The sequence below is a fragment of the Oncorhynchus tshawytscha genome, linkage group LG06 (genome assembly GCF_018296145.1).
Source record: "Oncorhynchus tshawytscha isolate Ot180627B linkage group LG06, Otsh_v2.0, whole genome shotgun sequence".
NCBI lineage: Eukaryota > Metazoa > Chordata > Actinopteri > Salmoniformes > Salmonidae > Oncorhynchus > Oncorhynchus tshawytscha.
Window position 1 is genome coordinate 35,263,010 of NC_056434.1, and position 60,948 is coordinate 35,323,957.

The following is a 60,948-nucleotide window of genomic DNA, read 5'->3' on the forward strand; positions in this document are numbered from 1 at the left end:
GCTTTATCTTGGCCAGGTCGCAGTTGTAAATGAGAACTTGTTCTCAACTAGCCTACCTGGTTAAATGAAGGTGAAATAAAATAAAATAAATATACATTTGTGTGTTCGAAGCACTGAATTCAGAGTAAATTGCAAGCTAACACTTGTTTATATCTAACTCGCTATGTAGGTGTAGATATCACCAAAGGCTACTTTGGACAATTTGGTAGGGTTATCTGCACCACTGGTCTCTGGCAAGTTGAAAGGACATATAGACATGCCAACAAGAATCAAGTTTTCTAAATGACTGTTCAAGGGTAGGCAAAGACTGGAAGTAATTGCGTGACATATCTAAGACTTGTGAATTAGATCGAGACTAACTTATCTCGCTAGCCAGCCATCTAACATAAGTTAACCGGCAAAAAAGCGAGGGGTAAACAAACAGTGACATAAGTATAGTGTGACAGCTTTACTGTCAGTGTTAGCAGGTCGGGTAACACAGAGTGGCAGAATAAGTATCATGCAAATAATGTGTTGTGACAGCCAAGTATGTTAATAACGACAAGTGATGCTGCTGAAAACGTTTATTGAAACGACAAAAGTTTTGGTAGTTTGCTTCGGATGATGCCAAATTTAGGTTAATTACATTATGAATTACATGGGAGTAAAGGGAGTACCCTATCTCTGTTCCCTTCTTGGGGGCGTGGCCATGTTAAGCCACGCCTCGCCTTGTGTATCTGTGCTCCGGTCGCCATATTGGGCTTCAGCTTCCCCCTTCTCAGTAGGAACTAGGAGTTTCCGATAACACGTGAACGCGGCATTAGCATAGCAACTGTGAGTCTAGGCATCAAAAACAACATAACAAACGTGTTACGCGCTAATTAACGGTTATCTGGGACTATTACACTTGTATTGCTTAACACAATTTGCCCCCCAGATGCAATATTGCCTGTTTGTAGACCTTTTATTTTTTTTATTCATTGCTCACTAACGTTAGCTGGCTTCGTTCTGATCCATAGTACTGTAGAGGGCGTCCGCTACGCATCCCTCCATGAAGCGCTGCGATGCCCTCTGATTTTATATCCCTCCTCAGCGCTGATCTCGACCTTAATTCCCCCAAATCCCTTTACTCCAAAGGTAAGACTTCTATACATGTTATGACATGGCTGCCTTTGTATTGTATTGCCATTGTTTTGGACTAGGACTGATGAACGGATAGATCACGTTAGTTGGCTAGATAGCTAACGTTAGCTAGCAGCTAGTTTTGCTTATAGCTAGCTAGTTAACTAATGAGTGCATGATGGACCAACTAACAGCTAACGTTAGGGAGCAGTAGGAGGCGTGTTGTGTTATTGTTTTCCCCCGGTACACTCGTGGTTCGGTCCCCCATGACTATGCCATGGTTACAGTATTTAAACGTTAGGTACAGGTTGCATTGTCACAAACCCCTCGATTGCTTGCTGAATTTGTCACGATTGTTCGCGAACCTTAGCTAGCTATTTAGCTAGCAGTCTTTAGTTAAGCTGTTAGCTATCTAGTCAGCAGATCCGGCCCACTTGAATACAGCTGCACTAGCGTCGGACAGGCTCTCTGTAAATTACGGGTGTTTTCAGGTATAGTCCTTTTTTTTAATAACTGATCTCAGTCCTCTTTAAAATGAACTCAAGTGTGAAAACAAAGCTAAATAAGTATTTATATTCACACTGCTCTTGCCTTTGAGTTAGGACTTTCTTGACAGTTCAACATTTTTGTGGACAGTCCTCTTTGCATTCATGTTGCTATGTTTCGAAAGGAACCATGATCTTTTTCCAACATTCGCTCAATGCACTCTGGGTAAATGCACAGTGCTGGACAAGCCATACCATCACAACCTGTTATTGGACAGCCAGGGATGTACCGTCATGCATTTTGGAAGATAATAGTTTACATTTAGTTGCAAAATAAGACATACTAATTAGAATCAAATAATAATATTTACATGTATAAATGACTGGTAACCGGATAAATGGCAGAAGAATAATAGCAGAAATAATAATGCTGTAATTGAACTTTTTAGTTTGTGGGACTAATGTGAGGGCCTATGGCAGGGGAAATGGTTCTGCAGTAGCCTATAGTGTTTGGTGTGGAAATAATGACAAGTGAACCTGGACAGTTTTGTGTTCACATTGCACTAAAAAGGGAACCAATGTAGCTGAAAAGGACCAAGTGTGAAAACACCAAGACACCACAGAGCCAGTGTGAGATATGTCTTGCAAAAAGTTGAGAAATGCGGTGTAATCTGAATTGTCCCATTATCCCAACTGTTACACCAAGACTGAATGTCTGCTAGTTTAATTAAACTGCCGTTTTCGTCCTCGTGCTAGATGGCAGAAGCCATAGCAGCCATTTTGAATGGCACATGGCGTTGAACAACAAAGGAGCTGATTTGGCTGACTCTGTCATTCCAAAATCTCTGCTGTGGCTGCTGCTACACGGACATGCCTGGTGCCCAGATTGATGGCGTTTGTTGCACAGCGAGAGTGGAGACGAACAGATTCGGTCCAGTCAGTTCAGTCAGTCGGCCTCATGAGTCCTTCCCAGCTAGCTAGTTTAGGCTTGTGTCTAGAAACTTCAAGAATTTGAAACTTGTCTGCCAAAATTGGGACTTGGGAGTGTTCAGAATAATTTTTATCAGCAATGTTAGACATTAATGCCGTAGTTATACATTTTCGGTGACAATCACTATAATACATGTGCTTTACCTGTCACCCTGGCCTGATATTGGCTACAATATCTAGCTACATCCCTCTCCTTACAGCAACAAGCGGGAGCGAAGGACACTGTGCCCCGTGTTGTCTACTCGCAGCGCAAACTCTCCCCATTGAGCAGTGTCGACTGTATCACGGTGACCTCTAGATGACTACTACCAATATTACAGGTTATTTCTCGTGTAGTCCACTATCCTATTTGAAATTAAATCAAGTGGGATGGAACATTGGAGATGGTGACCAAATCCACATGGTGACTTTAGTTATTTCTTCCTCGCCCATCAAAATAAACATCACTTTCTTTTACAAGTTTTAACTAGCGCCATGCTGCTGCTGTTGTCATCTAGTCAACATACATTAGCTTGGGAAGAGCTTATCAGGACGGTTGACTGATCTAAATCTATTCGTCTCCAAACTCGACTCTCAGCTGCGCAACATACACCATTAATTTTGGGAACCGGGCGTGTCCATATAGCCTCTCCTGCCTAGTATGAGGACGAGAAGGACAGTATGTAACAGTTAGGATCATGCTGCAGCACAATGCATTTTTCATCCCTGGATTAAGGTGCATTTTCAGAGACCTCTCACATCAGCTCTATGGTGTCTTAATCTACCCGGGAAGTCTGTCCGAACCTAGTGCAGCTGTAAGCAAGCGGGTTGGATCTGCTGGCTAGCTGCTATCCTTAGCCACCCCCATTGCCTTAGGCAAACCAAATACTGAGAATCAAACTAGATCTTTGGCAAGCATTTGGGTACATAGCAGGTTACAAGCAGATTCTGATTGTTTCAGATGAGTGAAAGTGGCCTTATCAGATTCAGAAAACTTGAATGGCCTCAGAGATGCAGTTAATCTTGCAGCAGTCATAAAATGTATCACATTTATGAAAATAATAATCTTTGTGTGCTTGCATGTGTCTGTGGATGGGTGTGTTTTTGCCAAGTTCACCTTAATTCATTGGCAGGCCTTGTCAAAAGTGAAGTAGAGTGAAGTGGATGGAATGTTTAAATCATGATCTACCCAGAATGAGTTATATGATACAGTAGCTATATTATCTAGCTACTTGGCCAGTTGATGTGGTGTCTGGTTGGTGCTGACTGAGTCATGGCTGCTCTTGTGATAACACTGCTATGAACAGGCTCCATTGTCCTCTCTGCTCAGTCCACTACTCCTTCAGTCCAGCTGTGTCTGGAAGTGATCAAAGCCTGGGGGGTTTTTAGTTTAAAGACCTTTTACAGGTGGCAGATATGGCTGCCATGCAAAACTTTTCAGTAAAAATGTACACTGCGCTGTCTTGGTGCATGAGGTTTGCTAGTGGTTTAGGACCTCTCTCTTATTTGTCGTTGGCTAGTCATCTAGGCCTAGCTGGGCTTGCAGCGACGCACTACTGCTGTTTTCTCTCCACATGTAGGCTGACGGGCTTAATTCAAAATGTTTCTTTTTGTTTTCTCTGAACTTGGTCTTTCACCAGAGTTCACAGATGCTCTGTGCATGGACTACCTGTCTCCTGACACTGGTTCAGACATCTGCCTGGACCCTGTGTGTGTTACACTAATGAGCCAGTGTATTAGTGGCCATGCTAACAGGGGCTGGCCATATGGTGCTGCTGTCTGACGTGATGAGGTGTGTGTAGCCTATTTATATGACAGTAATTGGCTGAGGCCGATAGCAGTGTTGCTGCTTCATAAACACTTGTAATGAACACATCTCAAGTGGTTTACTGTTTGTAGACTGGCTACATCTTATATCATCATCACGAATTGATCAAGGCTATGCCATCCATGACATAGGCAGCCTTTTGTATTTCAATGTCTGGCTTTGATTTTGCCATGTCAGTATATACAGCGGAGTGGATAGGATCTTTGTCTTTACTCTGCGTTAATCTCATAGAGCCAGACGTGTGTCTAAATATTGCATAGTCTGTAGCTGTGAAGTCTAGCATGCAAGATTACCTATGAGTTTAAGATGCATGTTAGATGCCGGGGCATTGCAAGAGACTGTGGTGGATTCTTGGCGTCTGCTTGTGGGCCAACATATTTCTGTGTCATCAAAGCAAAGGGCCAGCTGCGAACAATAAAGTCTGACCGTTGGCTTGGCACAGCTTCAAAGCTAACGTAATGTGAGCAGCGTGTAGCCAGCTACATAACATACAGTAAGTATGTGGTGAGGTAATCGGATTGTAACAGGGGATGTATGCAGGACTTGGCTGACTTGTTGGCTAATCAGAGAACTGTTATAACGTACTGCTTCGCATAGAGGAGGCTCCCCTAAATACATTGAGGTCCAAAAGTATTTGGACAGTTTGTTGTTGTTTTTGGCTCTGTACTCCAGCAGTTTCATTTGAAATGATACAATGACTATTGAGGTTAAGTGCAGACTGTCAGCTTTAATTTGAGGGAATTTTCATTATGGGGTGAAGCGTTTAGAAATGACAGCACTTTATGTATCTAGTCTCCAAGGCGTCATAAGTATTTGGAGAAATTCACATATAGTGTATTAAGTTTGGTCAAAAGTTTAGTATTTGGTCCTATATTCCTAGCACACAAGGACTACGTCAAGCGTGTGACTCTGCAAACTTGTTGGATTCATATGCAGTTTGTTTTGGTTGTGTGTCGGATTATGTTGTGCCCAAAACACATTAATGGTAATAATGTATTGTCATTTTGGAGTCACTTTTATTGTAATAGAATATGTTTCTGAACGTTAATCTAGATGCTGCCATGATTACGGATAATCATGAATGATGAGTGAGAAAGTTAAAAGCACAAATACATTTACACTCACTTTTTCACAATTCCTGACATTTAATCCTCGTAAAAATTCCCTGTCTTAGGTCAGTTAGGATCACCACTTTATTTTAAGAATGTGAAACGTCAGAATGATAGTAGAGAGTGATTTATTTCAGCTTTTATTTCAGCTTTTATTTCTTTCATCACATTCCCAGTGGGTCAGAAGTTTACATACACTCAATTAGTATTTGGTAGCATTGCCTTTAAATTGTTTAACTTGGGTCAAACGTTTCAGGTAGCCTTCCACAAGCTTCCCACAATAAGTTGGGTGAATTCTGTCCCATTCCTGACAGAGCTGTAACTGAGTCAGGTCTGTAGGCCTCCTTGCTCACATAAACTTGTTCAGTTCTGCCAACAAATTTGCTATGGGATTGAGGTCAGGGCTTTATGATGGCCATTCCAATACCTTGACTTTGTTGTCCTTAAACCCTTTTGCCACAACTTTGGAAGTATGCTTGGGGTCATTGTCCATTTGGAAGACCCATTTGCGACCAAGATTTAACTTCCTGACTGATGTTCCTTATCGACATAATTTTCCTTTCTCATGATGCCATCTATTTTGTGAAGTGCACCAGTCTGTCCTGCAGCAAAGCAGCCCCACAACATGATGATGTCACCCCCGTCCTTCACGGTTGGGATGGTGTTCTTTGGCCTGTAAGCCTCTTCCTTTTCCTGCAAACATAACGATGGTCATTATGGCCAAACAATTCTATTTTTGTTTCATCAGACCAGAGGACATTTCTCCAAATAGTACCATCTTTGTCCCCGTGTGCAGTTGCAAACTGTAGTCTTGTCTTTTTTACGGTGGTTTTGGAGCAGAGGCTTCATCCTTGCTGAGCGGCCTTCAGGTTATGTCGATATAGGACTTGTTTTACTGTGGATATAGATACTTTTGTGCCCATTCTCTCCAGCATCTTCACAAGGTCCTGTTGTTCTGGGATTGATTTGCACTTTTCGCATCAAAATACGTTCATCTCTAGGAGACAGAACGCGTCTCCTTCCAGCAGTATGACGGCTGCGTGGTCCCGTGGTGGTCCCATACAGATGAACGTGGTACCTTCTGGCATTTGGAAATTGCTCCCAAGGATGGACCAGACTTGTGGAGGTCTACAATTATTTTCTGAGGTCTTGGCTGATTTCTTTTGATTTTCCCATGATGTCAAGCAAAGATGCACTGAGTTTGAAGGTAGGCCTTGAAATACATCCACGGGTACACCTCCAATTAACTCAAATGATGTCAATTAGCCGATCAGAAGCTTCTAAAGCCATGACATAATTTTCTGGAATTTTCCAAGCTGTTTAAAGGCACAGTCAACTTAGTGGATGTAAACTTCTGACCCACTGGAATTGTGATGCAGTGAATTATAAGTGAAATAATCCATCTGTAAACAATTGTTGGAAAAATTACTTGTGTCATGCACAAAGTAGACGTCCTAACCGACTTACCAAAACTATACTTTGTTAACAAGAAATTAGTGGAGTGGTTGAAAAACGAGTTATAATGACTCCAACCTAAGTGTATGTAAACTTCTGACTTCAACTGTAAATATCATACCCCCAAGACCTGCTAACCTCCCCTGTTATTGATAATGGTGCAAGGTTTGCATGTCTTCTCACTCATTATTCACGATTCAATTATCATTATCTGTAGTCATGGTAGCATGCACATTAATGTAGAAGTGTTCAAAAACCTATTCATATTTACAATAAAGGTGACCCCAAAATGTCACAATACATTATTTACCATTCATTTCTATTGGGCACAAGATAATTCGAAACACAACCAAAACAAACTGCAGATGCATCCAATAGGTTTGTAGTCACAAGCTTGATGTAGTCATTGTGTTCTAGGAATATGGGACCAAATGCTATTCTTTTGATATTTTAATACACTAACTAAATCTGTCCAAATACTTAAGACACTTGCAAATGGGTGGACTAGATACATAAAGTGATGTCATTTCTAAATGGTAAAACAAAATATGTATGACATTCTGTTTTTCATATGAAAATTTTGACCTCGAATCCAAAATGCTGGAGTAGAGCCAACTTAAACATTTTAGCTTCACTGTCCAAATAAATAGGTAGTGTATTAATAGGCTTAGCCGATCTCTCTTTCAAAATCTTCACCAATCACATTCTTTTCCTGTTGGTGTCTTATGCAAACAGTGGGGCTTTTGCAAATGTCTAATTTCCTTAGAAAATGAGCAGACCCCACCTACTATGGAAAAGGAGAGCAGTGAGTGTGGAAGTGTAGGTGAGAGACTGAGTGCCAGTGGAGCAGCTCCTGACCTGACCGTCGTTAGTGTGACTCGCACAAGGCTGAGGTCATGCTAGATCGTCATCCCTCCATCAGCATCACTCATTCATATATCCTTATGTACATATTCTTTATCCCCTTACACTGTGTATAAGACAGTAGTTTTTTTTTGGAATTGTTAGTTAGATTACTTGCTCGTTATTACTGCATTGTCGGAACTAGAAGCACAAGCATTTCGCTACACTCGCATTAACATCTGCTAACCATGTGTATGTGACAAATAAAATTTGATTTGATTTGATTTGAGCATTCACAAGGGCCCACTCTCTCACTCTAACTCAGTGGAACAGAACACAATAGACACATACCAACAGAGACCATGACCACAGAGGGTGGTGGTGTTACAAAAAAATCCTACTTAACCGGCAGCAGCCAGGCTAGTCCTAATGTAGGCCGTTGTATGCCTCATGGGCGGAGTCGAGACATTTTAAAAATGAATTGGATGAAGCAGAACATGAGTGCTGTACTGTACCATATGCTGGCTGGAAGTCCTTGCCCCCCCCCACAGTGGTTGTAGTGCAGCTCTTTGTGTGTGTGTGTGTCTCTAGCAGCAGGGCTGACATCCCAGAGCCAGAGATTTTGTTCGTCTCACTATGCTGCTGGCGTTGACTGTGTCACAGGCTGATTAGATGACCACTTGATAGGCTGCATATGGTGGATGGATAAACTGCACATTCACAACAGATATATCTATATCAGGGTGTCTATGGGTTGTGTTTCTTAGCAACCAGGTGACCTCCCACTATTAAAACAGTAACTAGTTGGTTGTTGGTTGGTTCTGGTGCACTAACAAACCCTGTGATTTCTCTCCTCCTCACCAGAGTCTGTGTATGACCTCCTCCCTAAGGAGCTCCAGCTGCAGTCGTCCTCCTCGCAGACAGACACACCCACCATGAGCCAGAAGAGTGGGGGAGAGGCCGGACCACCCCCTTCTGCAGCCATGGCCTCAGGTTAGCTTTTCACTCTGTCTGTATCCTCACCTAGATCATTACGGGGCAGAACATAAGACTGACCTTAGTTCAGTGTCTAGTGGACAACTTCATGCTAGTCTACTTCCACCGTTCCTGCTGAGTGCCTGTGGGGTAGTTGGTGCTAGTGGTGGTGTATTCTGGGAAATTGAGTTTTCAATTGTGGGCCATGGTTACTGTAGACAGGACGGGTGCGAGAGATTGGGAATAAATATTGTTTTGTTTGAATGAACGAACATGGCCCTGGTTTATATATATATTTGCATTAGCCTATAGCCAAAGTCATATTAGGCTAGTATTGCTTGCAATATGTCTCTTGTGTCTAATCAAAATTGGATTAAAAATGGTTTTGTTTTCTTCCCATTGTCCTACGTTTTCAACTCTTTTAGATGGAGCGATGTAAATTAGCCCCGCCACTAGAGACAACCTTTACTGTCCGTTTCTATTGTTTTAATTGTATTATTAGATGATAAGAGGTGGAAAGAGCTAGGCTATAATTAGCAAAGCAATTATTGTGTCCTTTTAGCACTTCTGAATTAGCACGCCTGTCTGAATCAACTGTCTGCGATAGACTTTCTGTGAAGATGAGATTACACACACACTCCATGTAGACCAGCATAAAGAAAATATCTCAAGAGATGTCATTTATATTAGATCAGAAAAACAATATGTAGTGTTCCATCAGCATGCGATTTGAAGGAAGTTGCTAACTAGCGTTAGCGCAATGACTGGGAGTCCATGGGTATTAGCAAGCATGCTAGCAGATACCATAGACTTCCAGTCATTGTTCTAACAGTAGTTAGCCAGCATTGGCTTGCAAAACTACCTCTAACTTCCTTCAAACTGGATGCAGAGACATAAAAATGGTATCCATGAGTTCATCTGACTCTGAGGAAGTAGATCAAGTATTCATACCATTTAGCAGAGGAAGCTGACTGACTGAACACAGTAGTCATGTGGCTGCTGTCATTGTGCACAGTAACTCAGGATTAGGTTGAAGTTGACCCTATAACCACTGGTAGAGGCTCAGATAATTCTCAACCCCTTTAATGGTTACTGTTAGGATTGGGGTGTAGGGTAGACTGGTCCCAGATCTATATGTGTTTTAGCCAGCTCCTCTGACTCTGGTCATGCCATACATGTACCAGGCTAGGGTAATCTGATTCTAGATCTGTGGTTAGGGGCCGCTTCTTCCACAAGCTCATTTTCAGAGTTGGAGAGCTGTCTTCATGCTAGCCCAAGCAAGCACTACATGCATCATCGTTTTATCCAAAGACACTTAAAATAAAAATGATCAGCTATCCTCACACAGTATTTAATTGACCCAATTTGCTGATTGCCAGGAAATTGAGTCATGACTGATCAGCTCTCTTGTTGCTCATTGGCTGTCTCATTTGTATTGCAGGAAGTTCCCTCCCTCTGAGGCAGGGGGCATCTGCATATAAAATGGCCTGCAGGTCACTGCTCCATAGGTCAGAGCCTTGTTTATTCTGTTGCCATGGCTACGCTCAGTCCCAACCCAATCCTCCAATTGGCATGCTCAGACTGCTGTATAGGCCCACTGCTGTATGCACCAGCTGCTGTATAGCTCTACTAGTGTATGCACAAACTGCTCTAGCCCCCCTCTACATTTAATTTGGCACCGTATCATTAACCTGCAAATTTGTTAAGAGGAAAGTCTGACTGACCCGATGTTTTTATTTTTGGGGGCAATGTATGTAACAATTTTAAAAGCTTGCGTTTGTTTTTTGTAAACAAAGCATGTCAGTTTTGTCACTGATTTTATTATTTTTTTATTGAGCAAGTTTTGATTACAGAACATTCGATTGGGGCCTATTTGTACCATTCTCAACTTTAACTTCAGAAAATTTGCCTGACACCAGAGAACTCTGGCATGCACAGTGAGGGCATTTAGCCACACAAACAACGTCAAATGAATTTAGAGTTGGGAAGAGGGAAAACTCTGGACAAATCATGCACAAATTCAGCTGCGTGAATAGCCTGCTCTGTATTGACATCCATACTAACAATGTGATCGGTCCACACGCCATCCAGCCACCTCACCCAGCCCTTCTCCATCCTCTTTGGCCACGGGAGGCCCCAGCTCGGCCCCCTCTACCTCAGCCATGGACCAGTCCCAGCCTCCTCTCCTCCTCCACCATCCCAGTGGGGCCCCCAGAGAGGGGTCCGGAGCCCCAGAAGGATCCGAGAGGGAAGGGGTGGAGGGAGCTCTGTCTGCCTCTGAAGGTGGAGGCGGCAATGGGACCAGCTCTGGAACAGGAGGAGGAGACCCAGGAGCACCAGGGGCAGGGGGGGTGGGATCCCAGCAGCAGCCCCAGAACACCCCCTCTAAGCGGAGGCCAGTGTTGAGCATCTCCCCCCCTCCGGAAGACCTGTTTGATGACAGCAGTATGTCCTGCCAGGAGGATCCAGCCCCGGCCGGGCCAGCAGGACCAGACTCAGAACACAGCAGCAGCATCTGGGCTGACGACTCGGCCTCCAACTTCAGCCTGATCAGCTCCAGCTCCTACAACGACAACACAGAGGTGCCCCGCAAGTCCCGTAAACGCACCCCCCGCCAGCGGCCCGGGGCCAAGCCTGCACCCCCAGAGGACAGCATGGACGTGTTTGATGCAGACAGCGCCACGGCCCCACACTTTGTTCTGTCTCAGCTGGGCCCAGACAAGGCCAGCCCCAAGCCCAGGTTGGTTGAATAGAATGCTAGTCTCCTTTTTAGGTGCCTTTGCTAAGAGCATGAGGATTTAAGTTGCCATACCATTGACTCTGTTGCACACACAGCAAAGCAGCGGCATCACCTGGAGGCCTAATAAAGAGGTCCTCTGAGTGAAGTATGTTGTGTGCTCTTCAGTTCTCTGGAGGCTGGGTGGCTGCTGAAGGGAGGCCTGCTGTCAGGTCAGTGTCCCCAGAAGAGTGAGGGCAAGGAGCTGAAGATCCTGGTGCAGCCAGAGACCCAGCACCGGGCACGCTACCTGACCGAGGGCAGCCGCGGCTCTGTCAAAGACCGCACCCAACAGGGCTTCCCCACGGTCAAGGTGAGAGACACTTAATAAAATATATATAAATATACCATTGGTTAGCCGTAGACAATTGTGCTGTGTTGGGTTGAGCTGTGTTGCCCTCTACTCACCATATTCTCCCCTTTCTCTCTCCAGTTAGAGGGCGTCAGTGAGCCGGTGGTGCTGCAGGTGTTTGTGGCCAGTGACACAGGCAGAGTGAAGCCTCATGGGTTCTACCAGGCCTGCAGGGTGACAGGACGCAACACCACGGCCTGCAAGGAGGTGGACATCGAGGGAACCACCGTCATAGAGGTCCCTCTGGAGCCCAGCAGCGCCATGTCACTTGCGTAAGGGACTCATCCATTGAGTTAATGAACATTGAAATATCAGTGGGGTGTTGTTTGTTTCATCATCTGAATGTTCTGTAACGTTGAATCTTGACAGGGTTGACTGTGTGGGGATCCTGAAGCTGCGTAACGCGGACGTGGAGGCTCGTATAGGAGTGGCCGGGTCCAAGAAGAAGAGCACCCGGGCCAGGCTGGCATTCAGGGTCAACATCCCCCAGCCTGATGGGTCTGTCTTAACCCTACAGACCACCTCGTCACCCATCCTCTGCAGTGAGTCAACCAACTATCGCCCTATTCATACAAACACAAATAACTGGTTACCCAGTCAAAAGTACATTTGAATGTGGATGTGTTTGTTTGATGTTCATTAAATTCCGTATATTCTTGTCGGGCTGGAACGAAAGCTGGCCAACCACGTAGTGTCAATGGTAGGATTTTGTGAACAGCAATTCTTCACACTCTGCGGTGTGCGTGTGCTTCCCCAGCCCAGCCAGCAGGGGTGCCAGAGATCCTGAAGAAGAGTCTCCACAGCTGTTCAGTGAGAGGAGGAGAGGAGCTGTTCATCATAGGGAAGAACTTCCTGAAAGGAACCAAGGTCATCTTCCAGGAGAACTCAGCAGGTACCAGCACTAACCTGCCTGTCTTCCTCCTTTCTTCCCAGTCCTCTTTTCCTTTTGTTCGCATCCTTTTCTGCCTCTCTCGGTGGTGTCTGTGATGTCTCCTCATAGTGACCATGTTAAGACATTGATTCCTTTTCTTTCCAGATGATGAGTCGTGGCGGGCCGAGGCAGAGATTGACATGGAGCTGTTCCATCAGGTAACAGATTGATATTGATGCATGAGGAATGCATACGGGCCCGGCACTGACTGTTCTAATTCTGACAATGTTCTGTTTCCTCCAGAACCATGTGGTGGTGAAGGTTCCGCCATACCACAGCCTGTCTGTCTCCTCTCCTGTCTCTGTGGGCGTCTACATCACGACCAATGCCGGGAGGTCACATGACATCCAGCCCTTCATGTATATCCCAGACTCAGGTATGTGTGCTGATACTTTCCTTCAGTTTTTGCATAGAAGGTAGTAAACGATGGGATGAGGAAGGGAGGGAAGGGTTTGAGTAATGGCGTGGTGTGTATATATATATATATATAGTACACTGTGTGTGTGTTTCTGTTTTATCCCACAGCAGAAAAGTCCCTGAACATGTCTGTGAAGACAGAGGGTTCTTCTCTGGCCAAGGCCTGCATCTTCCATGACCAGATCAATTATCTGGCCTCTGATCCAGCCCAGTCTGCTGGCGAACTGGTTAAACGACAGGAGGTCACCCCTATGGAGGTCTCCAGCAATACCCCATCCACAGCACTCTTCAAGGTAGGAGCAATATACAGGTCATATGTAACCAAGGGTCCTTGTATGTACATTTAGATCAGATGGTTTGGCTGGGACATCACCCATTAGTTGTACAATCAAAGAAGACATCTTGAGTCATGGCCAACTTGCAGGGAAGTGTGTAGATTCTAGAAAATACCTCTATTCAAAATGATTTCATTACTCTCTTTTTGTCTCCTCCCTCAGCCACCGTCTGACACCCTTATCTTAGTCCAGCAGACCCTTGAGCTGAGCTCCAGCACCCCGCCTAGGAATGAGTCCTTCCCTGGCCCCATGCCCCTCCAGCCTGGGGACATGGACCTCCCCCATGCCCCTGTCTTTCCCTCCCTGGAGCCCTTCAGCACCATCCAGAAGCAGGACATCACCCCCATCACCTCCTTCCCCGTCTCCAGTGACACTACCACCCTCCCCCCTGTCCCCCCAGAGGTACCCCAGCAGTTCCTCCGGGACCCCCAGGAGAGCCTGCCTCAAGAGGCCTCCAACTCCTGCAGCGGGATGATGGTAGTAGGAATGTCCCAGATGGTGCCCCCCTCCCAGGCCCCCCAAGTTCCCCTGTTTCCCCAGGATGGGGTGGCCCAGCTGGAGAGGGCAGTAAGGGAGCTCCAGGCAGGGGGCAGCAGCCTGGTACAGCAGGTCCTAGAGGCAGCAGTGGCTCAGCAGCAACTCAACTCAGTGTTGTACAGTCCCACGTCCTCCACTGACTCCCTGCAGCAAAACGTACAGGACACCATGAACAGCCTGAGACTGGGGTGCACTGAGGGCTCTCTGGCCACACAACAGCAGTTGCAACAACAGCAGATCCTTGGCAACATGCAACAGATACAACAGCAGCAACAACAGATACAGCAGCAACAACAGATACAGCAGATACAGCATCAAGTCCTTGGCAACATACAGCTACAACCACAATTATTAATACAGCCACAGGATCAACAACTGCAACAGCAACAACAGATACTGGGGAACCTACAACAGCAACAGCAACAATTACAACATCAACAGTTTCAACAACAGCAGCAGGTCCTAGGAAACATACAGCTACCGGATCAACAACTTCAACAACAAGTACTGGGCAACCTACAACAACAAAACCAAGCAGTAGGCAGCATGCAACACTTACAGCAACAACAACAACAACAGCAGCAGCAGGTGTTGGAGAACTTTCAGCAGCAGCTCCAGGCTGAGCTCCTCCAGCCCCAGATCCACTCCTCGTCTCATCCCCAGCAGCAGCCTGTGGCTCTCCTCCAGCAGGCTGGGGAGCTGCTCACCATCCAGACCTCCAGCTTCCCCCACCAGCCGCCCTCCCACACCTCCCCCCAGCAGCTCCTCCAGTCCCCCAGACCTCTGTCGGAATCCCCCAGCCCGCAGCACCAGGTCCAGGCCGCCCTGCTCCAGAACACTCTCACTGTGCTGACCAGTGGTAGCCGAGATCATGAGCAGCAGGTCACGGGGTCCACGCTGTTCCTCTCTCCCAACACTCTCTCTAGCCAGGGTAGTCAGCAGCAGCTAGCATTCCTGTCCTCCATGGAGACTTCAGCCAGTGATCCCCAGACTGTGTCAGTGTTCCAGTCTCAGACCCAGCAGCAGCAGAGCACCCCCATGGACCAACAGCAGTCCCCCCAGCAGACACAACCACAGCAAACCCAGCAGCAGCTTCCCATGGCTCAGCAAGGCTCCTTGTTCCAAACTAACACTCTGTCCTCCAGCCAACACCCTCAGCCCCAGCCCACAGACCTGCTCCTCTGCACCGCCTCCCTCAACCCCCAGGCTCTGCCTCCAACCCTCCTCTTCAGTACCCAGGGCCTCTCTATGGGCAGCAGCACCCCTCACCCCCAGGACACCCCTGCTCCCCTCCTGTTCTCCCAGCCCACCATGGTCGGGATCAGGGTAGGGGTGGCCCAGTCTGACCCAGCAGAGCCCATGTCCTTCCAGGACCAGAGCTCCACAGTAGGGGGGACAACAGCCTCCATCAATCCCCCTCAGCAGGGCCTGTTCCAGGCCCAGCAGCCTATGCAGGTGAGCTCTAGCTCAGGCAGTGGCCCTGACAGCCAGCAGGTGGAGCTGTTCCTGCCACAGGGTTCTCTGTCTGGTCTGCAAAGCAACATGGCTACGCAGGAACTAGAAAACCAGGCTGCAGCAGCTGCAACCATCTTTGTGATGCAGAGCGGACTGGGGGTGGTGGAGCTGCAGAGTACCGCCTCCCCCCCCGGTCAGAGACCCCCAGAGCAGCTGTTCCAGACGGGAGTGAGTAGGAATGTCGGCCAGCCAGGAGGACAACCCAACCTTTTTGTGTTCGGCCTCCAGACCGGTGAGACTGCTTTACCTGACAGGATCAGTACTCATTGTGGACTGTAATGGAGGAATATTTACGTATATATACTGTATAAATTGTTTTAAATGTTAAAATAATCTTTGTGACATCCTCCTCTTTCTCCTCAGATTCCTCCCAGCTGATGACGTCCACTGGTTCAACACTGTCAGCCCAGAGCCAACCCCAGAACGCCAACCCTGTGCGGGCAAGCCACATCCAGTCTCTACTGGACTCAGACATGGCCCAGACAGCCACACCCATGCAGACCAACCTACAGACCCCAATGCAGACAAACATACATACTGCAATGCAGACCAATATACAGACTGCCATAGAACCTAGCCTGCCAACCGTTATGCAGACCAGCTTACAGAACGCCATACAGACCACCTCCCAGAAGATGGAGGACCTGCTGGACAGTCTTCAGAAGCAGTGATCATTACTGGGACCACAGACACATTGCTGTGGGTTCCTGTGACATCTGCCCACTCTTAGACTGGGACAGGTTGTGTCTTCTGCTTACAGTACAACCCCCCCACAGATGCAGAGAATGGGATAGAGGTGTCTCACTATGCTACGAGCCCCCTAGGCTAAGAACATGTCATGATGTTTTTAAAGATTTTTATCAAATGTACTCTTGTGCCCTTGGCTCATATTTTGATGTGATTGTACATGCATTCATACAGACGGGCAGGCGCTGTGATGATGAGTTGGTTGAGTGACTGCGCCTTTTGCTCAATCAGAGGAAAGTAACTCCGGTATCCATCAGTCTAACTTATACAGTGGTTCTTCTTTTTCATGCTGTACTGTGTTATTGATGGCCTAAGAGTGGAGGGAGTGAGAAGAGAGGGATACAGAAAGTTGGACCTAGAGTGAAAGACAGAAGAGATGGTGAGATTTTATTGAGGGAAAGTGGTGAAAAAAGGGCGGCCAGAGAAAGGTGTCTCGCCCTGTTCTTGTTTGTGATTGCAAGGCTTCAGTCCGGTCACACAGCAGTCTGTGTGTATCTGGTCACACAGCAGTCTGTGTGTATCTGGTCACACAGCAGTCTGTGTGTATCTGGTCACACAGCAGTCTGTGTGTATCTGGTCACACAGCAGTCTGTGTGTATCTGGTCACACAGCAGTCTGTGTGTATCTGGTCACACAGCAGTCTGTGTGTATCTGGTCACACAGCAGTCTGTGTGTATCTGGTCACACAGCAGTCTGTGTGTATCTGGTCACACAGCAGTCTGTGTGTATCTGGTCACACAGCAGTCTGTGTGTATCTGGTCACACAGCAGTCTGTGTGTATCTGGTCACACAGCAGTCTCCGTGTGGTCTCTTATTGTTACAAGTGGTTACAGATGCTTTCCATGTTTTTGAAGCATTTGCATATGTCGTGCGACTTTCGTTTGGGGGGATTTTAGAGTTGGACTTGGAAGTCTTTCCAGTTCATTATGAATAGAATGGTGGTTTTAAACATTAAGCACTTTATAAACTGTTTTGTGTGACCAGCAAATCCTTATATCCATCCATAGGCTTTCTATGGTTAGTCACATTGTACTGGTTGATGTCCATTTTTAAAAAAATAATACTTTTTTAAGTTGTCACGGTATACATTTAAACACATTGACCATGCATTCATACATTTTTCATTCACTATACTTTTGGAGTTATATTTGTGATTGTTTGTATCAAGTGTTCATCTGAAGCCTATTTATACTGAGTGGTCCATTCAGTGTCTCTGTCAATACCGTCATTCCCATAGCGAGTATACATTGTTTGTTTTGGTGTGTCTCTGATTGTAATTAGCTACTATTCATAGGCTTTCATATCTCTGGCACACACAATTTTCTTTTGCTCTGATATATTGTGTGTGTACATTTATGCGTGTGTTATTTTTATGGAGAATGTACAGCACATTTCTATCTGTAGCCTACTATTTACCTTGTATTTTACAATCTGTGTAAGTTAACCACTGGTGTTTTACCTTGTCTTGTGTGTGTGTGGTTGTAGTTTTTGGTTGGTTTCTGGTTCATGTACGGACAGATGTTGAACCACTACTGTCAGCATTCAGGGCAGAGCTGTGTGAAATAGACACAGTACCTGTCCCGTGCATTGTCACCAGGGACTCACTGCTACACAAAAACTCTGCTACAATAGCCACACTACCATACCACTTACTATAAAGCTATGTTTTGGGCATGTACTCTGTGGTATGCTAGTATGGACATTGGAATGTGGCCTAAAATCTGTTATTTAGGCTGCGTTTACACAGGCAGCCCAATTCTAATCTATTTTTTTCAGTAATTGGTCTTTTGAACAATCAGATCTGAAAAAGATCTGATGTGAGTGGAAAAAATGTCAGAATTTGATGCCTGTGTAAACATGAGAATAGCCATCTCTATGGCAAGTTATCTATGGTGCTATGTGCAGCAGTGATGGACACTTCTAATGTGATGTTTATACTTACATTTATACTCATGTCACATCAACAGTACTGATATTAATATTGTGGTAAAGTCTGAATTGTGTTTCTGGAGTAATTGCTGTGAGCAGGCAGTGTGAGAGGAGTGTGTCCTGTTTTCAAACTTGTCATATTTGTTCAATTTTTAAAATATCCTGATGTTTGTTTACTCATTTGTAATTGGTTTACTCATTTTAAATCATGCAGCTTTCATGGATAATATTAACATTGTTTTTGTACAAATTACAAACTTTAAATAATACAAATATTGGATAGCACTGTACATGTGGTAAGGTACTCTCCTCCCAAAAGTTTTGCCTCTGTCATATCCATCCAAATGAATATGCATTTTAAACCATGTTGCTCTACTTTGCTTTAGATGCAAGCAGCCTAATTCTGAGATTTCCCCCCACTAATTGGTCTTTTGACCAATCATTCCAGATCTTTTCCAGAGCTAATCTGATTGGTCAAAAGACCAATTAGTGAAAAAAATATCAAATGGGATGCCTGTCTAAGTGCAGCCATTGACACAAACGGATGAAATGAGAACCATTTGGTTGTTGCTCAGATTCCTACATGCTCATGTTTACATTCTGTCTTGAAAAAGTAGGATTATTCCATTTAAAAATGTAATTTAGAAGGTTTCTTACCCATGAGTCAGATTACATAGTATTTTTATAGCAGATGTTCAGTTTTATATACATGCAGTATATAATTTTTCAAACGTCGGACTGAAACCCAGTGTGCAGTTTGGGGGTGTGTATACTACTAGATCGCTTCATGTAGAACGCGGGCCAATAGTCACGATTATACTCTCATTCTGTGCAAACCATATAAATGGAATATATGCAAGGGACACCATTCCAAGCATAGACTTAGAATGAGTTGTAGTTGTATAGTTCCATATGAGATACAGCTTGTCAAAGATGGTGGCACATACTGAGACCACCCACAGAAACCGTCAACTATTTTGAACCTCCCATTTGGTTTCACCCATTCAAAATATCAATTAGGCCTAAACACAATAGATAATCACCTCCATTACTGATGTCCAAGCGTTCCATTCCATTTTTATTGGGGATTTTCAAGAGCACATGATGCCTCACTAAGCCATACAAACAGAAAAAGCCAACCTCTGAGTATCTCCTCTGTGTGATGAATGTAACTTTATACTATATATACTGTTTTTAGAGGAAATATGAGGTAGCCTAATCTTGAATGTTCAGTGCATTGTACATGTGTGGAAATACATTGTTTTGTGGTTCTGTCTGGTTTCATGTTCCAAGGTCAAGCGCTCTTATTTGGCTTGATCGATTGCTTAGTTTAACTGTTTGAATGACTACATATTCATTTGAAAATACTAGTTGAAAATGTTATCTTTAAGGTGGCAAAATATCACACATGCTCTCCACACACATTATTTGTCATTAACTCATTAATATCCATGTTGAAATATGAGATGGGGGTTATCAGTTGTGAATTTCTCAAGTGTGCCTTGACAAACCATCAGTGTAGTAGGTTTACCAGATCCCCTTTGTCATGACTGTTCATGTCCCTTGTCTAATGTCCCTCTACCCTAGATGATCTGACTTCTCATACTTCAGTCTAGCCAGTGTCCGTGTTCTGCTTTTGGTTACATGACCACCTAACGTGTTTTCATTTCATCCATCCCTGGTTGCGCTTATGTTGCAAGTCTAAAGTGTGATCACTAACTCTATAGTGGTTTCCAATTCCAGTACCCCCAACAGTCCACATTTCTATTGTAGCCCCAGACAAGCACACCTGAATCAACTTGTCAGCTTAATCATCAGGCCCTCAATGAGTTGAGTCCGGTGGTTTTTGTCCGGGGCTACAACAAAAATGTGTGCCGTTTGGTACTCAATGACGAGTTGGGAACCACTGCTCGAGGACTTTGTTCAGCCTAACCCGTCGACTGTATACCTGTGTGTCTCTACTTCATGCCTGTTGAGATTCATAATGGTGAGATAAAAGGGAAAAGAGGTGGAGATTGTTCTGATCGGGTGTTGTGGAATTCTCTCGTAACTGTGTGTTTGTCAGCATAACTGTTGTTGCTGTGAAGAGCTTGACATGAGATGAAAAGGTGGTAATAAAGACTCCTATTGGAACAGTGTGCGCTGTGTTATCAGTCAGTTTGCTTACTCACATTTCACCCCGTGTCTCACGTTTCAAGGCGGGACTATGGTATTAGGTGCCCCGGGGGGGGTTGATCTGATACGAGGCTGAGGTTAGGGCCAGCGCCCTCATTACCTCTTAGTCGGTGACTGACAATCACCTGTATGTCCTAACACTAACACCCCCCCAATAACATAAAGTACATAGAATAAAATGTAAAAGAATTGCATTATATTCCAGGGGCCAGATTCTTATTTAGTATGCCTAAACAGTTTTACCAAAGGAACAAAAATGTGACGTGCTGGGTGAACGTCTTTTAGGTTTCCTATAAATCATTGATAATTCAGTGCCAGTCTCTCTTTAGCCGTGTTCACATTGGCAGTTTAAAGTGACTCAAATCCTATTGATTTGCACATCCAATTAGAATCGGTTCTTTTTCCTGCAGTCTGAACAGCCAAAAAGCACATGGAATAGGATATAGGTTGTTAAGTCAGAAACAAATCTGATTCCTGGCCCTGTGACTTGTCTGAGCGGTCAAATCTGATTTGCCCTCAAGTGGTTTTTAGACTGTTATTTGGCATATCTTGTTGCTTGCTAGCTACTCTGTTGACAGTTTGACAAGAACATATGGTAGAAAACTAGCTTGTTGTTTACAAACAAATAGTGAATGTGCCAGAGAGCTAAACAGCTAGCTAGTTGACTACTGTGGCCAAAAGGGACTTGTTTTGAAAGTTGGATCATCTTTTCCTTTGAGGATTTAGAAGTGTTCTTACACTATGATTTAGAAACCTCCATGTCAGGTATTGTCACCTTAACCTGCTTAGAAACCTCCATGGCAGGTATTGTCACCTTAACCTGCTTAGAAACCTCCATGGCAGGTATTGTCACCTTAACCTGCTTAGAAACCTCCATGGCAGGTATTGTCACCTGAGCCTGCTTAGAAACCTCCATGGCAGGTATTGTCACCTTAGCCTGCTTAGAAACCTCCATGGCAGGTATTGTCACCTTAGCCTGCTTAGAAATCTCCATGGCAGGTATTGTCACCTTAGCCTGCTTAGAAACCTCCATGGCAGGTATTGTCACCTTAGCCTGCTTAGAAACCTCCATGGCAGGTATTGTCACCTTAGCCTGCTTAGAAACCTCCATGGCAGGTATTGTCACCTTAGCCTGCTTAGAAACCTCCATGGCAGGTATTGTCACCTTAGCCTGCTTAGAAATCTCCATGGCAGGTATTGTCACCTTAGCCTGCTTAGAAACCTCCATGGCAGGTATTGTCACCTTAGCCTGCTTAGAAACCTCCATGGCAGGTATTGTCACCTTAGCCTGCTTAGAAACCTCCATGGCAGGTATTGTCACCTTAGCCTGCTTAGAAACCTCCATGGCAGGTATTGTCACCTTAGCCTGCTTAGAAACCTCCATGGCAGGTATTGTCACCTTAGCCTGCTTAGAAACCTCCATGGCAGGTATTGTCACCTTAGCCTGCTTAGAAACCTCCATGGCAGGTATTGTCACCTTAGCCTGCTCCATAAGCACAAGCACCACCACCAATCAGCCTACACCACTGCACACACACGTTGTTACAATGACAACTAGTGGTCTTGTCAGAAAATGCTGCTCACACAAATCCGATTTAGTCACTTGCTGTTTGGACAGTCAGTAGTCGAAAAACAGATTACATTTAGCATTAAGGCCTGCAGTGTGAACAAGGGTTTTCACTCATCAGGGGTTGATAGTATATCAGTCTATCATTACAGAATTTAAACGGAACTACAAATGTATCGGGATGCATGGGAAGGATTACAATGTGTAGGTCTAATTTTCCACCTGTAGCCTACCTTTAGATCTAGCCAGAGTACATTAGTATAACATTTCAATAGACAATAATAGAATACCACTGTATTATTTAAATAGCTGACATAGCAGCTGAATTCAACTATTCACATGACAACAAAAAAAAGTCTATAAAGCGCTAAGCAGCTCAATATCTCCATCGTCCACAGCGCTCCCCAGCCTGATGTCCAGAATGAAGGTGAGCAGGTGGTGGAATTGTCACCCAATACCGCATCCAGCCCCGAATAAAATGGGCATTGGGTTTCCAGTTCCCACGCCTGCTATTACAGTCCTTGGCCTTTCTGTACAATGTTTTCAAATATTTTATTTTGCACTGGCATTGGACGTGGGATCAGGAGAACCACTTCTCTCTCATTTGGGACGAGATCGCTCATAAATAGCCAATCAAATTTCGATTGGACTATGGCATCTGACCGCAGTTTCAGTAGTAGGCGCTTGGTTTTTAATGTCAACCATGATCTTAATTCTGGAGGAATTGTAGAGGCATCGTTGTCCATAGCCCAATTACTACCATCCCTGTATGATTTATTTTTAGAGGCGGGACAACCGTACCCTTGGCCAAAATGAGATGCTTGTGTTGTCAGGATTCGTTGATAGGCTACTTCAAATCCATCAACATGCGTCTTTGACAATTGCAAAGTATAAATGGGATCCTTGGGACGGCCCAACTCTGACGTCACCCTCAAACTTTTACATTTAAAAAAGGTTACGGTAAGGTTTAGGGTAGGTCCGGCCCAAGGGTTGCACTAACCCACGTGTCAATCTCATTCAACTGAGGTCCAAGTGTCTGTGGGTTTTCACTCCTTCCTTGTACTTGATTGATGAATTAAGGTCACTAATTAGCAAGGAACTCCCCTCACCTAGTTGTCTAAGTCTTAATTGAAAGGAAAAAACAGAAAACAGAAGACTACTAGGCCCTCCATGGAATGTTTGACATCCCTGCATTACCGGAGGTGGTCAGGAAGATCCAATCACAATTGGTTCACAATGCTTCTTTTAATAGTCTACACCTGTCGAAAAATGTGGGCACAATCAGGGCTGCATTCAGTATGTAGAAACGTTCTAAACGGTGCTGTACTGAAGGACCAGTTGAAAAACAGGAGGGGTTGGGTTGTGGGTTCAGGAACGCTGTCTTCTTTGATGAGATGTCATGTTTGTTGGCATTCAATAAATGTTGCATTACCGCCACCTACTAGACTGGAGTATACATCCCTTATACTTTACTGTTTTTACTTTGTCATTATGTGGTTGTGTGTGGAGATTGATGAGAAAGAAAAACAAATGAAATAACAAAATGTGGAAAAAGTTAAGGGGTCTGAATACTTTCCAAATGCACTGTAAATAGTCCAGGTGGCCATTTGATTAACTGTTCAGCAGTCTTATGGCTTGAGGGTAGCAGCTGTTAAGGAGCCTTTTGGACAAAGACTTGGTGCTCCGGTTCCGCTTGCCGTGCGGTAGCAGAGAGAACAGTTTATGATTTGGGTGACTGGAGCCGTTGACAATTTTTTGGGCCTTCCTCTGACATCGCCTAGAATATAGCTCCTGGATGACAGGAAGCTTGGCCCAAGTGATGTACTGGGCTGTACGCAGTACCCTCTGTAGCGCCTTACAGTCAGGTGCCGAGCAGTTGCCGTACCAGGCAGTGATGCAACCGGTCAGGATGCTCTCGATGGTGCAGCTGTATAACATTTTGAGGATCTGGGGACCCATGCCCATTCTTTTCAGTCTCCTGAGGGGGAATTGGTGTTGTCGATCCCTCTTCACGACTGTCTTGGTGTGTTTGCACCATGATAGTTTGTTGGTGATGTGGTGTCACGAACCGGCTCAAAGCCTGTAACAAAAGGGAGACAACATGGAGATAAGGAGTAACAAAATATATATATTTATTAAATAAGTAACTAAGTATAATATACAATGGTGTGTGTAAGTGAGTGTTTTGCAGGCATGAAGGTGATAATGCAGGGTGTTGAAAGATGCTAAAGCAAACAACCAAAAAACCACCAAGAAACACAACAAAATCTATAAAGGTGTCTGCATGGAGAGAGTCTCCTCCATGAATGGGGAAGTGGTGTATTTATCCTGGGAGACACCGGGCCCAGGTGTTTCCCATGTAGCTGACGACCCTCCCAACTCCGCCCACCAGCATCCTAATAAGGAAACAACAAAGAGAAAATACGGCAGACAGATTGGGAGGGACGTCACAGTGGACACCAAGGAACTTGAAACACTTGCCCCTTCGATGTGAATGGGGGCATGTTCGGCTCTAAATTTCCTGTAGTCCATGATCAGCTCCTTTGTCTTGCTCACGTTGAGGGAGAGGTTATTGTCCTGGCATCACACTGCCAGGTCTCTGACCTCCCTATAGGCGGTCTCATCGTTGTCAGTGATCAGGCCTACCACGGTTGTGTCGTCAGCAAACTTAATGATGGTATTGTACAGTTGATAACCAATGCTATAAAACGTTAAAAATCCAATCTTACTGAATCATATATCACTTGTTTTGCCTATTCCTCCGTACAATGTGTTGGAAATTCAAAATTGTAGCTTAGTCAACTTAGACACATTACCAACACCACCAGGGGACTTTTCACAGAATGCCGGTCCAGAACAAAGACATGAGACATGAGTGCATGGAACTCCCTTCCATCTTATATAGCACAAAAGAACAGCAAACCTGGTTTCAAACAACAAATAAAGCAACGGCACAGCGTTGTGTATGTACAGACATGTCTGTGTAACTGATAGATACACTACATGTTAATGTTTTTAAATGTATGTAAATTGTAGTCTTTTGTCCGTCGGACCTCAGTAAGACTAGCTGTCGCCATTGGTAAGACTAGCTGTCGCCATTGGTAAGACTAGCTGTCGCCACAGCTAATGGGTATCCTAATAAATCAAATCAAGGGAAATATAGTATTCTTTCTAATAAACATATCTGCATATATTTCAAATAGTTGTGTATCCCTGGAAATAATCAGAATTCATGTAAACATTACAATCTTTAAACAGCTTGTCCTGAAAAAGTAGTCTCTTGGCACAACTTAACCTACCCCATATCTGGGGAAAGTTAAGCCAGCTACAAATGTTGTATTTTTTTATTTCACCTTTAATTAAGCAGGTAGGACAGTTGAGAACAAGTTCTCATTTACAACTGTGACCTGGCCAAACAACACAGTCACACATGGAATAAACAAACATACAGTCAATAATACAATAGAACAAGTCTACAAACAGTGTGTGCAAATGAGGTAGGATAAGGGATGTAAGGCAATAAATAGGCCATAGTGGCAAAATAATTACAATATAGCAATTAAACACTGGAGTGATAGATGTGCAGAAGATGAGTGTGCAAGTAGAGATACTGGGGTGCAAAGGAGCAAAATAAAAAATTAAAATAACAGTATGGTGATGAGGTAGTTGGATGGGCTATTTACAGATGTGTGCAGTGATCTGTGAGCTGCTCTGACAGCTGGTGCTTAAAGCTAGGAAGGGAGATGAGTCTCCAGCTTCAGTGATTTCTGCAGTTCGTTCCAGTCATTGGCAGCAGAGAACTGGAAGGAAAGGCGGCCAAATGAGGAATTGGCCAGTGAAATATACCTGCTGGAGCACGTGCTATGGGTGGGTGCTGCTATGGTAACCAGTGAGCTGAGATAAGGCGGGGCTTACTTAGCAAAGACTTACAGATGACCTGGAGCCAGTGGGTTTGGCAACGAATATGAAGCGAGAGCCAGCCAACAAGAGCATACAGGTCTCAGTGGTGGGTAGTATATGGGGCTTTGGTGACAAAAACAGATGGCACGGTGATAGACTGCATCCAGTTTTCTGAGTAGAGTGTTGGAAGCTATTTTGTAAATAACACCGCCGAAGTCAACGATCGGTAGGATAGTCAGTTTTACGAGGGTGTTTGACAGCATGAGTGAAGGATGCTTTGTTTGCGAAATAGGAAGCCGATTTTAGATTCAATTTTGGATTGGAGATGCTTAATGTGAGTCTGGAAGGAGAGTTTACAGTCTAACCAGGCACCTAGGTATTTGTAGTTGTCCACATATTCTAAGTCAGAACCGTCCAGAGTGGTGATGCTGGATGGGCGGGCAGGTGTCGGTACTGAATGAAATATTACCACTACCTTTTTAAAACCATGTCTATCTTTATTTACAATTTAATACAATAGCTTTTTTTTCTTTTAATAATTTTAAGCACCTTTTAACACAGGCTTAACACCTAACAAACACGTTGTATAATTTGTTTGTACACTTTAACATATCCCAGCAATAATACCTTGCATTACATGTGAGAAGAAAACACTTCAATTTGCTAAACTTACCCCATGATTGTTGGCTCAACTTACACCAAGGCAAACATTTTGACTATATTAGCACACACAGCTACAAGGAAGCCGCTTTCATGCTATGTTTAGGACCTCATATTGTAGCTTACGACCCAAACTGATGTATAGAACAATCTTAAAGTATCTACTTTGATTTAAATACAAGCATCATAAAACCTCCAACACAACACAATTATTTGGCTTGGACCTAACTTGCTTACCACTTTTTCCATGTGGTGTCTTTCTTCAGACATGTTTTTTACATGTACCGTTTAGCAGACGCTCTTAACCAGAGCGACTTAAATTGAGTGCATAGATTTGTGTGCTGGTCCCCCATGGGAATCAAAACCACAACCCTTATGTTGCATGCACCATGCTCTACCAACTGAGCCAGACGGGACCATTTGGTCAAAGGATACATTTTGTGTATGGTTTCCTACAAACAAGGTGGCTCAACTTACCCCACTATTTTGTATGTACTTATCCTTTATTTAACCAGGTAAGTCATTGAGAACGCATTCTCTTTTACAATAACGACCTAAAACATTGATAACAAAAATGCATTCACTTTAACCAATTTTTTACAAAACTTTATAGTTGACTTTTTTTTATATATAAAATACAAGTAGGCCCAATAGTTATACATTTGAATCAATTATCTGCATAGGTATACAAAACATTTAACACAAAAAGTGTTAAAAAGTAAATACATCAGAAATATACTGTATATTTAAACTTTTGAGGGGAATTACAGTCTCTTTCATGCAATTTTCATTGACTTCAACAGGTTAATTTGAGGGTGATCACAGCCGAGGCTCCTGGGTCAATGAGCAGAATTCTAGAGAAGGGTTTTAGCCAAAACAGTCACTGCAGAGAGAGAAAGAACTGTTATTTGACATGCTTTTTGTTAGGCTAGTTACTGATAATACATTTTCTTTTTTGGTGAGTGATTGATGATACTTTTTCAGAACTGTAAACTTTTGCAACAAACGGAACCAACATGAGACACTTAAACATCGTACTTCATAAGAAGAACATGTAATGTTGAGGGTTCCAACTCTTTGGTGTTGTGGTTAGTGTCCACCCTGAGATTGGAAGGTTGGTAGTTCAGTCATACAAAGACTAAAAATGGGACCTGGTGTTAAGGAGATTTAGGGTAATGGACTAGCGTCCTGTCAAGCTGCCTTATGCTACAGAAACAGGAGATATGTGCAAGCTGGAACAGGAGCCTTTCTTACATCAATATGTTTTATTCTGTACAGACTTTCTTTTCACTCTGTCATATCGGTTAGTATTGTGGAGGAACTAGCTACAATGTTGTTGATCCATCCTCAGTTTTCTCCTATCACAGCCATTAAACTCTGTGTTAAAGTCAGCGGTTTCCTTCCTCTCCGTCAACTGAGTTAGGAAGGACGCCTGTATCTTTAATGACAGGGCGTATTGATACACCATTCAAAGTGTAATTAATAACTTCACCATGCTCAAAGGACTATTACATGTCTGATTTTATTATTTTGACCCATCTACCAATAGGTGCCCTTCTTTGCGAGGTATTGGAAAACCACACTACTCTTTGTGGTTGAATCTGTTTGAAATTCACTGCTCGACTAAGGGACCTTACAGACTGAAGGACCTTACAGTATGTTTGGGGTACAGAGATGAGGTAGTCATTAAAAAATAATGTTAAACACTATTATTGCACCAAGAGTGAGTCCATTCAACTTATGTGACTTGCTAAAAAAGGTTTTTACTCCTGAAGTTATTTAGGACTGCTATAACAACACCGTTGAATATTTATTGACTCAAGACATTTCAGCATTTCATTTTTAATTCATTTGTAAAAATGATGAAAAACATAATTCCACTTTGACATTATGGGCTATTATACAACAGGTGAGTCTAATCCTGAACGCTGATTGGTTAAAACCACCAGACAGTGTCTACTCCACAAGTGATCACTAGTTAAATCTATGACCTTAAAATATCTATCTACACTGTTCCATCTGACAATCTACGGTCTCATCAGCCCAGCCAGGCACTCCAGCTGTCCCATAGTAATGAACGTGTCGGGAGTTGGGACGAGACAGGCAGGCAGCGTTTCTCAGCTAGTCTAAATCATGAATCAGCTGGCATCATTTTTATGGATATATATACACAATGAAATGTCAATTGACATTTAAAACAAAACAAAGTGCAAATAGTTTGCAGTCTTTCCATCTTCAGTTTGAAGTGATTGTAGCTGTGCTGTTGGTTAGCTCCTCTGAACAACAGTGTCCTAACGAGTGAGCACATCTATGCCAGGTGAAATCACACCTCATTAGATCATTGTTATGGATGTATCCAAATAAATGTCACTAGAAAACAGCTTAACAAATGCAAATGCAGCTACTTTGATGTTATTCTGACTAAGTTAGCCGTGGTTGGCTAACTAGCAAGCAAGGGATAAGAACGTTGCCAGCCAGTTTGGCAATGGGATGTTTAGAACAAACGACTGGGTCACGTTTCTGGCAACCAAACTAATAGAACGAACGACCAGCCGGCTTGGATAGCAACCTTAGATGTGTGTCGGGACAATATCTTGTGGAAGGCTGAAATAGTATGAATAAATAACATTTAATGAAAATATATCAATCATTATTTGAATATGTTGGTAACCCGTTGTATAAAAGTGATAATGCCCAAGAAGCCGGTGTTTGGAGGATATATTGACACGGTTTGTCTCAGACCTAACAACCCCCATGCCAATTTCTCCTCCAAACACCAGCTTCGCAGGCATTATCACTTACATTGAATGCACTTCAGAACGTGACCTACTGCTTGCATATCAATATCTGACTTGGATGAATTTACATTTGCGATCTCCCGCTATCCGCAAGCTTAGCCAATGAAATTACACCTTATTGGCATCTGACTTGAACCAACCAATTAAAATATCTAAACATGAAATACACATTTCTGCAGTGGCAAGTGGAAACATAACTAACCTTGTTACACTTCGTTAAAGCTCTTAAATGTTTCCCAAAATCATTGTTAACATTGCACTTGAAAACGCTCTAAATCTAACGCCTCAGACCACGTAGATCGTTAGATGCTTTTTTTGCCCTCCCGCATCACTTTGTACACAGAAGATCTGCACCAAACATAGAATCACATGGTTTATCCATCTCTGTGACCACTTCAGAACAATGTTGCCTACAAATACAAAGTTGCCAATGTCTTTGCAATTGATACAAACAAGTGATGTATAAAAAGATGTCAAATGAAAACCAAGATGACTGCATTAAAATATAAACAGTAGGCTATAGGCCCATTTCAATCATATTGAATTTCATATTCAATCAATTGAGTTGTATTTTGCTACTTGTCGGCTACTGCCTATAGCACGTCTCAATATACAGTGCATTCGGAAAGTATTCAGACTCCTTCCCTTTTACCACATTTTGTTACTTTAAAGCCTTATTCTAAAATGGATTAAATTAAAACAGAAATAACTTAATTGCAAAAATATTCAGACCCTTTGCTATGAGACTCGACATCCTTCAGATGTTTCTACAATTTGATTGGAGTCCATCTGTGATAAATTCAATTGATTGGACATGATTTGGAAAGGCGCACACCTGTCTATATAAGGTCTCACAGTTGACATTGCATGTCAGAGCAAAAACCAAGCCATGAGGTCGAAGGAATTGTCCGTAGAGTTCCGAGACAGGATTGTGTCGAGGCACAGATCTGGGGAAGGGTACCAAAAAAATTATGGAGCATTATTGAAGGTCCCCAAGAACACAGTGGCCTCCATCATTCTTAAATGGAAGAAGTTTGGAACCACCAAAACTTTTCCTAGAGCTGGCCACCCAGACACTTAATTACTCACCAGCCTAAAGCAGCCCCAATTAGTCCTATCCGTAGGACCTGTCGAGACCTGGCACGACCAGCAGAGGGAGCCACTGCCACGTGATCCATCTGTCACCACGCCTCGACGAGTCTCCCCCTGGTGGCTTGTCTGCGGTACGCCACACCGAATACATGTCATATTCAAACAACTTGTAAAAACACACCGCTCCATAATACTGAGGACAACGTCCCGGACAGAGGATCCCCAATTGAAGACAGTGTGGCAGTCTTAAAAAAAGAAAGTTAAATGCAAAAACGTAAGCAGGCGTAAATAGGCAATAAAGCAGCGAAGTCGAAGATTTCATAGTTCCCAGTTGTTTTGAACACGGCATTGGTGTCAGCAGAAGGAAGGGGGGGAAGAGAAGAACAGAGGGTACGTTGCTCACTGTTCCAGCTCTCTCCTTCCTTTCCTCCAGTGAGACTGACCAGAGTTTTCTACCCGATTAGGAAACTGAAGTCACACCGCATTTGCCTCATGCACAAATTCATGTTGTTCCAACGTCCAGAGAAACTGACAAGCTGCTAATAATAATAAAAATGCAGGGCCATTGATACTTTGCTACTTTTTCATTGCAGCAGCGCAGGATAAGTGTGCAGGGCTCCTACCGCTATCAGTGCAACACAAAAAAGAAGAAAGCATTTACCACAGCATTCATCGTTGGGTTTTCTACACAAATGTTTGATTGATCGACTAGGAATGCCTTGAAGATCGCCCAGTTGGTGACCACTGCAAATAAAGTGACAAAATAGTGTAATGTTCAAAAGTGGCGTCTGTCATATCATTCCTACAAAGTGTTAGAAAGGGGTGTAATCTGCTAATATCTTCCTCTTCTCTGCAACTGCACACTTAGTGTGAGTTTGAGTGAGTGACAGAGAGAATTGGGAGGCACATGACTCACCAAGAGAGGAGTCTTGAATCAGGACAAGGGTTTTGCACCTGGAAAAAAAAGGGAAAGTTAAAATAGGATTAAAAATGTTCTTTACAATCTAATATTATTACAATCAGTGCTATTTCATTTGGATCTACTTACTTACACCACTCTTAGAAAAAAGGGTTCCAAAAGGGATTGTCCCCATAGGAGAACCCTTTCTTGTTCCAAGCAAAACCATTTTGGGTTCAAGGTAGAACCCTCTGTGGAAAGGGTTCTACATGAAACCAAAGGGTTCTACCTGGAACCAAATTAGGTTCTTCTAAAGTTTCTCTTATGGGGGCAGCCGATTAACCCTTTTAGGTTCCACCTTTTTTTCCTAATAGTGTAAGATCAGACAATCATGGGCAGCTGAATAGCATGTCTCTTGGAGAATCCAGTCTTAGTGAGACTTGATGCAGAGAATGTTTTTATGATCATCAGCATAGCTAGTACAAACCTAGCTCTTACCAAGCTGGTTAGTAGGAATCAATATACATTAAAAGATCAGAGTATCAAACAACATTTTGCACACAACTTACTGTCAATATGTATTTAAGGAGTGGTGGTTCTGGACTCTCACTGGGATGTGGCAGAATAGGTCACTTGGTAGCGGAGTGGGTGGCCAAGCACTGCTGTAAAGGCCATACATAAGGTCATTGACATTTTTCAGGAACTGTAAAGACAGACGAATCATGATTAACCATTGCCTAAGGTCTTCACTAAGTTACTCTTAGCCTGGCAAGTACAGTGCATTCGGAAAGTATTCAGACCCCTTGACATTTTCCACATTTTGTTCCATTACAGTTTTATTCTAAAATGGATTAAATATTTTTTTCCCCTCAACCTACAAAAAAATATCCCAAAAACAAAAACAGGTTTTAAGAAATATCACAAGTATCCAGACCCTTTACTCAGTACTTTGTTGAAGCACCTTCGGCAGCAATTACAGCCTCGAGTCTTCTTGGGTATGACGCTACAAGCTTGGCACACCTGTATTTGGGGAGTTTCTCCAAATCTTCTCTGCAGATCCTCTCAGGTTGGATGGGGAGTGTAGCTGCACAGCTATTTTCAGGTCTTTCCAGAGATGTTCGAACGGGTTCAAGTCCGGGCTCTGGCTGGGCCACTCAAGGACATACAGAGACTTGTCCTGAAACCACTCCTGCGTTGTCTTGGCTGTGTGCTTAGGGAAGTTGTCCTGTTGGAAGGTGATCCTTCGCCCCAGTCTGAGGTCCTGAGTCCTCTGGAGCAGGTTTTCATCAAGGATCTCTTTGTACTTTGCTCTGTTCATCTTTACCTTGATCCTGACTAGTCTCCCAGTCCCTGCCACTGAAAAATATCCCCATAGCATGATTCTGCCACCACGTCTCACTGTAGGGATGGTGCCAGGTTTCCTCCAGACGTGAAGCTGGCATTCAGGCCAAAGAGTTCAATCTTGGTTTCATCAGACCAGAGAATCTTGTTTCTCATGGTCAGAGTCTTTAGGTGCCTTTTGGCAAACTCCAAGCAGGCTGGCATGTGCCTTTTACTGAGGAGTGGCTTCTGTCTGGCCACTACCATAAAGGCCTGATTGGTGGAGTGCTGCAGAGAGGTTGTCCTTCTGGAAGGCTCTCCCATCTACACAGAGGAACTCTAGAGCTCTGTCAGCGTGACCATCGGGTTCTTGGTCACTTCCCTGACCAAGGCCCTTCTCCCCCGATTGCTCAGCTTGGCCAGGTGGCCAGCTCAGTTTGACTATGTTGCCCCTCATCAATCTGGCAATCAGGCAGATAGACAGAGAAAGCTAGACAGCAAAACATAGGCTATTTAGTCAGCAGGCTGAATAACTTCTGTACTCCTTCTCTTTGTTCCCTTCTTCATCCAAGCTAGAAGATTTCTGAAAAACAAGATACTCAAGAATTTAAAATGGCAGTTGAGAGGTGTAACGTTAGAATGAGTGTTGCGCGGGAGCAGGTTAAGCAAAATGTGTCATATTCTTTACCTTTATTTAACTAGGCAAGTCAGTTAAGAACAAATTCTTACTTTCAATGACAGCCTAAGAACAGTGGGTTAACTGCCTGTTCAGGGGCAGAACGACAGATTTGTACTTTGTCAGCCCGGGGATTTGAACTTGCAACCTTTCTTTTACTTGTCCAATGCTCTAATGACTAGGCTACCCTGCCACCCCATATATACAAAATACAACGACCTCTGATGAATCAAGATCTTACATGCTGGTAGCCTAGAACAAATGTTATGTAAGTGAATGTGCACTTTTCAGTTGGGTGGACTACAAACTACAGAAAACACTGGCATAGCCTGTAGTAAAAGTAAAAGCATTTATAGCATCAGAGATTCTCTAAATTAGGGACCATCTCTGATACCCACAGGACCACAGAGATGTCAGAAATTTGTGCTTTAAATGACCTTGTAAATTTGATGACTTGGGAGTTGAAATATCAAATTTCTTTGATTTTTTAAAATTGGTATTTCATCACCTGCCAAATAAACAGCTCAAAAGGCCCTGCTCCTGAACATTTTTAATCTGCCCGGATAAACTGATGTGTACTCTGCCTGAGTACCATTAACCGGAGCTCAGAGTAATATGATTCAACTGGATTTGGGAATAGCTCGCATGAAGCCACCTGCCCACGGGTCTCAAACAGAATAGGCCCGAGCCCAGTGTGTTGACTGGGTACAGTTTGCCCAGTGTGCTGAGCTCATGCATACCCTGCTGAAAACTAACACGCATGTTTATAATTGTAATGGATCTAGTGTCTCATGTGCAATGGATGCATGGCACACAAACACTATGCACGTTTATATAAATTGGTTTCTATTACTGGAGTAGCACTTAGATACCTGGGCCAGAGTTTAATCAGATTTCAACCAAAATGAGATGACTTCTTCATGACGTCAAAAAGACAGGATTTTAATGGAGAAAGCTGACAAAAGAGCAACGCTCCCTTGATTTTGATCCTGTCAGTATCGACACGTTCCAACTACGCACTTTGCGACCGCTCTCTCTGCGTGGTATTTTGGGAAGCGCATGTTACACATTAGGCAGTTGTAGGAAAGATGCATCATTTTTAAAAACTTGGTAAACCTAAGTTCCATCTCAAAAGGGAAGCCAGGCCCTGACATACACCTGTAGGCCAGGTGTGTCAAACTCATTCCATGGAGGGCTTAGTGTCTGCTGGTGTTTGGTTTCTCCTTTCAATTAAGACCTAGATAACCAGGTAGGGGAGTTTCTTACTAATTAGTGACCTTAAGTTCTCAATCAAGTACAATGGAGGAGCGGAAACCCACAGACATTGGGCCCTCCGTGGAATGAGTTTGAAGACAATCCATGAAGTCAGCTTTGACACACACACACACACACACACACACACACACACACACACACACACACACACCAGCAAAAGGTTTCAAGATGAATAATATTGCTGTCAATGAGTGGTGAAAGAAAACAGGCATCACATTTCCATTGTATATTAAACAAAATTATCTTACAGTACATTCCAGCATTATTGGTTTGTAGTTTGTTCAATGCAGTAAAAGTGTTTGATACATGACTTTAGACTCAGAGGTCACTGTGGATATGTACAGTCTGAGACGCTGTGGATTGTATATCAATATTCACTACCAGTGGAGATTGTAGCACATAAATCAATGGTGGGCAAACACATTTTTTGGTGGGGGGGGGGATGCATGCCACCAAAGCCCCTACACAACACTAAACAATACATTCATTGCACGATAACGGTGACAAACGGTACCAACAAACTGTCCCAATACCTTACCACTGCTACACCTTGCTATCAGCAGAGCCCTGTCTGGCAGTGAAACAGTTCATTGAGCCTCATTTACTGCCTTTTAAAAACCATGACTAATATGTCTGACTTGCTTAAACAGATGTGGTATCTGACAATTGAGATGTACATACTATGGCATCAAGTGGATAAGATGCAATCTGTAATTTTGATTAAGACATTAATGACTTGCCTAGTTAAATAAAAGGTTAAATTACAAAATTAGCGAGCTAGGACGTAGTCAATATAACTATTTGTTTAGCACTTTTGAAATGTACAGCGACAGAATTCTGAACATGAGCCGTTCTTAGTGTTCTCCCTGTACACCAAATCAGAACCGTAGGGGGAAAAAAACTGGGCATATAAGCAGACAATGAAAGCTCTTACAATATTCAATGATGACATTTCTCTAAAACAGGTTATAGGCGATATGTGCACCACCAAGTCAAAACAGGAGGCGAATTTAAGAGGGGAAATTGACCAAATGATTAGGGTGAGGCACACGGGCTACTAACGGGTTACTACACAACATACACTTAGTATTACTTTTTTAGCTACAGTATACATATCTCCTTGGAATACAACATAATTTATGCAGAAGCATACAATACATTTTTGTACTTACCTTGTTGTGCTGTGCTCACTTAAACATGGTGGTGCGGCCGTCCTTCGTGGGCAAATTTTGTCATCAAAATCTGACTCTCTCTGGATTTATGGTGCTTTCAAGACAACTGGGAACGCGGGAAAAAAAACAGGGTCGAATCATGATGACGTCAGTGATCTTCAGATCGTAGCTCTAGAAAGAGGCCCGAGTTCCCGACCTACAATTCCAAGTTTGATGACCTTACATAACGTATTTCCCCAGTCTTGAACTCACTGAAGTCAGATTTCCCAGTTAATAGGTGTTTTGAGCACGGCAGAAATCATGCTGGATTGACAGCATGTTGAATGTTAATCCTTTTAAGCTTGGAAAAGAGACCCGTAAACCCAGACTTGGGACCACACAGCCTCCCCACTGAATAGCAGGCTAGGGATTGCTTTGCACTGCTTGCAGTTAGCCACTGATTCATTCTAAACCACTCATTGTTGAATTTGCGATTTCCAACTTGTGTAATGTTTGTCCAATGAGCACCAATACATCTATAATTTCTCTTGATATGACAAGGATTAAAAAGGATTTGCCAGTAGATTGTCAACTTGATTCATGACTCCTAAGATTTTGAAAGTATGATGTTGACCTGTCCAATTAAAGCTACTGTAGATATAACGTGATTTGACACCATTTTGTCTGTGGCCAATGATCTTGAGCCTTCTTGGATGGGCACTTCTAATGTGGGCACCCAAGGGGCTTAAATCTTTGAGCTCTCCTTGTAGATTTTGTGGTGACGTAGTGTCCCCATGAGTGACAGAACCCTGAGTCAATCACAGCGCAACTAGAGAACATTACCAACCCCTACGCTCTGTATTTTCCGCTGGCTGCCCCACCTTCACAGCACTGAGTTAGACTGAAACACCTGCATTTTGGAGCTGCCTGACTCAAGAAAGCGAAAGAGAGACCATGTTTGTCTGCGGTTTTATTAACGCAATGATTAGATTCACTATTTATTTATTTTTTACATTGTTTACAAACTGATGTGACACGTATCAATGACAAAATAACATGCAAAACAGGCAATCCCCCCTAAAACAGGTGGGGCTCAAAACAGGTGGGGCTCTGCCACACCTACCCTGAATGACAGGTCGCCACTGTTCACTATTACTAACGTAATCAGACTAAGAGGCCTTCAAGGCCCCAAGATAATATATCAAATAAATTGAAATTATAATAGGTAATATCTCCCATAACAATCTTTACACGAGTCCTCCTCTACTTAAAAACACATTACTCATCCCACTCCTTCCAGGGCAACAATCATTTTGAAAATAAGAAATAAAAATGTTCTCAAAGAGCATCTTGCAAAGTGAATTCACAATCCATGTGTTCACATAGAACACCAATGTATGAGTCATAATACCCATTACATCCAGCGGTCAAACAAAAAAGTGGTTCCAAACGGTATCTAAACGTCACGCCGGGGTGAGCAAACCCGAAACACAGCCCTTATTTTAATTCTTTCTAAAATTCCCTATGGGAAAAATGTTGGAAAACCGATTGGAACCATTTATCTGATTGACCTCTAGATTATATAGGTATTATGACACCACCGTGGGGCTCTATTAAGTATGTAAGTAGGATCCATGAGTAAAAAATAAATAAAAAAAACATTTGGTTCAGAACCCCAAAAATCTAAATTTTCCTAGTGTTTCATCCAGTGGTTCATCCATCTGTCCATTGCCTCCTCTTCAACTCACACTTTGTACTTCACCTTTGCTTTCTCGTTCAGTATACAGATGTGCTGCACAGAGCAAAAACACATGGTAACAAGTGTGTGTGCGCACGCACGTGTGAAAGAATACACCAATGACAGACTTGATTTAACAGATCTTATATTTAGGTCCTTCCCTAACACTCAACAAGCTGAATATTGGATAGAGAATATGACCAAATATCAGGATCATGTCTAACCCAGACAACTTACACCGAGATCTCTGAAGTACTCGTTGTAGTCCAGGGCATATCCCACCAGGAACCAATCAGGCACCTCAAACCCCATGTCTGGGAAATACAGAGAGACGGAAACACAAAACAGACAGAAATCACTCTACAAATACATACAAAAAAGCTATGTGCAACACGTATTAACATATTGATATGAGTCTCTAGTTCCTGGCATGCTGAATATCAAGAAATCCGTGTCATGACTTTATGGGATGTGTTTTAGTGTACATTTCTCCTTTACAGCTATATGCATTAGTATTACATAACAACATACATAGAGTATGTTGCTCTTTTCTCTCTCTGGAGGCTAGATGGCTGACTCCTGTTGTCTGTGACTGGGGTTGACCCTTTAGCTGCCAGGGACATAGAGCAAGTCTAAGGTAAACAGCTTTTCCTGCAGCACCATCTTTAAAAGCTTAAAGATTGCATAATCTCTAACCGTGTGTGTAGCATCCTAGTGCTAGAGTACCATGTTCAATTACATATTTAAAGTAGATTTTCAGATAAGCATATTAATCTCATGTGGAAAATATAACTACATTATGTGTGGTCAACCTGCCTAAGGCGGAGGCTCTTTCTAGTACATCAGTGGGCACGCACACACACACACAACCCCCAACAACTGCACCGTGGACATCGATTAAGGCAGCCCCCTGCATCTCTCTGATTCAGAGGGCTTGGGTTAAATGCAGAAGACATTTTGGTTGAATGCATTCACTTGTACAACTGACTAGGTATCCCCTTTCCCCAACACACACACAGCAAAACTCACAGTCTGGTCTGTATCCTGAACCCCTTGGTGTTCTCTTAACTAGAAGGCTGAAATGACAAAGCATACAACCAGAGAAATGAATAGGATATCTAGGCAAACCATACTCTTAATGGCATGGGATGTTCTCAATGACATGGTCTACACAGCAAAAATACAATCCACTCAATGGCCTCTCAATAATATACTGTACTACAGTGCACTCAAGAACATTACCATTTACAACCTAAACTAGAGTCAAATAGTCCCTTCGATAGCAGAGGGTTATCCCGTCCTGCCACACATCAGTTAACAGTGCATAGATGAACTCTTAAGCTGTTCCAGTCACATAACATCTCTAAATCAGTGCTTAAGGGGAAGAGAGAGCATTAGGGTAGACAGAGAGTGCCGTCATTCACAGTGCTGTCTGGATTGGAAAAGTGACTGACATTCTGAGCTGCAACACTTCTGTCTAAATCAGGGCAACACAGTACTTGTAGAGAATGTTCAGTAGGCATGATATGGGAGGAAAGAGAGTACTGTATACAATGGTTCTCACCTGACCACTTTGACCATCTTTGGATTGCATTCACTCAGCAGTGATAGCAGTGTCTCCATAGTCCTCCCAGTCTCCACAATGTCCTAAACCAATCAGCAGGACAGATACCGTTGGATAAGGGGTTTCAATTCAAGGCGTGCAAAGCAGTCCTACAACAATTCAAGGCAAGCAATAAAATATTTATGTGGACAGCCATAGCGATGGTACACCCAAGAGTGAATGTGATTTGTGCCCTGGTCATATTGCTACGGTTGATGTGAGAGCTAGCATGCTCCACATTTATTTACAGCAGTTTTAACATTTAGAGAGATGTAATATTCAGATGAAGTACTAGAAAGACAGAGGGAAATTGTCCTTACCTCAACTATCAAAACATTCTGCAAAGGAAATGAGGAAACAATTCAATACACAAATATACTGTTGATGAATATGTACATAATCAGAACATTTGAATTATTTATTTTTTTAAATACAGAGCCTGTAAAAGGGTTACAATTTCACTCCTAAGATGTAAGATATTTGATCAGTGGTTATGGCAAGCAATCAAATCTCACCTTCCCCGTTAGAGTAGAGAGCTCATCCCCTCCAATAACTTTGACACTGTTTGTAGACTGGTCATTCTGGGGACAATACACACCAGTAAAACTACACTTCACCCAGGATGAGGGTGATGGTCTAAATCTGTCATAAGGTGATCTAGTGGTGATCTAAATATACCTCAGAACAGTGTTCTGCTAATGCATCAATAGCAGATCCGAGTTGTGCAGATCCGATTGTGCTTTAGCCAACCCGTGTCGTGTGTGTTGGCATGAGAACATAACAAAGGAGTTGGCTAAACGCACAAACTGATCTAAGAACAGGCTAGACAACATCATTCTCCAGCAACAATACCCAGAATAAGCATGTAACCCAGCATTTACTGTACATAAAGATTGCCATCGACTGTATTTAACTGATTTTGAAGCTATTGAAGGAGGAAGATCAATGTGGAATGGTTCACTCACGCAATAGCTCTTTAGTCTAATGAAATCCACAGTCAACGGGACAGACTTATCGCAGTTCTGATTTAGGGCCTTGATATAGTCCAGCAGGTCAGAAAAGAATTTATAACCTCCTTTGAGAACACACAGTGCTACTATATGGTGTCCCCCCATGTCCCGGACTATATCACGAGCCAGGCGCTCAGTCCTAGAGAGAGACAGAGGGGACAGAGAGAAAAGGCATGGAGTTAGAGAAGGAGACAGGAAGATACAATAGCATGTGACCTGTAATTTCTGTGAAGGCTCATCAATCTTCAGTTGGTTTGTGATCTAGTCAGTCAAAACAATAATGGTTTGTGGTTAGTCTGACCAGGTGGACACCTGATGAAAAGTTGCTTCCTAGGTCAAACCAAATGTTCTGTTTGGAGTCCTACAGTATTCAGAACACGGTTTAACATGGCATTCTACAACCGGTTAGTCTGATTGCCCAGGTCTCATTCGTAATGTCTGCAATGCAAATTGATGGTGGCTGTTACATCACTGCTGGCCTGAATGCCTTTCAGTGATTTGTCTAACAAATATGTTGGTGAGCTGTTTCACACAATATACCTTTGCAACCATGGGTCAATTTTTTAAAAAACAATGAAGGCACAGAATGGGGGGGGGATTATTTTTTTCTTTCTTTGAAATTCAGTTTGTTAGTGTCCCAACTTGATTTACTAGTTGTTATTTTTTTAATATTTTTTTTTAGATAAACAATATAAAAATGAAATAAATGTTTAAGTTTTAGTGTTAGTGTTGGGGACGGAAAGTAGCCTCCTATGTGTGGGAGGCTAGGAGCCATTTATGTGTTGTAGGTTGTAATTCTGTTAGCTAGTGACAACAGAGAGGAAAAAGGCGAAGCGAGAGGGTCGACGCCAACCCTAAATCTGTCTGCGTGAAAATTAGCATTAACTAGTAGAAGTGGGGAATTGATGTATGGAGGTCAATGAGAGTGTCGAGTTTGGCCAACAAAAAAAATGTATTAGTAATTTGCTACGTTATGCTTATTTGATGATCGAATAGAAGTTTCGTAATGGTTAGGTTTTTACAAATGCACTGATAAGGGGACACACGTGCATTTCCGCAACTTTCAAAATTAGACTATTGGAGTTGTGCCTGTTGTTCACACGAGTATCTGCCCCCTCATCGGCTAGAATGATCCCACCTGATCTTTCCTCCTCCCGCCTGCATTCCATCTTTGTGGACCTGTATTTCCATTGTTAGAGCAGTCACTCGACTAGCTTGTCAATATAATAGATCATCTTTGGTGATAGCTAGTAGTCTCAAATCCCAGACTTCGAGAAACAGCACTTGGTCTGGGGAAGATGTCGGATTCTCTTGGACATTTCGGAAAAAAAATGTTCCCGGGGAGGGGCCTCAGACAAATCTCTCAACAAATATGAGTTTCTGTAGCCAGACATAACCTGGCTTGGAGGTAGATGATGCAAACTAGCCACTTGCAAAATGCACTCATTAAAATAACCTCCGCATTCTCCATCTCGCTAGCTAGTTATTACTTTGTGTCCGGGCGGGGTTGTTTATGCAACAAGCAGATAAGGTGGTGACGTCACCGGATGTGAAGGGCTTCCCTGTTCCGACTCCTCCGCTCTATCCCAACTGACGCAGGTACTTGTACAGACTTGTTTGATGGAACATTGTGGAAGGCAACCCATCTGTCTAGCGAGACCAGATGGCTAGTGATGCACAAGTTAAAAAACTAGCTAGGCCTATTTGAAACGTCGCCATCTCCCGGCAGCATTTACCTGCCCGATTCAGAAGTTTGAAAACCCTATTAGAGGAAAGAAATCTTGAAAATCCCATTAGATTTTTGCCCAAAGATTAGAAGAGAAAAAACTAAAACTGAACACAATTTGTTTTTTTTATTTTAGCAACTTTTAGAGTCAAAGTTGTAGTATAGTTTTTCAAACAGATTGAAATACAATTATTAGGCAGTTTACTAAATTGTTTTTTCATGATTAGCTTTTGTTTCATTCTTTTGTTTACTAGAATAACCTTGACGCAGCATTGTGCCCTGGGATTTGATGATGATGCTACAGTACAGTAGCCTACCCAGGTTCCAAGAGTGCCAGTCCAGTGGTGATGGTTTGACTTACCTGTCCATGATCAGACCATGAGGGATGATGACCCGGTCTAAATCCTCCTCATAGTGTTTGGGGACACAGAAGAGGTCCAACTCATACCCCTTCTCATCATCTGGTATCTGACGGAGCAAAGCGATAAAACATTTAGGAAATCGTGACCTTGGGTTCTATCTGTGCAAAGCAGTTCTGAGATATTGAGCATCAAAGTTCTCACATCCCAGATGCCGGAACTGGTTTGTAGTGAATTCTTCTTTCATAAAGGCCTCGCCTTAAAAGGTACCTAAATTGCAGAGTATTGAAATCCTGAGACATTTGTAAATCAATTTTTTTAGGGGGGTGCAATCACAGATAGAACCTTATAGTTCTGAAATGTCAATCAGGGTTTAGTAATATGGTTCTGACACTTCTGGATTAGACATTCAGTAAAGAAAACTGTGGCTTTTTGAATAGATAAAAAAGTCAGAATAACTATTTGACCAAGATAGTCAGAACACATCAAATACATAAAAAAATATATTATGATCATCCAACGAATTACTATCAACACTGAACGATGTGGCAACATATACTTTAAGATTTCTGACATTGTTGTGGTTTGTTTGGGTGCCATTATTGCTGGCTAGACAAGTCTACAACACAGATCAAATTCATGTTGCATGGCCCGGTCATTTTAAACCTTTCCATCCGTCCAAAGAGAAGTCTCCACCCACCTGAGGTACCCGGCCAAACTCCGCCATTCTTAGAGAGACAAGGCAAAGACATTTTCTGATTGGTCCGACTATTTGTTCAGGCTTGTAATTGGATTGCAGCTAGAACCTTAAATAGCCAATTTGAAATGGGTTTATGCAGAACTTCCGAGTTTTCAATTTGTTTCACTTAAAATAACATTTTAAAAAATCATATCAAATACATATGAAGAACCATCTAAAGATAAATTGCCACTGAAGCACATACGCACACACACGTCATCCTTGCAACGTTTAAGCTTGCTTTCAACCACCTGTTTCTGGGTGAGCGAGATAGAGGGTGCGATCCGCTTTCAGGACTTCATACTAGGCCTGACAGGCTGCGTGAATTGTGAAATTGTGTCAATTGACAAGGTAGCTAACAAATGTCAGATATGTATTCACACCGTTCCTGTCCCGCAATCCTGATGTTATGAAACCACACTGACACATACATCAGAAACGTCCATGCTGCAGAATATCATTCTGTCGAGACAAGACGAGGAATCTGTCTGACTGACATTGCAAATAGAACATAGGGTACACTTTACCTGGTGATAGGTGGCCATGTTACCGCTCGTGCTGGTTCACGCCTCACTAGGGTGATATTTGAGGAGCCATGCCTGGATACATAGTGAAGAAAGAATGTTATTTAGTGTAATGGGTGGTGCGTCTGTCGTATGTGCCCTGTCAGCCGACTACCTACTTTACCGTGGGCGAGGACATGCGATGCTCTCCCTCCCCCGGGATTTTAAACCATCACGTCACAATCCATTTTACCATAGCCAGCCTTTTACCGTCCAATAATCTGATTTACCGGACGCAACCTGCGTTTAATGCACTGGCTGCTGCACATTGTAGAATACCGCCGTATTCATTGCTGGTACGAATTAGTCGAATTGGCTGAAAATAATTGTCGCCTAGTGCATTTTTTTGTCATAAACCACCGTCCGTTATATCGTATGTTACAATATAAATGAACACATCCAAATCTATGCCTATAGCTGCACCATGAAGGATTATCATACATTTGGGAGGCTTGATGTCAGTGACATGCTGCGCAATGATGATCTGTATACAGCTTCCATTACTATTTAGTTCATTGTCTGAAAGCTTGTCCTCAATTAACCCAGTATAGGTTCTATCAATAGTTAATCTACAATTAATCCTAATGGGAAAATAAACTTCAAACCACTCTTTTCACTTGGTATAGCCTGTGTTTTGTTAGATTCATAATAGGCAGTCCATCACCAGCCTTGAATGTATGGCCCTGTTAGAATCAAAACCATAATGTATATCGGTAAACTTTGACTGACAAATAAGTTATTTATGATGCAAGGTTGCCTGCACTTTCAGCTGCAATGTAAAACAAGCCCTATGTCTTCCACACAAATGCCTGGCAAGACTGCAGGGGAGACAGCTTATCATCACAATTCTCCTCCCTGTGTTTATGACATTACATATTATACAGTACAAAACACATCCAAGGGACAAAAAAAATACATTTGCCAATTGGAAACATAAAATGATTTAATAGGACCCCACTTTAATGAGTGATACAGAAATGTAATGTTCCTTTTCACCATACGAAAGATAAGAGCTCCCAGGCAATTGTGTGTCTCTGTATGTATGTATGTACATACGAGACACACCATCAGGGTCGCATTCAGGAGGGGGGAATTTACTGAACGTTACCGATAGAAATAACAGAATAGAGAGGATGTGATTGCTCACATCAGAGGCATGTCGGTTCTACAATATGCATTTCTATCTGAGCGTTCCTTAACGTTGTGCCCTACTGAACGCAGCCCAGACAGTGCAGAACAATCATTCTCATTGTAGAGAACATCCAATACACATAACCATCCTCTCACCCTCAGCACTATAGCTATTATGCCAGTTATGACAAAGTCTCAAATGACACCATACAGAGCACTACTTTTAGCTAGACCTTATACACAGATATGTAGCTCAGGCCAAAAGTGGTGCACTATCCAGGGGAATAGGGTGGTTTATAAGACACACCAAAATAGTGTGCACTTATTTTTTCTTCTTCTCATCTTTCTTGGATGAGGAGTCACCCTTCTCCTTCTCTTTCTCGTCCTTCTTCTCCTTGTCCTCTTTCTTCTCCTTCTTGCCCTCTTCTTTCTCCTGTCCCTCCTTCCGCTCTGCGTCACGGTTGGAGATCTTGTTGTTGATGAGGTTGTGGAGAGCCACCACTGAGCGGATAAGGGAAGCCAGGTAAACCACCAGCATCTGGTCATTGGTCTTTAGGTAGAAGGCCTTAGTGAACTCCTGCAGGGAGAAGTGGCAGGATTAGGGCATTGTGAATTATGATTAACCAGGGGATTTGATCAGCACAACATGGAATCTGGTGGAAAATGCCAGGCTACCTGTTCAATGTAATGAATTAGTAGGTCCTACAAACCTGAATGTATTTTAATTGAGAATGAAAATGTATCAATGTGCACTCTTTCCCCAGAAAATAAGAATGAATGGTAATCGATTAACATGCCTGCCCCTATCCCCCTTGCTCCCACACACACCCCATCATACCAGTAGGTTGACATCGGGAAGCAGGTTGAAGACGTCCTGTAAATGGTAAACGATTTGGTGGTTGATGGGAAGCTTGTCTGCAGCCACTCTCTCCAGGTAAGACCTGATGTCCAGCAGCTTGGAGTTGAGTCCCTTCAGGCCATGTACCTGGTTGGTGATCCGCTGAGACAGAGTACCCACTGTTGTGTCCTTGATGTCTCTGTGGACACGAGAATATATCAAAGGAGAATAGAAAAGGGTGTCGAATTCAGTGTGGCGTTAAACTGGAAGTCAGAAGACTCCCTGAAATGCTTTATTGTACGTGTGAGTAAAAGAGAAAGACAGATGGGTATGTGGAATGTGTGTGTGTGTGGTCCAGTTAAAAGATCATGTGTACCTGAGCAAGTGCTCCACGCCCACCTCCTCTGCTTCCTCTGCTCCGATCTCACTGGTCACATGTTCAAACGTCTTGGAGGTCGGAGTGCCGTCCTGGAAAAGTAAAGTAACAAGAACTTGTGTGATCACTTGTATGCCTAGTCCAAAATCAGCCCAGAGACCTCGGGGTTGGCTAGTCCAGGGTTTGACTGATTTTGTCATTTAGGCTCATACAAGTCTATGCTCCACTTACATCATGTATTTCCTCCACAGAAAAGTAGGCTTCTGTTGGCAGGCCCAGGTCCTTAGGCTTTACATCAATTATCACTAATACCTGAGAGGGAGAAAGTCCCATACAAAACAGTCATTGTTAAATTCTCGGCTGTATTATCAATACAATTTAATAATTTCAACAGGAGATGGAACATATGTCTTACTGGTATTTATTCATGTGGAATATTTACAGGGTTGAAAGCACTTACGGAATTGGTGCAGTATTGCTTGATGAGTTCATTGATGGCAATGTCATTCTTATGTAGTTTAGGACCTGTGTGATACCAACCCACTATCCTCTCTCTGGCTGGAAAGAAGAGAAGGGAAAGGTTTGAGAATCTTATAGGATGACTGTAGAAGTCGATGAGACTGACTTTATATAGTTAAAAATGTACCAATGTATAGTGTGTTCTCACCATTGACTTTCTTGAACATGCTGTACATATTCTCCAAGTAGTCATGATCCAGGAACCACACTGAATCATCCTTGTCATCCTCATCAAATGGCACTGGAGAAAATCCAATCAATATTGCCTCCAACTACAGACTTGTGTAGCTAAACATTTTGTCATCATAATTACACTGCCGTCACAAATGTTATAAACTAGCCACATGACATAACAGGTTATTTTGGTAACGTTACAAGATTAAAGGAGAAGAACTCACCTGCAAAGCTGTTGGACACATCAAGGACTTTCTTATGCCAAGAGCCGAGGAGAACACCCACTACTCGCTTCTGGTTGCCTACTTTCCCTATTCTGTAAAAACAACATAACATTTACACAATCAATACCATAGGATGTCTTGGAGGAAATCAAACATTTCCTCTAAGACTAAAGTCAAAATAACTACTTTTACCCCGGCACTAGCTAAGTTAGCTACCCTGATACATAATGACGTTGTGCTCTACGAAACTGACTGAATGTTTTTTCAATTATTCCATTACTTAGAAATCAGTTGTTACTTGCTAATACTAACAGGTAGTGAGTGGCCTGTAAATACAATTGACTAGCCAAAATTAACTAGTTAGCTATGCTACTGTCATGGCTAACAAATACACAGCTTCATATGAGTTTCTGACTCAGCAGGGTTAGCTGGCCAGCTAGCCTAGCTAGGCCTGGCTGCAACATCATCTAGTACAAAAAGTGGCAAGTTAGTAAAGAGGTAACGAATTGATAGGATTTGGAAACATATTATTAAATTACATACCTATTAAAATGATCCACCACGCTGAGCAACACCAGTGGATGGACAACCACATTTTCTACCGCTAAGTCCGGCATTTTTATGTGAAGTGTTTGAGGATGCAACCAAATTCTGTGATGCTAGCTGTCTAGCTAGGTAGCTACTTCCTGTCGAACGCCTAGCTACTTCCGTTTCTACGTAGCAACATAACCACTGAATAGAACGCGACGGTAGTGTAGAAGGAATATCTTTGGAAGCTGTTTGCTGGACTACAACAACATTGATTTGACAGCTAACGTTAGTCAGCACCTGCAAATATGGTAAAAAATAATTATTTTATTAACATGAAAGGTTTTGTTTCATGTAGTTAGCTAGTTCAATAATAGTTATGTAAAGGGTGTGTTACGTGCAGGCAGGCCGAACAACAAATAGTGATGACTGATGTCATTGCCAATCCATTCATGGCAGCATGAAGATGTTTTGAGTAGTGCTGAGGAAGTAAATACAATCATAGAAAATATGTCACCAGAGAGTGTGACTTAGCCACAGAGGATCATTAGCTTATTTTAAAGCTGTGGCTTGTTTTAAATCACAAGCATGTAGGTCTATATGCCTAGTTGTGAAGACTTCAATTTGGGCAGAGGGCATATCAATAGGCCTAGCTGATTATTGAGATGTGGCTGTCAGTGAAAACCAATGCATCTAAAATGTGTGTGAAGATAATGTATCTTGGGCTCCTGAGTGGCCCAGTGGTCTAAGGCATCTCAGTGCAAGAGGTGTCACTACACTGTCACTTCACCTTTATTTTTTATGTTTAGACAAGGGGAGGGGTGTGTGGTGAATATATTGGCATGTCTCTCTCCAGAATTCTCTCAGCTCTCCAGAATGTACGGCGTTCACCCATAGAATGATTAATTAAAAGGGTTATACAAATGTTTTATCCATCCAATAGAGAATTCCATCAGAAAAACAATAGTCCCAACCCCATATGGTTAAAATGTTAGACAATTTACCGAGAATTTAGCATGTGAATGGAATGTCATCACAGGTTTCAGTAAAAACATGGGCTTTTTCTAAATTAAATCTGTTGAATACAAAACTAAATGGGTACTAAATATATTTATTTACAAAGCTAAGAGACTGAATTTCAGTATCCATCCTCCCCGAAGACAATCTGAACACCCTACAGAACGCGCTGAGCTGTCTCCCACAAATTCTTGCAAATTCATTGTTTTGTCTGGTTTGCCCTTTATTTTTGTCAATTCCCCATTACATATGTCACCAATAGTACATTTACCGTTAATCCCCATTTGGTTACATACATTTGTTAATGCGTGTATTAATTAGGCCTATAATCAATTACCGTTCTCATTCTCTGAGTGGAAAGTGTTTGCAGAGCGCACGACCTGTTACACTTGTGAGGAACTTGTTTTGGTTTATTTCATACCATCACTTTTTTCATTGTATTTTCTTTTGAGCGCTCCAAATGAGCATGTGTGGTTTCTCTGTCCTACTTCTACACCTGAGCATGCATAGGCTAACTGGCCTGCTGCACACAAATGTAGGAAAGTGCCCACTTGGGGATTTCTGGTTGTCTTATCACCACTAATAAAGGTGAACTTCAGTCATTTTTTTACTCTACCTTTTTTAATCCATTGTGAATGATAGTTCCTCCCAGTATTTGAAAAATCTTTCATGGCCAAAAGTCGTGGCCAAAAGTTGAATGACACATTCATTTTCAAAGTCTGCTGCCTCAGTTTGTATGATGGCAATTTGCATATACTCCAGAATGTTATGAACAGTGATCAGATGAATTCCAATTAATTGCAAAATCCCTCTTTGCCATGCAAATGAACTGAATCCCCCAAAAAACATTTCCACTGCATTTCAGCCCTACCACAAAAGGACCAGCGGACATCATGTCAGTGATTCTCTCATTAACGCAGATGTGAGTGTTGACGAGGACAAGGCTGGAGATCACTCTGTCATGCTGATTGAGTTTGAATAACAGACAGGAAGCTTCAAAAGGAGGGTGGTGCTTGAAATCATTGTTCTTCCTCTGTCAAACATGGTTACCTGCAAGGAAACACATGCCGTCATCATTGCTTTGCACAAAAAGGACTTCACAGGCAAGGATATTGCTGCCAGTAAGATTGCACCTAAATCAACCATTTATAGGATCATCAAGAACTTCAAGGAGAGCGGTTCAACTGTTGTGAAGAAGGCTTCAGGGTGCCCAAGAAAGTGCAGCAAGCGCCAGGACCGTCTTCTAAGGTTGATTCAGCTGCGGGATCGGGGCACCACCAGTACAGAGCTTGCTCAGGAATGGCAGCAGGCAGGTGTGAGTGCATCTGCACGCACAGGGAGGCAAAGGCTTTTGGAGGATGGCCTGGTATCAAGAAGGGCTGCAAAGAAGCCACTTCTCTCCAGGAAAAACATCAGGGACAGACTGATATTCTGCAAAAGGTTGGGCTGCTGAGGACTGGGGTAAAGTTATTTTCTCTGATGAATCCCCTGTCCGATTGTTTGGAGCATCCAGAAAAAAGCTTGTCCGGAAAAGACAAGGTGAGCGCTACCATCTGTCCTGTGTCATGCCAACAGTAAAGCATCCTGAGACCATTAATGTGTGGGGTTGCTTCTCAGCCAAGAGAGTGGGCTCACTCACAATTTTGCCTAAGAACACAGCCATGAATAAAGAATGGTACCAACACATCCTCCAAGCGCAACTTCTCCCAACCATCCAGGAACAGTTTGGTAATAAACAATGCCTTTTCCAGCATGATGGAGCACCTTGCCATAAGGCAAAAGTGATAACTAAGTGGCTCGTGGCCAGGAACCTCCCCAGACCTTAATCCCATTGAGAACTTGGACTCTTTGCATGAACTTCATGTAATGGTCAATAAAAGCCTTTGACACTTATGAAATGCTTGTAATTATACTTCAGTATTCCATAGTAACATCTAACAATAATATCTAAAGACACTGAAGCAGCAAACTTTGTGGAAATGGATATTTGTGTCCTTCTCAACTTTTGGCCACGACTGTACAGTATCCCCCTTCATAATCTCCAGGCATCGGTGTGAAAGAGCAAAATGTCATGTTCTGAGGATCCCATAGGCCTATATCGAATGGGGATGTCTTAAAATACATGAACACATTTCCCTTTGTGCAAAAACAGTTATGTCTGTCGCGTGCTCACTGGTGCTGGAAACTGAGGGCTCGGAACAGGCTAGTTGATACAACGTTGCAAGTTCTCTAGCGACAGCTTCGGGCCAGACCTTCATATATACAGTCATTGGGCTGGACCCAGATTTGATAGGCTACCATGATCCACTTCACTAGGGATAGCTCAAGACCAATAGAAATGGCAGACAGGCCTAGGGAGATGAATAGTAGAGATGACAAATAAAATGCAGGTTCTTTCAAATTGCATTCTATTTGCCACATGCTGAATACAACAGGTAGACCTTACAGTGAAATGCTTACAAGCACTTAACCAACAATGCAGTTAAGAAAAGGGTTAAAGTCTTTACTAAAATAAACTGAATTTTTTTTTTTAAAGAATAACATAATTAAACAATAAAATAACAGTAGCGAGGCTATATACAGGGGCTACCGGTACAGAGTCGATGTGCGGGGGTACAGGTTAGTCAAGGTAATATGTACAGTTCCAGTCAAAAGTTTGGATACACCTACTCAATCAAGGATTTTTCTTTATTTTTAATATTTTCTACATTGTAGAATAATAGTGAAGAGAAACTATGAAATAACACGTGAAATCAAAATATATTTTGAGATTCTTCAAAATAACCACCCTTTGCCTTGATGACCGCTTTGCACACTTGGCATTCTCTCAACCAGCTTTACCTGGAATGCTTTTCCAACCGTCTTGAAGGAGTTCCCACTTATGTTGAGCACTTGTTGGCTGCTTTTCCTTCACTCTGCAGTCCAACTCATTCCAAACCATCTCAATTGGGTTGAGGCCAGGTCATCTGTTGCAGCACTCCATCACTCACCTTCTTGGTCAAATAGCCCTTGCACAGCTTGGAGGTGTGTTGGGTCATTGTCCTGTTGAAAAACAAATGATAGTGGGACTAAGTGCAAACCAGATGGGATGGCGTATCGCTGCAGAATGCTGTGGTAGCCATGCTGGTTAAGTGTGCCTTGAATTCTAAATAAATCACCGACAGGGTCACTAGCAAAGCACCCCCACACAAATCACACCTCCTCCATGATTCACAGTGGGAACCACACATGCGGAGGTCATACATTCACCTACTCTGCGTCTCAAAGACCCGGTGGTTGGAACCAAAAAATCTCAAATATGGGCTCAGACCAATGGACAGATTTCCACCGGTCTAATATCCATTGATCGTGTTTCTTGGCCCAAGCAAGTTTCTTATTCTTATTGGTGTCCTTTAGTAGTGGTTTCTTTGCAGCAATTCGACCATGAAGGCCTCAGTCACACAGTCTCCTCTGAACAGTTGAGGATGAGATGTGTCTTACGTGAACTCTGTGAAGCATTTCATTGGGCTGCAATCTGAGGTGTAATAAACTCTAATAAACTTATCCTCTGCAGCAGGAAGTAACTGTCTTCCTTTCCTATGACGGTCCGCATGAGAGCCAGTTTCATCATAGTGCTTGATGGTTTTTGCGACTGCACTTAAAGTTTCTTCAAAAGTTCTTGAAATGTTCCGTATTGACTGACCTCAGTCTTAAATGAGGGATCTTCTGTATACCACCCCTACCTTGTCACAACAACTGTTTGGCTCAAACACATTGAGGAAAAAAATTCCATACCTGTTAATTGAAATGCATTCCAGGTGACTACCTCATGAAGCTGGTTGAGAGAATTCCAAGAGTGTACAAAGCTGTTAAGGCAAATAAATGGTGGCTACTTTGAAGAATCTCAAATATAAAATATATTTTGATTTGTTTAACACTTTTTTGGTTACTTCACAAGCATTTCGCTACACACAAGCATTTCGCTACACTACAAGCATTTCGCTACACTCGCATTAACATCTGCTAACCATGTGTATGTGACAAATAAGATTTGATTTTTTGGTTACTTCAAGTGTTTATATTTCATCATTCATTCATTCATTCTACAATGTAGAAAATAGTAAAAATAAAGAATAATCCTGGAATTAATAGGTGTTTCCAAACTGTACATGTAGGTAGAGGTAAAGTGACTATAGATAGAGAGTAGCAGCAGCATAAAAATTAGTGGGGGGTGGGACAATGCAAATAGTCCAGGTAGCCATTTGATTAGCTGTTCAGGAGTCTTACGGCTTGGGGGTAGAAGCTGTTAGGAAGTCTTTTGGACCTAGACTTGGTGCTCCGATGCCGTGCAGTAGCAGAGAGAACAGTCTATGACATGGATGACTCAGTCTATGACATGGATGAGTCTTTGAAACATCTTTGGACCTTCCTCTGACACCGCCTGGTATGGAGGTCCTGGATGGCAGGAAGCTTGGCTCCAGTGATATACTGGGCCTGCACACTACCCTCTAGTGCCTTGCGGTCGGAGGCCAAGCAGTTGCAATACCAGGAGGTGATCCAACCAGTCAGGATGCTCTCGATGGTGTGGACAGCTCTCAAACTGCTCTACTACAGCTCCATCTGGGGGGAGTGCTCGGTTCTCCTTTTCCTGTAGTCCACAAATAATTTCATTCATCAGGATATTTTATGTTTTTATTTGTCGGCTTTATGTATTATTACTTAGTTGACAATTATAGGTCGACTGATACATTGACGGAGGCTCTCTTAGTTCTATGCGTTCATTTCTTTAGCCACCAATCATTGCGTCCATATAGCAGAGGCTGGTCCACTAGCATTAGTGGAATTTTTACTTTTAGATGTATCATTTTAATTCAGATTTGTATTTGTAACCAGTTGACAAATATTATTTTTTAAATGAATGCACATATGAAAATCAGAATTGCCATGCAGATCAGTAGAAGTGGTAGGAAAAATTGTAAGCTTCCCCAAACTTAACTTGCGCGCCACCTAGTAATATACCATCGTCAACAGAGCGCACATTTCTTTGTATTGCATAATTACAACAGGTGTGTGAGAGGGGTGTTGTTACCAAGATTGTGCCTATTATTACAACTGAGCAAATGGACAGCAATGCGATCCATCGCGGAGAAAAGCGCTCACCTCGATCTAGCACCAGCTGGTGGAAAGCACCACTGACTGTTACTTGCTAGACTAATGGGCTAGTACACCTACGTGTTTGACATAGGCAAGAGCAGGCCTGCGAACCGAGGGCAAGAGAATGCCACGTTCCTTGATATTGTTCCCAAGTTTAGAATTCTGAACTAATAGAAAATAATGTGGAGAACCTGTGAGCATTACTCTAGATCACTTGATATCCACCACAAGGGTGAGAGAAGAGGGAGCGAGAAAGAACCGACTTAACGCGTACTGTCTGTCATACAGCAGAGCTTGTGTCTGGCGCCAAACCCCCACAACAGATAAGAGCATATCACAAACAAAAACAGAGCTGAGAGCTCTCCTTGCAGAATGGGGCCCATATATAAATACAGTATAATTTATATCAATATGGCAATTGAAAAAATGGTTTAATAGTTTATTGCTGCACAAATTCTTTCAATTTTACCATCACACTAGCAGGGGGTGTTGCAGCACCTTCAGCACCCGTACTTCCCGTGGCTATGAACCCATTGCATTTTAAAAAGAGGCAAATCAGCAGTTGCTACATCAATTTTTGGACAAAAATTAATGAAATGTATCTTGATTTTTGAAGTATATGACATAAGTGCCTCATGAGCTTAGTTCAACTGACACACCCCACCAGTGCACAAGATCTAACCTTCTTTTACTCCAATGTTTGTAAAGAAAGTAAATGTCAACAAACACTGTTTAGCCTCCTTGTATGAGATACACATGGTATTTTTATTTATTTTCATTTTATTTCACCTTTATTTAACCAGGTAGGCTAGTTGAGAACAAGTTCTCATTTACAACTGCGACCTGGTCAACATCATCGTCCAACGAAATGCTTACTTGCGGGTTCCTTCGCAAGAAGGCAACATTAAGAAATAGTTGTTGTTTTTTAAACACAATGGCAGTAGAATAACATTTTTTTTGCATGTACAGTGCTGTGGGAAAGTATTCAGGCCCCTTGACCTTTTCCACATTTTGTTATGTTACAGCCTTTTTTTTTAGCAATCTACACACAATACTCCTAATGACAAAGCGAACAGGTTTGATTTTTTTTGTGCAAATTTATTAAGAAAGAAATACCTTCTTTACATAAATATTCAGCCCCTTTGCAATGAGACTCGAAATTGACCTCGCGTGCATCCTGTTTCCATTGATCTTCCTTGGATTCCACCTATGGTAAATTGATTGGACATGATTTGGAAAGGCTAACACCTGTCTATATAAAAGGTTCCAGAGTTGACAGTGCATGTCAGAGCAAAAACCAAGCCATGAGGTCAAAGGGAATTGTCCATAGAGCTCCGAGACAGGATTGCGTCGAGGCACAGATCTGGGGAAGGGTACAAAACAAAAAAAACATTGCCGCATTGAAGGTTCCCAAGAACACAGTGGCCTACATCAATCTTAAAAATTGAAGATATTTGGAACCACCAAGACTTCCTAGAGCTGGCCGCCCAGCCAAACTGAGCAATCGGGGGAGAATGCCTTGGTGAGGGAAGTGACCAAGAACCTGATGGTCACTTTGATAGAGCTGCAGAGTTCCTCTGTGGAGATGGGAGAACCTTCCAGAAGGACAACCATCTCTGCAGCATTCCACCAATCAGGCCTTTATGGTAGAGTTGCCAGAACTCAGTAAAAGGCAAGACAGCCCGCTTGAGTTAGCCAAAAGGCACCTAAACACTCAGACCATGAGAAACAAGATAATCTGGTTTGATTAAACCAAGATTGCACTCTTTGGCCTGAATGCCAAGTGTCACGTCTGGAGGAAACCTGGCACCATCCCTACGGTGAAGCATGATGGTGGCATGCTGTGGGGATGTTTTTCCAACGGCAGGGACTGGGAGACTAGTCACAATCGAGGGAAAGATGAACAGAGTAAAGTACACAGAGAGGTCCTTGATGAAAAACTGTTCCAGAGTGCTCAGACTGAGGTGAAGGTTCACCTTCCAAAAGGACAATGACCCTAAGCACAACGCCAAGACAATGCAGGAGTGGCTTTGGGACACGTCTCTGAATGTCCTTGAGTGGCCTAGCCAGAGGCCGGACTTGAACCAGATCTAACGTCGCTGGAGAGAACTGAAAATATCTGTGCAGCAATGCTCCCCATCCAACCTGACAGAGCTTGAGAGGATCTGCAGAGAAGAATTGGAGAAACTCCCCAAATACAGGCATCCCAAGCTTGTAGCATCATACCCAAGAAGACTCGAGGCTGTAATGCTGCCGAAGGTGCTAAAACAAAGTACTGAGTTAAGGGTCTGAATACTTAAGTAAATGTAATCAGTTTTATTTGTTATGAATTAACAAATTTCAAAACCTGTTTTTGCTTTGTCATCATGGGGTCTTGTGTGTAGATCGAGGGGGGAAATGATGTGTGTGATGTTAGCAGTGATGTGTGATAAGGTGCGGGAAATCAGAGCACGTGATCAGTCCAGTTCAAGTGTTCAACAGTCTGATGGCATGTAGATAGAAACTGTCTCTGAGGCTGTTGGTATCAGACCTCATGCTCCAATACTGAAAGCCTGGTGGTAAGGGAGAGAACAGCTCGTGGCTGGGGTGTGGTGTCCTTGATAATGCTGTGTGCCTTCCGCAAATACCGTTTCAAGTAGAGGTCCTGGATGAGTGGTGATGTTCTGGGCCATTTTCACCAACCGCTGGAGGATCTTGCTGTCGTGGACGGAGCAATACCCGTACCAGGCTGTGATGCAACCGATCCGGACGCTCTCGATGGTGCAGCGGTACTATTTGGAGAGGACCCGGGGCGGCATGCCAGATTTCTTCAGCCGCCTTAGGAAGTAGAGATGCTGTTGTGCCCTCTTGACAAGAGTGGTGGTGGTGTTGTTGGTCCATGACAAGTCCTCGGTAAAGTGAGTGCCAAGGAACTTAAAACTTGTGACTCTCTCTACTACAATCCCATTGATGGGGATCGGGGCAAGTTCCCTGTGCTTCCTGAAGTCAACATTCAACTCCTTTGTTTTCCTGATGTTGAAGGAGAGGTTATGACAATGGCAGTTCATTTACCTCCTCCCTATAGGCTGATTCAGGCAAACAACCGGGGTGTCGTTAGCAAAGTTGATGATGGAATTGATGTCGTGCAACTGGGAGTACAGCAGAGGACTGAAGACACCTCTGGTGGGCCCCCCCCCGTGTTGAGTCAGTGTGGAGGTGGTGTTGTTGCCAGTCCTAACATACTGTGGTCTGCCTGTTAGGAATTCCAGATCCAGTTGCAGAGGGTGGTGTCCAGAGCCAGGGCTCTGAGCTTGGTGTCGAGCTTGGAGGGAACAGTACTGTTGAATTCTGAACTGTAGTTAATGAACAGCATTCTCACATAGATATTCCTCTTGTCCAGATGTGTGTGTTACTGCTGTGTGAATAGTGATGGAAATGGCATCTTCCTTGGATCTGTTGGAGCGGTAGGCAAATTAGAGTGGGTCCAGTGTGCCTGGCATGCTGGCCTTAATGTGGGCCATGACCAGCCTCGCAAAGCACTTCATGATGACAGAGGTGAGCGTGACGGATGCCAGAGAAGTTTTCCGCCAGCACACACTCAGAGAAGCTCGTCTGGGAGGGATTTTCCTTTCCACATGCGACTTAAGTCGGAGTTGTCGAACAGTCTGTATTGTCTTTTTGCGTCCCTAATGGATTTGCGGAGTTCGTACATGCTTGCCTTTCATGCGTCACACACCACCAAGTTATTGGGGTTTGTTCCACTGACATTGAATGCTGCGGTACTGACTCTCAGCATTGTACGTATATCTCCGTTCATCCAGGGTTTTTGGTATGTCTGGATTGTTATTGTGGGTACAACGTCATCAACATATTTGCTAATGAAGCCTGCGACTGACAATGTATATTCCTCAATGTTGATGGATGAGTCCTGGGTGGATGAATCTTTGAACATATTCCAATCAGTATTCTCCAAACAATCCTGCGGAATTGAGTCTACCTCTGTCCAGCGCCTCACTATTCTCTGTGTTGGTGGCTGTCTCTCGAGTTGCTGCTTGTAGGAAGAGAGACATGATCTGATTGGCCAAAGTCGGGGATGTTTGTGTATACATGGTCAAGCACAGCGGATCCTCTTGTAGGGAAGGATACATGTTGGTGATATGAAGAAAACGGGCTTGGTTAAAGTCACCCACGACAAGATGCAGGGTTTTATTTTAGTCGGTTAAGAACAAATTCTTATTTTACAATGACGGCCTACCCCGGCCAAACCCGCCCCTAACACGGACGACACTGGGCCAATGGCCGTTTGTGATACAGCCCGGGATCGAACCAGGGTCTGTAGTGACACCTCTAGCACTGAGATGCAGTGCCTTAGGCCACTTGGGAACCCGGGGGAGAGGATTCTGCTGGCTAATGATCTTGTACAGTTCGATGAGTGCCGCATTGGTGTGTGATTGCGGCGTTATGTAAACAACTGTGATAATAACACATGTGAATTCCCTCGGCATATAGTGGGGTATTTCAGCATCAGAAACTTCAGGTCAGGTGAACAGGAGCTTGAGAGGTTTTCAACTTCGGTATACCAGGAATTGTTTGAGGAAACAAACAAAGACGCAGCATTCCCTGATGTCCCTCTGCAATTGAAGCCTTGCTCGGAGTTCAAAGTTTATTTTCCAGCGATTGGACATTAGCCATCAGGATACTAGGAAGAGGAACATGATAAAAAATATAATTTTGATATCATGGATGGTCAATCTTTGCATCCATAGCTCTGTCTTTAAATTTGGTTACATTTCTACAGCCCTATCCCCCCGCTTTTTTACCGAAACAGTGGTTGGGATTCACTTTGTTATCGTTTCAACTGCTGATTGCCGCTTTAAACGATAGCTTGCTAGATAAATGTGTGGACACCTGCTCGTCGAACATCTCACTCCAAAATCATGGGCATCAATATGGAGTTGGTCCCCCCTTTGCTGCTATAACAGTCTCCACTCTTCTGGGAAGGGTTTTCACTAGATGTTGGAACATTGCTGCGGTATTTGCTTCCATTCAGCCACAAGAGCATTAGTGAGGTTGGGCGAATAGGCCAGGCTCGCAGTCTGCGTTCCAATTCATCCCAAAGGTGTTCGATGGGGTTGAGGTCAGGGCTCTGTGCAGGCCACTTAAGTTCTTCCACACTTATCTCAACAAACCATTTCTGTATGGACCTTGCTTTGTGCACCCAGGTGTTGTCATGCTGAAACAGGAGAGGTCCTTCCCCAAACTGTTGACACAAAGTTGGAAACATAGAATCGTAGATAGTGTCATTGTATGCTGTAGCATTAAGATTTCCCTTCACTGGAACTAAGGAGCCTAGCCCGGACCATGAAAACAGCCTCAGACTATTATTCCTCCTCCACCAAGCTTTACAGTTGGCCCTATGCATTCAGACAGGTAGCATTCTCCTGGCTTGCGCCAAACCCAGATTTGTCAGTAGTGAGTGTTGCAACCGAGGACAGATGATTTTTACGCACTTCAGCAGTCCCGTTCTGTGAGCTTGTGTGGCCTACCACTTTGCGGCTGAGCCGTTGTTGCTCTTAGACATTTCCACATGACAATAACAGCACTTACAGTTGACTGGGGCAGCTTTAGCATGGCATAAATTTGATGAACTGACTTGTTGGAAAGGTGGCATCCTATGACGGTGCCACGTTGAATGTCACAGCTTATCAGTAATGCCGTTCTACTGTCAATGTTTGTCTATGGAGATTGCATGGCTGTGCGCTCCTATTTATTTTTACACTTTTCAGCAACTAGTGTGGCTGAAATAGCCAAATCCACTAAGTCCACATACCTTTGTAAATATAGTGTAGCTAGCTAATCTTAGCTATGCTATTGACTGTCAGTAGGAATGGCTAGCTAACGTAAGCTAATCAGCTGCTTTGCTGTCTCGGTCAGACTTTTTTCCCCCACATTTAACATTTATATAACTAGGCAAGTCAGTTAAGAACAAATTCTTATTTAAAATGACTGCCTACCCCGGTGACGCTGGGCCAATTGTGCGCCGCCCTATGGGACTCCCAATCACGGCCGGATGTGATACAGCCTGGATACGAACCAGGAACTGTAGTGACGCCTCTTGCACGGAGATGCAGTGCCTCAGACCACTGTGCCACTCGGGAGCCTAAGTGAGGCAAAGCTGCTGTACTGACACTTTATCTTCTTCCATAAACAGGCAGAAGTCGAAGAGACACTAAAGAGAATTCAAACTCACAAAGGTGTAATTGGAACAATAGTTGTTAATGCCGAGGGTAAGCAAGACAACACTGAAGTAACATCATCCCTCCCTCTCTACAATCCCATGTTTACATCCTCTTATAGGAGCTGTACCTTTAGCCACAACATGATGATTACTTTTATTTGTCAGGAACCATGTACAACATGCCATTGTACCAGATTTAGCTAGATTGCTAATTTTCATCTGTAGCCCCTGGGCATCAAAGACATACCATTTGAATTTATGTAGCAAGTAATAGTCTCATCACTTCTCTATTATAAAGTTGATGCTGTGTGTTGGTCTTTCTCAGGTATCCCAATCAGAACTACCTTAGACAACTCCACCACGGTGCAGTATGCTGGCCTGCTGCACCAGCTCACTATGAAAGCCAGAAGCACAGTCCGAGACATCGACCCTCAGAACGACCTGACCTTCCTCCGCATCCGCTCCAAGAAGCATGAGATCATGGTGGCACCTGGTGAGTGTAGCAGAGGTGGTTTAGGTTCTCAAGGGACGCCCATCCACGAGAAGATCATCTATGTATCTGACATGTTGATATTGTGCTTTTGATTCATTGTTAATATTTAAAATGTAATGAAACACATTTAGGGATTTTACAGTTTCTCCTCCTCTCTTTTCCAGACAAGGAGTATCTATTGATAGTCATCCAGAACCCCAGTGAATAGCCCCAGGAGGTTCCTGTGAGAGTCAGGCTGTAGCTCCTCACACACTGATCTTTGTCTCTTAAGAATATATGTTTTGTTAAACTGGACCACATATTTTGCTTTGTGCATTTTCTCCTTTTTCCACTCTGCAATGTTTCCTTATTCTATTCATTCTCCTTCTTAGCCATTGTCATTAACAAATAAAAAATTGAAGAAACAAGGACATCATAACAATAGGAGCATTGTGTATGTCCTATTTTCCTATGTCCCGTGCCCACCCCGTATGTTGATATGAATATAGTCTATGTAAGCAGGGTAGATAGAATAAAGTCATTCAGATTCAGTCTGAGTTAATGTAGAGGAACTGAGGAAGGTCAATGTGTAAGAGACAGAGCTGTAGTGTATGGTCAGAATAACCACTGAGCAGCAATATCAGACATGTTTCATTTTCATTCAACTGTTTGTTCTAAAGAGCTTCCTGGGGCCTGATTTGAGTTTGCTAGCAAACTGTCCAAAATTGTTTGAAATAAGTATTTTGGGGGGGAATTATAGAATTA

At 43.1% G+C, this 60,948-nt stretch overlaps 5 protein-coding genes and 1 long non-coding RNA gene across 9 annotated transcripts; 2 read left to right on the top strand and 4 right to left on the bottom strand.

Moving 5' to 3' along the window:
* The first annotated feature begins 730 nt into the window (after positions 1–730).
* LOC112252477 (nuclear factor of activated T-cells 5) lies at positions 731–20,442 on the top strand. Of its 3 annotated transcripts, XM_024423721.2 has the most exons (13): positions 731–813; positions 999–1,116; positions 8,655–8,783; positions 10,857–11,505; positions 11,671–11,854; positions 11,975–12,165; positions 12,263–12,435; positions 12,651–12,785; positions 12,930–12,982; positions 13,068–13,200; positions 13,350–13,534; positions 13,739–15,860; positions 15,992–20,442. In XM_024423721.2, the coding sequence occupies exons 2-13, from the start codon at positions 1,044–1,046 to the stop codon at positions 16,297–16,299; spliced, it is 4,335 nt and encodes a 1,444-aa protein (XP_024279489.2). In that variant the 5' UTR covers positions 731–813; positions 999–1,043; the 3' UTR covers positions 16,300–20,442. The 3 variants fall into 3 exon arrangements, with proteins under 3 accessions (XP_024279489.2, XP_024279490.2, XP_024279491.2); XM_024423722.2 differs by having other exon boundaries at positions 745–1,116; positions 13,353–13,534; XM_024423723.2 differs by lacking the exons at positions 731–813; positions 999–1,116 and having other exon boundaries at positions 8,692–8,783; positions 10,207–11,505.
* A 203-nt stretch (positions 20,443–20,645) lies between these two features.
* On the bottom strand, positions 20,646–23,150 carry LOC121846677. The gene is made up of 2 exons (XM_042323217.1): positions 21,957–23,150; positions 20,646–21,917 (listed from the first exon to the last, which is right to left on the bottom strand). The coding sequence occupies exons 1-2, from the start codon at positions 21,969–21,971 to the stop codon at positions 21,219–21,221; spliced, it is 714 nt and encodes a 237-aa protein (XP_042179151.1). The 5' UTR covers positions 21,972–23,150; the 3' UTR covers positions 20,646–21,218.
* A 7,147-nt stretch (positions 23,151–30,297) lies between these two features.
* LOC112253359 lies at positions 30,298–31,428 on the bottom strand. Its single transcript, XR_002953989.2, has 3 exons — positions 31,158–31,428; positions 30,494–30,741; positions 30,298–30,351 (listed from the first exon to the last, which is right to left on the bottom strand). It is a non-coding gene; the product is annotated as an uncharacterized LOC112253359 (long non-coding RNA).
* Positions 31,429–36,766: 5,338 nt separating this feature from the next.
* LOC112252480 (hypoxanthine-guanine phosphoribosyltransferase) lies at positions 36,767–44,392 on the bottom strand. Of its 2 annotated transcripts, none has more exons than XM_024423728.2 (10): positions 43,679–44,392; positions 43,519–43,590; positions 42,255–42,361; positions 40,123–40,306; positions 39,673–39,738; positions 39,478–39,495; positions 39,119–39,201; positions 38,584–38,630; positions 37,792–37,868; positions 36,767–37,608 (listed from the first exon to the last, which is right to left on the bottom strand). In XM_024423728.2, exons 2-10 carry the CDS (start codon positions 43,534–43,536, stop codon positions 37,561–37,563), a joined length of 648 nt encoding a protein of 215 aa, XP_024279496.1. In that variant the 5' UTR covers positions 43,537–43,590; positions 43,679–44,392; the 3' UTR covers positions 36,767–37,560. The 2 variants fall into 2 exon arrangements, with proteins under 2 accessions (XP_024279496.1, XP_024279495.1); XM_024423727.2 differs by having other exon boundaries at positions 43,674–44,392.
* An 87-nt stretch (positions 44,393–44,479) lies between these two features.
* LOC112252478 (26S proteasome non-ATPase regulatory subunit 7) lies at positions 44,480–47,517 on the bottom strand. The gene is made up of 8 exons (XM_024423724.2): positions 47,360–47,517; positions 46,817–46,908; positions 46,567–46,659; positions 46,360–46,457; positions 46,131–46,211; positions 45,900–45,991; positions 45,524–45,722; positions 44,480–45,262 (listed from the first exon to the last, which is right to left on the bottom strand). The coding sequence occupies exons 1-8, from the start codon at positions 47,431–47,433 to the stop codon at positions 45,008–45,010; spliced, it is 984 nt and encodes a 327-aa protein (XP_024279492.1). The 5' UTR covers positions 47,434–47,517; the 3' UTR covers positions 44,480–45,007.
* On the top strand, positions 47,516–60,627 carry LOC112252481 (dynein light chain roadblock-type 2). The gene is made up of 4 exons (XM_024423729.2): positions 47,516–47,655; positions 59,685–59,760; positions 60,037–60,204; positions 60,369–60,627. Exons 1-4 carry the CDS (start codon positions 47,653–47,655, stop codon positions 60,410–60,412), a joined length of 291 nt encoding a protein of 96 aa, XP_024279497.1. The 5' UTR covers positions 47,516–47,652; the 3' UTR covers positions 60,413–60,627.
* The last annotated feature ends 321 nt before the right edge of the window (positions 60,628–60,948 follow it).

What these genes read in the sequence shown, in the direction of transcription:
- LOC112252477 (XM_024423721.2), top strand. Translation starts at nt 1,044, where the DNA reads ATGCCCTCTGATTTTATATCCCTCCTCAGCGCTGATCTCGACCTTAAT. An exon ending in TTCTGCAGCCATGGCCTCAG is followed by an intron (nt 8,784 to 10,856) that starts GTTAGCTTTTCA and finishes CACGCCATCCAG; the next exon opens with CCACCTCACCCAGCCCTTCT. An exon ending in ACATGGAGCTGTTCCATCAG is followed by an intron (nt 12,983 to 13,067) that starts GTAACAGATTGA and finishes TGTTTCCTCCAG; the next exon opens with AACCATGTGGTGGTGAAGGT.
- LOC112252480 (XM_024423728.2), bottom strand. An exon ending in CATGGTCTGATCATGGACAG is followed by an intron (nt 40,307 to 42,254) that starts GTAAGTCAAACC and finishes GTCTCTCTCTAG; the next exon opens with GACTGAGCGCCTGGCTCGTG. An exon ending in AGTACTTCAGAGATCTCGGT is followed by an intron (nt 37,609 to 37,791) that starts GTAAGTTGTCTG and finishes TGCTCTGTGCAG; the next exon opens with CACATCTGTATACTGAACGA.
- LOC112252478 (XM_024423724.2), bottom strand. Translation starts at nt 47,433, where the DNA reads ATGCCGGACTTAGCGGTAGAAAATGTGGTTGTCCATCCACTGGTGTTG. An exon ending in CTGTGGAGGAAATACATGAT is followed by an intron (nt 45,992 to 46,130) that starts GTAAGTGGAGCA and finishes TTACTTTTCCAG; the next exon opens with GACGGCACTCCGACCTCCAA. An exon ending in TTCCCGATGTCAACCTACTG is followed by an intron (nt 45,263 to 45,523) that starts GTATGATGGGGT and finishes TTCTCCCTGCAG; the next exon opens with GAGTTCACTAAGGCCTTCTA.
- LOC112252481 (XM_024423729.2), top strand. An exon ending in AATAGTTGTTAATGCCGAGG is followed by an intron (nt 59,761 to 60,036) that starts GTAAGCAAGACA and finishes GGTCTTTCTCAG; the next exon opens with GTATCCCAATCAGAACTACC. An exon ending in TGAGATCATGGTGGCACCTG is followed by an intron (nt 60,205 to 60,368) that starts GTGAGTGTAGCA and finishes TCTCTTTTCCAG; the next exon opens with ACAAGGAGTATCTATTGATA.